Genomic DNA, 72089 nt, shown 5'->3' with positions numbered 1-72089 from the left:
GCAGCGCAGCTCCTTGAGAGCATTAGAGCTGAGCTCTCCCTCACTCTACAAACACCAGCGCTACAGCTATACTTCCCCGCTCATGGGCTGCGCTCTTTTGCATTAGAGCTGCAAGTACTACCCCCCTCTGCCATCCATGGGCTGCTCCCCTCTACTTCTTATACACCAGCGGGCGCTGCCCGTTCAACCAAAGATTATTTTAGTATTCATAATACTCCAAGGCCTGTCAGAGAGCTCCCCCACCTCCACACGGCGCCTTTTTGAAAATGAGGCAAATTGAAGAATATTTTAAGGTAATCCAAGGCCACCTTCTATTTTTAGCAAGCCTTGTATTAAATCCCAAGGTGACCCTTTCATTCAAGGAAGACTTTGCACCACACACACCTTTGTTTCCCATGAAATGCCAAGAACCGGTACTGTAGCTGACCTCCTCTAACGGGTCCCTATCCAGCTTTTTTAAAAAATAATGCTTTGCATGCTCACATTATTTGTCAACAACCTTGTCCATACATGATAGTGCTAAAAACTGTCTTGTGAAACTGATTCTCATCTCTCACTTCTTCCATTTATTACTTATGCAGGTAAACCAATAACTAACTGTACACATTGCATATTTTGTTAGATCCGTTCACATGTGGCCTTATACCCCTTTTGGCCCTTGGAGATGGACATCCTTTATTTGTAAATGCCATGCATGGGTGTGTACATATGCCAAGAAAGTATTACCAAGAAATACCTAACAACGTGACACAAAAAATTAATGTCTTTAACTATCAACTTTTGTACATATTTTAGAGGCTTTATAATAGCAATAGAGGTGCAAGACTTGTGAATTCCACAATGTTGTGGGCTTCACACAGCATGAAGACCCACTCATGGAGCTTGTGGAGCCCATAATGGTCTAGCAACATGATACTTTGCCTTATGAAATTTGCGGGGCCCACAATTGTATGGGGCCCATAGGGTCCACTATGGGACATCGACATGGTGACGTGTTCATAAAACTATAGGAACATCGGCATGGTAAGGTGTTCATAAAGCTTATAGGAACATCAGCATGGTGAGGGGCTCATGAAGCTTGTGGGGCCCACAGTGGGGTATCAATACAGTGGCTGTGTGCCCACTATGGAAGGATGGCATGATGCCTTCCTTCCACAATGGAGTATCAATACGGCAGCTATGCCCACCATGTACCGAATGGTGAAGCACCAATCGGAGTTAATTCTAGAGTGGAGCAAGAAAATCCCTAACTTTTTAGCTAATGGTTTTCTAGAAGGAAAGGAACTGAGAAAAGATTAAGCAAGAAGTTTCTAAAAGAGAGTGTGCCTTACCAACTTATTACCAGAACAATTTATAGAAGAGGTAAGGACAATATTCTTAGACGCTGCCCACATGAGGAAGAATATCTCATGATCGTGGAACAAGCACACTAGGGGGTAGCACGTGGACATTTTGCAACAAAAATCACAGCCACCAAGAAAATACTCCACTTGGGGTATTGGTGACCAATGCTTTTTAAGGATTGTGTGTATTTGTAAAAGGTTGTGTGATGAGAGTGCCAATGTTTTTCCAAGCCATAGAAGAAGGACATGATGGTGGTGCATCTTGTTAGAGTCGACTAGCCTTTTAAAAAATGGGGCTTAGATTTCATTGGCCCTATTAGTCCCACTGCATGTTGGACATAATCACGCTTCATCATTATTGCCACAAATTACGTATCCAAACGAGTTGAAGCAAGAGCTTCACAAAAAGTAGATGCCATGGGGCGACTATGCTAAGTTTATCTATGAGAACATCATTACCCACTTTGGATGTCCCTTTGAACTAGTGAGTGATCAAGGTAAGCATTTTATCAACGATGTTATAAAAAATAACAATAACACATTCATGATCACACATCGTAAGTCAGCGCCATATTACCCATAGGAAAATGGCCAAGCAAAGGGTACCAACAAGGTTCTTATTTCAATATTGACAAAGGCTATTAAGGCTCGACGCATTGATTGGGAGTCTAAGCTCAAAGTAGCTTTATGGGCCTATTCGCACATCATATAAAGTTGCAATTGGTTGCACGCCATTTAATATGGTGTATGGAATTGAGGTAGTGATGCCTTGGGAGTTCACGATCCCTAGCTTAACGATAGCGGTAAGTGAAAAGCATGATAGTAATGAATTGGCTGACCGATTGATTGCTTTAGAACAACTTACAAAGGAAAGACAAATTACAATGCAAAACATGATGATAGAAAAGGACCGAAGAAAGAAGTGGTTTGAGCAAAATATCAAGGACAAGGAGATCAAGGTAAGAGATCTTGTACTTATGTATGCGGTCCATAGTGAAAAGGAAAAGCTCAAATATACTAGAAAGGGACCATTGAGGATTTGTGAAGTTAGTCCACAAGGTACTATACGTGTTGAGACACTTTACAAAGTTGAAACTATCGGTTTCCTTAATGGTAGTAAGTTCAAAAAATACTATGGACCCCTTAGCAAGAATGGAAGAGTATCTTGCATTGAGGTTTGCTTGCAAGAATGGAAGAGTAGCTTGCATTGAGTTGTTGGTGGAATGGGAAGCTAATGTTCTCATATTTGATGCATCTTGTGGGAGGACTTGCATGCACTACAATGTAAAAGTGGACACCTCCACTTCCTTCAGATAATCTTGAATGCTACCTCATTGCCTCTATCGTCGCCCAAACTTGGGGCTTTGCATGGTTGATCAACGTTCGAGATGGGAGTGGAGTTACCCTATTACACCTTGCGGGGCAACCAGGTCCTATCATCCAATGGTAGTCCACTTGCTACTAATAAGTAATGGGGCCCTTGTTTGTGTAGCACCAACAAAATCTGGTAGAAGCAGCCTCGGATTCGGGAGCATGCCTTTGCATTTTGTGGCCCAAGGTGGGTCAACTAAATGTGTAAAAGTGCTTCCATGGGGTGCAACCATGTAAAGCTCTCATGCTCTGGCCTGCCCTTTCTATTACTGGCAACATTAAATAGCTGACACGAGACACGTGCCCGACCAAAAGAGGTAGAGCAACAAGGGGAGGGAAATAAAGAAGAGGACAAGCAAAAGGTGGAGAGTGGAAGGGATGAGGACAAGGATCTGAGCAAGGTATTCGTTGCAAACAGGGCCAAGAAGCCTGCATGGTGGAAGTAGCAGGCCTAAACCCTAAACCCTAAACCAATTTTGCAGGCCTCATCCCACACCACTCACGATGGTTGATTTTATCTTCAGTATTTTTATTTTTTTTTGTTTGCCTACGGGCATGTAGTACTAGCTATGGTCACGTTTCATTTTGTCTCTTTGTATGCCTGGACTTTGTTGAGATATCGAGCTCTAGTGAGGCGGTGGACACTGATGACCCGCCTGGGGGATAGGCCCCGCACTTACACCACTGGCATGGTTGGTGAGATCTTGGGTGATATGCGGCCAGTGGGATGACAGGCTGTGTGACAGCCACTCTAGAGACTGGCATAGTTATAGCGCCAGCTCATTTAGTCGGGTTCACACTATAGAGAACCCGTGTATGTATTTGGTTGAGTACCTTTCATATTGTGTGTACTCTTATTCTTGTATATGGTGTGTTGAGTGTTGAGTAGAGAAGAAGAAGATTTTCAGCCTCTCACCTTGTGTGTTCTCTATTAGGGTTTTGTGAGTGTGTGTGTGTGCTTGCAAGAGCTCAAGCTCTCTTCCCCCCTGCATCTTTTCATGGTATCAGAGCCTGGTTCGTGCTAAGGGCTGAGCTGCAAGCAAGAGAACCACAGGAAGCGGTACGAGGGTAAGAGCTTCAACTACTCTTCTCTATTGTGTTGGTGACTACACCCTTGTCGGGAGCTCTACGGGAGGCACCGGCAAACGATCTCCGATTGAGGAGCTTTCTTCGCGGGAGTGAAGCTATAGGGCAACTATACAGTCCTACGGACTAAAATTTACGGGCCGAAAACGCGTTTCGGGCGCGTCTGGACCTCCGTTTTTCAGAAAGCAGGCGATTTCGAGCACTGCGGGTAAGTCATCGATTCTCTGCAGAACTCTGTTTTAAGAACTGCAGGAAGACAGATTGACTGTGCAGACACTGTGGGTGCTGCAAAGAGGTCTACAGTTGCCATTGGGTGTATGTATGCACATTGAGGTCACTGGTTGTGACATTTGAGTGGACTGCAGTACCGCTGTGCAGAAAATACAGCAGTTGTGCAAAAAAACCAGAGTGCAGTTTCTGGTAAAATTGTGTGTTTGGCAAGATGTCTAATGATGGCATAACACAGATTGTGGCTGAGAAGCTGGACAAGAATAACTTCCATGCTTGGAGGTTCAGGCTGACTAATTTCCTGATGGGAAAAGGCTATTGGGACTACATTGAAGGTGAGCATGAAGAGGCACCGGAGATACTGGATATAAATCCGACTGCCTGCAGATGTGAAAGAGTTTAAAGACTGGAACCAAGGAGCGAGGAAAGTCATGTATTGGCTCTCCATTAGTATACAGGACACCATGATTGGGCATATTCAGGATGCCAAGTCCCCCAAGGAGGCGTGGGACACCTTGGTAAAGCTTTATGAAACAAACACCAAGGCACGTAAGATACAGTTGAAGAATGAACTTCATACTGTGGAGAAAAAGAGCATCATGTCTGTGAATGACTATGCGCTGAAGATAAAGGGTATTGTGGAATCCCTTGCATCTATTGGTGTGTCAGTAGATGATGATGACAAGGTGGAAGTCTGTCTACGTGGTCTCGGGCCACAATACAAGGCGTTCAAGACGTCTATTCAGACTCGGGAAAACATTCCCAACTTTACAGACTTGGTGTCTATGCTGATTATCGAAGAGAAGAGCTTGGGTGAAGACCAACAGTCTTCACAAAGTAAAAATAGTTCAGAGCAACAGGCCTTCTACACGAGTTCAGGAAGAGGACGAGGTAGAGGAGGCCGTGGACGCGGTCAAGGAGGTGGCCGAACAGATAATCAAAATTTTGGACAGCAGCAGCAGCAGCAACAACAGTCCCAGAATCAACAACAACAACACGCAGGTGGAAGAGGCAAATTCAGAGGCAGGGGGAGTCAAAGAGGCCGTGGAAATTGGCAAAGGCAATATAATGATGCACGTGAATGCTACTATTGTGGTAAGCCAGGACATGTGCAGTCAGAATGTTATAAGAAGCAGGCTGACATGCAAAATGGGAAAGTGCAGCAAAACAACTATGCATCCTCAAGCAGAAATAATGAGGACAATGAAAGGTTGTTTGTTATGCAGCATGTTGTAAATGCCATGTCTGAAAATGTTGATGCAGCACAAAAAGATAATGTATGGTATGTGGATTCAGGCGCTTCGAACCACATGACGAGTCATGGGGAGTGGTTCAAGGAGATGAAGAACCCGGAAAGACCAGGTTTTGTGGAAACAGGGGATGACACTGCTCATCCAATTGCCCACGTTGGAGATGTGCCATTATCTATGCAAGATGGCAAAGTGAAGTACCTTGCAGATGTACTTCATGTACCGAACATAACAAAGAATCTGGTTTCAGTTGGCCAGATGATTGAGCAGGGGTTGCAGGTTCGGTTTAACCCTGATGGGTGTTATGTTGAAGATTTCAAAGACAAGTGCAGGTTGGTTGCAAAAGGCAACAAAGTGGGCAGAATGTTTACGTTGGATGTAGACATGCCTGAAATGAGTGCTGCGATGTTTGCAAATGGTTCAGGAGTTGTTGCAGACACAGACATATGGCATAAAAGAATTGGACATGTAAATGTTCAGAGATTGAAGTCTATGCAGACAAAAGGAATCGTGACAGGGCTGCCAAAATTTAAGGTGGAAGGTATGCAGAAAATATGTGAAGCATGCCAATTTGGGAAGCAAACAAAGCATGTGTTTCCACGTAACAGATATGTGAGCAGAAATGCACTAGATGTTGTGCATTCAGATGTATGGGGTCCTACGAAGACCGTGTCTATGGGAGGCTGCAGGTACTATGTCACTTTCATTGATGACCACACAAGAAAAGTGTGGGTATATTTCATGAAGGAGAAGAGTGAGGTGTTCACTCACTTTCAGAATTTCAGAGTTTTGGTTGAAAAGCAAACAGGGAAATATGTAAAGTGCCTAAGGTCAGATGGAGGGGGAGAGTACTTCTCCAATGAGTTCTCTGAATTTTTGAAGAAGAATGGAATTCGGAGACAGTATACATGCAGATACACTCCGCAGCAAAATGGAGTTGCTGAGCGGAAAAATAGGCACATTGTTGAGATTGCGCGGGCATTGATGGAAGAGAAAAATATGCCGCATTGCTATTGGGCTGAGGCTGTTTCTACAGCAGTATACATCATGAACAGGACTCCAACTGCAGCCATACATGATGTAACTCCAGAGGAGAGGTTTACTGGCAGAAAACCAGATTTGTCTCATCTGAAAGTCTTTGGATGCATTGCATATGTGCATGTGCCAGATGAGCTGAGAACTAAGCTGGATCCGAAAGCTGAAAAATGTGTGTTTATTGGATATTCCCTGGAGCAAAAGGGATACAGGTGTTATAACCCTGCTACACGTGAGTTGAGGGTAAGCAGGGATGTTGTCTTTGATGAGATGAGCAGCTGGTATGCTGCTGAAAAAGAAGCTGTTGGGGCTGATGTGAGTGGAAGTGTGGTTACACAGAATGCAGGTCAGCAATCACAGTCTTTGAGTGGACCAGGAGAGTCCTCATCTAGTGGGTCTGTTGATAGACCATGGAGTGGCAGGCTGCGTCATAATACCAGCCCTGCAAATGTGATTAGTACATCACGTAAAGGAAAAGAGAAAGTGGTTGAGCCCCTTGGTATGCCTGACATTTCTGCAGGGCATTCTCATGTTGATGGAGAATCTAGTGGCTCAGATATGAGTCTTGATGAGGAGCTTGGGATCCCAGCTATGAGAACACCTGGTGTAAAGAAGGCTATGGAGGCCATGAATGAAAAGCTGCGAAGATCAGGGAGAGTGAAGAACCCTGTGCAGAGATTTACATATGATGGTTATGTGGCACATCACTATGCATATATGGTAAAAGTTGTGCAGGTTGTAGAGCCCACATGCATTGATGAGGCTGTTGGAAATGTGCATTGGGAGAAAGCTATGGATGAGGAGATGGATGCACTATATGGAAATGAAACTTGGGATTTAGTGCAATTGCCTGAAGGCAAGAAAGCCATTGGATGCAAGTGGGTGTACAAAGTTAAACATAACAGTGATGGAAGCATAAACAGGTACAAGGCTAGATTGGTAGCCAAAGGATATGCGCAGACATATGGGATTGATTATGAGGAAACTTTCAGCCCAGTTGCCAAGATGGTAACGGTGAGAGTTGTGATAGCAGTGGCTGCGTCAAAGAAATGGTCTTTACATCAGATGGATGTAAAGAATGCATTCTTGCATGGGGATTTGCAAGAAGAGGTGTATATGTTGCAGCCACCTGGATATGAGGATGTGGGTCACCCCGAGCATGTTTGCAGGTTGAAGAAAGCCTTATATGGCTTAAAGCAAGCACCAAGAGCATGGTCTGACAAGATTTCTGAATATCTTGTCACTATTGGCTTTCATGTAGCCAATGCAGATTTCTCGCTGTATGTGAGACATGGTGATAGAGGGGTTGTGCTTGTTGTCATCTATGTAGATGACTTGATCATTACGGGGGACCATGATGCAGAGATCTTTGATGTAAAGATCTTGCTTAGACAGAAGTTTGAGATGAAGGATCTGGGAGAGCTCAGATATTTCTTGGGCATTGAGGTGATTAGGTCACCACATGGTATTGGATTACTGCAGAGACAGTATGGCTTGGACATGTTGTCCAAGTATGGTATGACAGGCTGTAAGCCTATTTCTGTGCCATTGGATCAGAATGGCAAGTTGAGTGCAAATTCAGGAGAGATCTTGGAGGATCCTACTATGTACAGGAGCATAGTAGGAAGTTTGATCTACATGACGATCACCAGACCAGATTTGAGCTATGCTGTTGGGTTGGTGAGTCAGTTTATGCAGGTTCCACGGAAACCGCATTTGGATGCAGTGAGACGCATACTGAGGTATGTGAGGTCTACTTTGCATTGTGGACTATTCTATGAGACTGGGACAGAGATATGTGTACATGGGTACACAGATGCTGATTGGGCTGGTAGTATCTCAGACAGAAGATCTACCAGTGGATTCATGTTTTCTTTGGGGAGTGCTGCTGTGACTTGGAGCAGCAAGAAGCAGTCTACGGTTGCTCTATCGAGTACAGAGGCCGAGTACAGAGGAGCTGCTATGGCAGCATGTGAGGTAGCTTGGTTGAGAAAGCTACTTACAGATTTGGGTCTATCAGTGGATAGACAAGTTGTCATTTTCTGTGACAACATTAGCAGTATACAGTTGGCCAGGAACCCAGTTTTTCATGCTCGTATGAAGCACATAGAGGTCCACTACCACTTCGTCAGAGAGAAGGTCTTGGCAGGAGATCTTGACCTTGTTTATGTCAGCACAGAGGATCAGGTAGCTGACATCTTCACCAAAGCATTGGGTACAGAGAAGCTCCGCAGATTCAGGGCTTCGCTTGGTGTACATGAGATGGAGTTGAGCTCGAGGGGGAGTGTTGAGATATCGAGCTCTAGTGAGGCGGTGGACACTGATGACCCGCCTGGGGGATAGGCCCCGCACTTACACCACTGGCATGGTTGGTGAGATCTTGGGTGATATGCGGCCAGTGGGATGACAGGCTGTGTGACAGCCACTCTAGAGACTAGCATAGTTATAGCGCCAGCTCATTTAGTCGGGTTCACACTATAGAGAACCCGTGTATGTATTTGGTTGAGTACCTTTCATATTGTGTGTACTCTTATTCTTGTATATGGTGTGTTGAGTGTTGAGTAGAGAAGAAGAAGATTTTCAGCCTCTCACCTTGTGTGTTCTCTATTAGGGTTTTGTGAGTGTGTGTGTGTGCTTGCAAGAGCTCAAGCTCTCTTTCCCCCTGCATCTTTTCAGACTTCGAGTCGAAAATTTTTCCCGGACGTAGTGGCCAGTGATTATTATTTAGTTGGTTTGTGCTTTTATTGGCGTAAGAGTAACCTTCGTGCTGGATGCTTTGCTTGGGTGATGCGATAGAGATAGCTCGTTGGATGTAAGCAACAGTAGTGGTAATACAAACATGTAATATAGATAGAGATAGCTTGTTGTGGATGAAGTTACCCAGGAGCTCAGTTCCATTATTTTTTCCACAGCTAGCTTGTTGGATGAAGTTGCCCCAGGAGCCCAATTGAATCATTTTTATTATTTGTGTATCTCTCCAAAAGGTTTGCCTGGGGAGATAGTTGTATGAGGTATGCCTAGGAGCCCGTCTGCCGAATGTTTTGCTCGGAGTCTAGCTTGCCAGAGACCCACTTGGTTTTTCTATGGCATTCACCGGGATGGTGAATTGAGTAGTAGTGGGTGACCTGTGCACAAGAAGCCATGTCCTCCACACTCCATCAAGAGAAACTCCTCCCACTATCACCTCCGACCGCCTCCGACTACCATCACCTGCCCGTGCGTCTGACATCTCCGACCCATCGGGTCCTCTGACTATCAGTGGCACTTATCTTACAATGTGCATGGCCAACTTCGAGGGTACTCATGGAGGCAATACCCCTCTCCCTTTTTGAAGGCAAGGCTAGATCCTCTTTGAGCACCATCTCCCTTTTCCTGATGGAAGATCTTCCCTCTACACAACATGATGAGGGGTTGGGACTTTGAGGAAAATGACACCCAAGGAGGAGTTAAGGGGAGCACTCTCTCTGGAGTGTAGCACATTCTCTCTTGGAGCACATTCTCTCTTGTATCATTCTTTTCCAGCATTTTGGAATACAATGTGACTCTCTTGTGGTGTTTTGTCTATCTTTGTGTGTGTTAGGTGAGTGATCAATGTGTGTGTGGTGTGAGTGAGTGGCCTGTGGGGATACTGTGGTGCTAGAAGGTGGTCAGAGTGCATGGTAGATGGTGTGGAGCATAGGTCTTGCATGTCTAGCCAGTGAGGTCGACCCATCCTTGGTGGGTATACTTCCTGAGAGGATATACACTCCCCTTCCCCCAACCATAGTATTCGTGTGTCAGTAGTCCACAAGTTCCCTAGCGAGGACCGACGGAGTCATCTACATTGGCTTTCTCTTAGTAGCTTCCAAGATGAATATTAATGCTAGTATCTTTTCTTTTAAATTGTCCTAGTCTTACAATTCTATATCTAAAGATAAAGTATACCAAAGGAGTATGCCAAGTCCTCCATTTTACATTTATTAAACCATATTTAGCTATATTTGAGCTCTCTAGGTAGTGTGTGAGTTTTAAAAAAATGGTTGTTACATTATAAAAAAGCACAAAAAAAAGACAAAACAAAAAACATGACCAAGAAGATAGCCATCGTCATGTAGAATCCTGGTAGGTCTTTGGAAAACTAGCAATGGTACCATAAGACCGATGCCTTGATTTCTCATAGGGTGGAACCTTGTGTCTTTTCTTCACTAAAAAACCATCATCGTCAGAGGCTCTTACCGGTTCTTGATATCCTTGGTGGGAGTCAGTGGGCCATTGCTTTAGTCTCCATGGGATGGTAGCTTATCACTCTTCATTTCACAAAAGAAGCAAAGAGAGAGAGAGAGAGAGAGAGAGAGAGAGAGAGAGAGAGAGAGAGAGAGAGAGAGAGAAACACTTTTGTTATGTAAGTAATCGTCTAATCACATGTAATTTTACTTCTAGAGCTAACATCTAGCTTTAGATTGTTTGTATGTGCATCATTGTGTTTGAGACTGTGGTCATAACCCCACAGGCATATTTTTTGAACTCAATTCATGAATCATAGACTTGTACCTATTTCTAAGTTAGATCCACATTAATCTTCATCTTTGTAGCATGTTTGGGAAGCTTAACCACTCTTATCCTTGATTTCATAACTGCTTGTTCAGCTATTTCCTTGTTAATTTATACTTGTTGCTCCAAGAACATATAACTTGTTATTATTGTTGCCATGTAAATCATCCCAAGCCTTACATTTCTTTCATCTTGTGTTCTCAAATCTTCTTTAGTGACATCTTCCGTGGGACAGAATCTGCATCAAGAAGGGGGGCACGTTAAGTGCTGTTCGCAAGACTTCTATGACACCGCAGTTGGCCACCACATATTTTGACATTCATTGGCCTAGGCGCTAGAGAATTCATATTTCTCTTGTAATGGATTATTTTACATGTGCGATCACTGCTTGTATATGAAAGGTGTACCATGGGATAATAAGGTTAGAGTTACTAGCTAGAACAAGATTTTTGCACTAGTGTAGGTAGTCTTGGATGCACTAGGACCTCATTTTTAACATTGGCTGGCCAAGTGTGAACACTATGAGACAAGTATAAAGGTCAAATTGTAACTCTAAATCCTCATTCTTGTATGCACTCTTGTATTCTCTCAAGTGAAGATGGTGATCTATTCTTCTCTCAAACCTTGCCTATCTATTACCTTCAATGCTTATGTGAGTGTGTGTGTGAGGGAGGGAATGAGAGAGATCAGTGGCTACACTTGAGGCGTGGTGGTGGCGGCTTGTTGAACTACTTCGGCATGCTTCCATTGACACAGCTACCATGAGAAGTCCTTTGACAGGGATTTAATATTCACGTGATCACAAGATTTTTTGTGATAATAACACATGTGAACAAGTTATTCACATGTTCTCATGTTACCGTTCACAAAATAACAGGTCACTTGCCATTTGGGAACCCCTTAAAAGCTTGGCTACAAATGGGAATAAGCTATTCACATGTTCTTATGTTACCATCTTCACATAATAGCAGGTCAGTGGCCACCTAAGAAGATTTTTTATGCCCGACAAAGATAATTTTTTTAGGCCCTTGTGAAAGCTTTGTGAATATAACATGTGATCACAAGATTTTTTGTGTTATTAACATATGTTATTACATGTTCACATGTTTTCGTTTACGTCAATGAAGTCCCTGGTCCTTGATTCAAGAAAATGAGATAGAGGTAAGTGAGAGTTGCCTCACTAATGCATTACATGTTTCCCATGGTATATTGGGTTCAGGTTGGAGTCTACGCTCCTTGAGATATGAGAGATGAGTCCCATTGAGTGGCCAAAAGGCCCAACACACCTCTTGATCCCCATAAAAATAGCCACATTAGAGTTTACAAAACAATGCTTACTGAGATCAACAAGCTTTCAACCGAGGCAAGATGGGAATGCATAAACAAATTGCTCTCAAATTACAAAACCATTCACTACATCATTCAATATTTAAACATAGTCTTAATGTAAGACCATGTCAATGACATAACCGATGAAAAACAACCTAATGGCATCTGAGATTCTATGCTTGCAAGAAGCAAGATAAGCAGACACAAGAAACTATCTTGGGCCATAGTTGAATCACTTATATTGCTACAACGGTCATGGCTTTTCTATCTACCATAGCAAGACATTAACATTGGTATCATCCAAACAAGTGTTTGATACATGTATTGAAATCCTCAAAGCTTTCTTCTCTACCTCACCACAATACCCTCTACACATCATTTCCATATAAAAATCACCCAAATCAAGAGCACAAACACTCATTACACTCTTAGACAACATAACACAACAACAATAAATCCAAGCGCCCACACTATCATCCTCGGTGACTTCAACATACACACCAACAAAATCCCCAACATACAAGCCTACAAAACATTCTTCAAAGTGAGGGCAACAATAAATCCAAGCACCCACATTATCATCCTCATTGAACTCAACATATACATAACCAAAATCCCCAATATACAAGCCTGCAAAACATTTTTCAAAGCAAGGGCTACAAACAATTACTCAAACATCCCACCATAATATAAAGCTCAGCCTTGGACCACATAATAAGGACAAACCATATATCCACAAACATGATACATGGAACAAACTTTTGTTATTGGTTAGATCACTCATCAACTCACATTCTCATTCTGAAACCAACAACAAGGCATTTCTACAACCTTCTCTTTCAATTCCACACCTCCCACTCCTATACTCTAACCCACCAACCAATAGGCACTCCTCGTGAATTTTTCACCTTGTTAATCCTAAAATTTAAAGCTATACTTCCTTTTAAATACTTTGGGTTGCCTTATTTTTTAAACTTAAATTTAAAGGTAGAGTTCCTTGGAAACTTTGGGGAACTACCCGTTAAAGGCAACAAATCTAAGCACTAGCAATGGTTGTGACAATGATGGTTTAGCATAGTTTCCCAAACATTGCTTGAAGTTGGGTGACTTTATTTAATACCAATTAAATAAAGTTGGGTGACTTTATTTAATACCAATTAAAACCCATTTGGAAAGCATACCATCATGCAAACTTTCTTTTTTCCTTTCAAATGGGAAGCATACCCATTAAAACCCATTTGGAAAGCATACCATCATGCAAACTTTCTTTTTTCCTTTCAAATGGGAAGCATACCCATTAAAACCCATTTGGGAAGCATACCATCATACAAACTTTCTTTTTTAGGAAGAGGAAAAGAAGGTCAAATTTAGTTCTAATATCAAAAATCATGAGCTCATTAGATCTCTTCATGGGACTTTGCACAGAGCACAAATATGTCATTGATGTATTGACTGGAGCAGTTGCACTTGTGGAATGCGTCCTTAAAAAAAGAAAATGTATTGTCATGACTATGGATGATGTTGAGACATGATCATTGGAGGTGACATGCTCCAATCTGGTGGATCAAGATGCATCTCTAACTGAGTGGTGTGAAAAAGTTAGAAAAATTCAAGAAATAATAGATGGTCCTAACCTTAACAAGGAAGACATTTGCAGGCATAGATGTACTAGAAAATGATGATACAATGTCAAATGAGCAACATAGTGGATGAGGGTGATAATGAATTCCAAGATGAATATAAAGCTCAATCATTGCAAAGAGTATATGCTAAAACAAAAGGTAGATCTAGTCATGTATGCTTTTGTATCAAGTTTTTTTATCTATATTGGTACCCAAGTTAAAGTCTTTTGTCTTACCTTGTAGGCAGAAATCAAGAGATGGATCAGGTAGAGTGAGGGTAGAGTCAACTCTTAAAGCTAAGAAGCAAGTGGGTGAAGGAAGTCATGATCGCCACAAGAAGGCAAAGAAGATGATGAAACAACATCAAGACCAAGAGGTATTAAGCCTATTATACATGAAATGTGTATTATGGGCTACCATACCTCCAAGAGGGAACTCTACACACATTCACCTATTGGACAAGCAGTAGAATACAACTGTCGTGGGGTACTTACCAATGCTTCGAGCTTGTGTCTCTTGAGGCCTCCAAACTCGCTTTTATGCTCCAAACTCCAAGCTCCACCTTCACATTGTCACCGTGGAGTCGCTCACACCATCGCATAGGCCAATGACACTCTCTCTCACTCTCTCATACAAGCATAAACACACAATCATGAAAGAGGCACAATGCTAGAATGATCTCACTCCTCACTCTCTCACAAAGTACAAGGGAAGAGCTCTCAATAGCACAAAGGGGATTGTGTCCTTGTCATTATGAGAAAATACCTTATATACAATTGGCCCTTATTCACACTTGGGTGCCCAAAACTTATTAACTAGACCTTGGGTGGCCAATCTCTCATAATGTACAACCTTTATAGTGCCTTTACATGACACTTATTAATGTTCTCAATTGAGGATCATGGTGTTAATCCGAATGGAATCAACATTCCCCCCTTCCTGATGTAGGTTATGTCCTTAGAACCTGTTTACCGAGGTCGGAAGACCTGGTCACCGAACTCATGTCGATAAATGTTGTAAACACTCACTTGTTGTAAGGAGACCATTTGAGAGGATGAGAGGGAGTGAGTTAGCCCTATGAAGCCTTTAAGGACCATGTGTTACTTCCAAAAAAGAATTGAGGTTTGAGGGCCTTCAAGAGTATGCTCGAAGTATACTCCTAAAGTGAGATCTGAGATGCTTCATGTGTATCCTCCTAAAGTGAGATTTGAGGTGCTTCAAGTGTATCGAAGTATTAAATATACTTCTAAAGTGAGATCTGAGGTGTATGTCTAGAGTATTAGACTTAGTAATAATTTTAACAAAATTCTTAATTTTTTGTATTAAAATTTATGCTAGAAATAATGCTAAAAGGTAGCCCTTTTGTGATATTTTATGGCCACTTTTTGTGATATTTTATGGCCACCTTATTACAAGAGGAGCTTGAGAAAATTTGACCTTAAGTTTGTTACTACACTTTGTTTTATTGTATAGTCAAATACCTTAAGGAGACTCAATGAAATCTTTGGTTTATATGTAAGTTGCATTATTCAAACCTCACAATTTGATGATGGTCAAATTATCTATTCATCTTTTTTATTTGTTCGAATAATTCAATCAGTAACATGTCATGGATTTTGAACTATTTATTTTTTTCCTTACATTTTGTATGAAATAAGTTTTCATACGAAAAGCTTTATACCTATATGTACCTTCATCCCTTGATTATATGTGTGTTCTCCTTGGTCTCTCTTAGTTTTGATGATGAGAGCATAATATTATGAAAAATAAAAGATCTTTATATTTAAAAAAAAGAAATAAATTAAAGTTTAGAATTCTTCCTATCATTGACATATACTAAGCTTACTTTGCATTTGTCAAATTTAAAATTTATTTTGTATTAAGTTGGATGCATTGGAGCTTGTGTAGCATTTTCTAATTTACTAAAGATTGTTTGAGTGTTTGATTGGCATACACTTGAGCTTGCTTTGTATTTTCCAATCTAATATTGTTGTAGTGCTAAATTGAACTTGTATGGAGGTTAAGGAGTCTAGATGGTGTGGGTAGGAATTTGGGGTAAACGGTGATGTGTTTGGGAGAACTTGCCTCTATAGCCGATCCAAAGCACACCACCGTGAGGAGGAACTATCACTAACTGCACTACAACCCAGCATAAACACCAAATAAAGGCACCAATACACTCAGATGACGTCCCCTGGTTTCCAACTAGGGAGAGGTGGACACTTAAGCTCACTCCAAGCTCCTCAAACTGTATAGTTGTCTCTTTTCGACATCCTCCCAAGGTTAACTCGGATCTCCAAAAGCTCTGACAATCCACCTAGCCTCATCTGACTACTAACTTACCAGAAATACTCTCACTTGTTGCCACAGACAGATCAAATGTTGACAAAATACCTGCTTCTGAATTATGATACTAACCTCAGTCCAAAATGAGTCCTTAAAGATTTTCTATTATCCTCCAGTGTTAGCTAACCTTAAATCCACAATGCCAGTCCTTCCTAGACCCCTTGTCAACCCTCTTCGGACTTTACTCTGACCTTCACCTTCTAGGAGCTGCTTTAGAAGTCTGACACAATTAATTCTATTTATATAAGTAATTACTAATCTCTCGTCCTCTCTCTAGCTTTGCTAGGTTAGCTATCCTATGAAATTAAATGAGACGATTCATCAATATCTTCTCCAATTCAAGGTTTAAATTACTCATCTAGCTAAAGGCACTCTAAGATTAATAACATTTAAATTGGAGGGTCAAGGGGGTACACTACAAGCATAATTAATATACACACCCTATCAATTAGTTCTAGATTAAGGGTTCAGCTTAAGATAAGTTCTGAAATTCTACCCTAAGGTCAATTTTACTGGCATAAAGGATAAAGTTTTATACCCATTAATTTATCATTAGAATAAGGCTCACATATACAAGGGATGTATTGATTTGATTCCTACAAAGCCTACAAGCCCCACGATATTGGTTTGTCCCTGCATTCTTTCTATGGTGCTAGGGCTTCCCAAGGTGGACTACCCATCGGGTGGTGTTAGCTTAGGAAATAACCCGTCATATTAACCTTATAACCTTAGCTTAGGGGTAGTTTAAGAATAGGATTCCAACAGTCATATGTGTCATTCTAATTCTCAGAGCTGATAACTATATACCTGCTTACAAGCACTCATTGTAACCATGAATGGATGAATGTATAATCAAGAAGGAGAAGAGATTTTAGAAATATATTCAAAACTTATCTTAAGTTGAACCCTTAATCCAAAATTAATTGATAGGACGTGCATATTGTGTAAATAGTGTACCCCCTTGACCTCCAATTTAAATGTTATTAATCTTAGAGTGCCTCTAGCTAGATGAGTAATTTAAACCTTGAATTAGAGGAGAATTAGAGAAGATATTGGTGAATCATCTCATTTAATTGCATAGGAGTTATCTCATAGAAAGCTTAGATGTCCATGGGATAGGTTTATTTCTCAGCATTTTATCTAGGCATCTTCTATCTTTGGCCACCATTTCATAGAACCATGTTACGTAAACTAGGCAACCAAGAAATCTTTATAGCTGAGTATTAATTAATAAATCTTTAACGGTTAAATGGACCAAGGTTCCAAAACCATGGTATGGTGAAAAACCAAGGGTTGATTTGTTAAGGTGGAAAACCATGGGTAGAAATTAAGAGTGGTATGATAGGTAAGTTTATTTTCAAAAGTGGGATGTCGTGCACATCTCTATTAGTTAACTTTAGTGCATGCAAGTCCATACAAATTGTTAAACCTTAGTACCTCAAGTGCATTTGGCCACTCTAGCTAGTGTAAACACCTATTCTAAAGCTAGCACTCTCCACCTATTCTAAAGCTAGCACTCTCCACCTAGGATCATGTGGTGTGCCTTTAATAAACAAGTTGCAAGTGCACATGTAAAATATATAATACATGGTTTTCTAATGAATTTTGGCCATTTCAACACTTGTGGCCCAAAAGAAGTGAAAATAATACGGTGGTTGCATCGACACCATGGAGGTTTGTGGGAAAAGGTTAACATACCCCCCTTCTTGATGTAGATTATGTCCTTGGAATATGTTGGTGAATATTGGCAAGGCAAATGTTGGATGATGCACACCTTGTGTAACATGCCCATCTTCAATAATAATAATATTGGCAAGGCAAATGTTTGTTTATGCACACCTTGTGTAACATGCCCATCTTCAATAATAATATATATCCATTTAATAGAGAATTTATGGTCTTTTTTACAGTGTAAAAATCATAAATTTTAAAATTAAGCTATTTCCACTTGGAATCTTAAAATTCTAAGTCCAAATTTAGAATATGCGTGCAATTTTACCCTAATATAGGATTTTACAGTACTTAAAACGGACACCGAAATAAGCCTCTACATAAATTTCTAGTTAAAGTATAGTAAACTTTAGATCCTAATAAATGCATGTTCAGGTGTCCGATTGATGACAAACTACACCCCTACGACCAGGGAAACACCCCAGATAATTTCATTGAAAAACATTTTCACAGCCGTAGGCACACTGGCTTGCATATCGAGGCCGACATCCCAAGAAAGGGATCCCTGCCCCAAAAGATGTTGTACACATACCTGGGGGCCCATACGACGACGCGTAAGGACTAAAGGCCGATTGCCATAGCGTATTGTCCCCACTGGCACCACGTGGACACCCATGCAACCACTGGCCCGAAAGGTAAATGCGTACCCCACCTTTGGCCCGCGTACAAGCACCATCCCTTTCCCCAGACTCATGTAGCCACAGACGAGTGTACTTTCACCATACACCATCCTTTGTACCGCTTTTCTCTCTCTTTCCATGCACTCGTACCCGTACCAGCCCCTATATAAACCCTCAATACCGATCAACCCTCAATACTGGTCCATGGCCGGTGGGACCCGACACTTTGAGTGGAGGCTATACCTAATGGCATGTGCGCAACACCCCTCTTTAGCCCATCTCCCAACTAGCCCTTTTCAACCCATCTCCAAGTAGGCCCTGCATAATTTCTTCCATCATCCAACCCTTGTCTTGTGGAGGGGGTGTCCTACATTATTCTTCCCCCCCATGTGAATAGACATAAGGGGGAACTCTCCATCTCCCCCCTCTGGTTTAGTTTCCAGCCTTGCCCCTAGCTTAAGGATACTCTGCTCCCCCCCCATTTGCCCCTAGCTTAAGGATACTCTGCTCCCCCCCATTTGCGAAGACTCAAGTAAGCACACTTTGGCTCTAAGAGGTGCTCATAAAAGTGAGTAAACAAACTCTGAATTACAGTGTGGTGACCTAGCTTAAGGATACTCTGCTCCCCCCCATTTGCGAAGACTCAAGTAAGCACACTTTGGCTCTAAGAGGTGCTCATAAAAGTGAGTAAACAAACTCTGAATTACAGTGTGGTGACGTGAGCTACGAGAAGGTGGATAGTATGGCTCCTCCTCAAAGACACTAAAATACTTGGGAAGTGTGCACAACAATGATCCTAGATGGAATGCCTCGAACACGGTCCAAGCTCTTCCCATGGGAATCCCACATGGAGCCAATGGCCAAGTTAGCTTGGAAATCATTTAAAAAGAGGTTTTTTTAATTAATCTTTAATGAGTGATGGAGTCTGAGAGGGTGACATGCCGGCTTGAGTCCTCGTCTCGCTGGCTACCAATGACGAGGTGTATGGTCCCGTAGGGATTGCCTAGTCTATGGAGACTGGAAGGCCAAACTCTAGATAGTCGATGGAATAAAATAAGCCTTAATTTAGCTATGGATATATTTGAACATTGTATCTATTTTTAATTAAATCCCTTATTTTCTAGTATTATTGTATCATTGTTAAGTGGCTGTTTTAACAAATACTGTGTAAGGTCTCTAATTAAGGAACTTGTTTATATATGTCATATAGCGTTGTAGGACTAGTAAGAAAATAAAATTGACCCGTGAGTTGGGTGGAAAGTGGGAGGATGGAATGCCCTGACACCATCCTATGGATGGGTGGACCCAATTAGTCAGGTAGATTTCCAACAAAATTAATTGAAAGCTCTACATTAGGTAAGTAGGTCCCTGGTCAACACAACTCTAGAGGATTAGGCCAGCGGATGTGCCTCGCGTATATGGGGAAAGAAGCATCACCTCCTCTAGAAGTCAATCATGAAATTGAGCTAATTCCTAGTGCTTAACTAGCCTCAAAAATGCCCTATAAGATGTCTCTCCCTGAAGCCATTGAGCTCAAGGAGCAACTTTCCTTACTCCTTGAACAAGGATTTGTACACCCCAGTAGTTGTCCTTGGGGAGCAATCATTCTTTTCCAAAAGAAGAAGGATGGCACTCTTCATCTCTGCATTGATTATCGGGGGCTAAATCAAGTCACTATCAAGAACAAGTATCCTATCCCTCGCATCAACAAGCTTCTTGATAGGATTCATGGGGCCAAGGATTTCTCAAAAATAGACTTGAGGTCTGGCTACTACCATATCAGAGTCAAGGAAGCAGATATACCCAAGACAGCTTTCAATACCTGTTATGGCCACTATGAATTTACTATAATGTCATTCGAGTTAACCAATGCTCTTGCAACTTTCAACCACCTAATGCATGATATATTTTGTCCCTAATTGGATGAATTTGTGCTTGTCTTTTTTGATGACATCTTAGTCTACTCCAAGTCGGTGGAAGAGCATGAGGAGCATGTGCGTAGAGTTTTGCAATTACTACATAGTCATAATAAACTCTATGCTAAGGAAAGTAAATGTACCTTCTTTACTCACTAGATCGAGTATCTTTGATTCATTGTCTCCCAAGATGGTATCTCAATAGATCCCGCCAAGTCAAGGATATACTAGAATAGCCACCCCCAAAATTTAGTCCGCGAAGTTTGTGGATTTTTGGGAATCACAAGACGGTACAGGATTTTCATCAAAGATTACTCCCTAGTAGCTGCACCCTTGACCGATCTTCTTAAAAAGGATTGCAAAATAGTGTGGTTTCCAATCCATCAAGTCAGCTTTGATCAACTCAAAGCCATCATTACCTTAGCACTAGTCCTGAAACTTCATGATTTCACCAGGGTATTCGAGGTGGTTACTGATACCAGTAGTCTAGCTCTTGGTGGTGTCTTATCCCACAAGAAGAAAGTCCGATGGCTTATACTTCTCAAAAGCTGAAGCAATATGAGGCTAACTATGCCACCCATAATTTGGAACTCTTAGCAGTTGTTCATTCCCTCAAGTTATGGAGACATTATCTCCTGAGATGCAAGTTCTAGGTTGTAACTGACCATAAGAGTCTAAAGTGGATCTTTACCCAGCCTAACCTCAATATGAGGCAGAGAGGATGGGTTGAAATCCTACAAGAATATGACTTCAACGTCAAATTACACCCTAGGAAGGATAATGTGGTAGCAAATGGACTTAGCCACAAATCTTTCTTGAGTGCATTTGCTACCACATACTGGTCAAAGGTGAAAGAAGTCTCATTTCATGATCTTGATCACCAAAGGATGGTGAATTTCAATGCCAAATGATCCCATATTGGTCAAAGGTGAAAGAATTCTCATTTCATGATCTTGATTACCAAAGGATGGTGAATTTCAATGCCAAATGATCCCATACTGGTCAAGGTGATGATAGCCGTTTTTTCGACTATCCACATTGCCACAGGGAGCTACCTGGGCCAAGGAAAATCACATAAACTCTTTGTCATAAATACCTTTTCACTGTAAATAGGCGTGTGTGCGTTAGGGGCTTTACGCATATCTTCTATATATTTTTTATATTATTAAAAAAAATTTGCTAGTTACTCATCAAAAATAAATAAAATCATTACGGCCCATTTTGTGTAAATATTTCATTTCATATAAAGGCCTAAATATGGGGGTCTCTATTTTCTCTAGTTATGTAAATACTTCAATAGGTATGTGCATTACAAAACCTAAATATATTTTTATTTATTTATTTATTTATTATTATTATTCTTCATAATACTTTTGGACCATCATTGTACATATGCTTCAACTTCACCATGCATAAGTAAATCCTATGCCCTCACATTTCTACCCACACCGTGTAGAAAGCATACTACCTAAATCACTTTTTCCTTTAGAGTATTTCATCTTTTATTATCTCATCTACCCTAAAATAATGAGGGTCTCCCTCCCTTTTGACTTCCATAGTTTAGTATTATATTTTTTCATATATCAATTATTTTTGTATATTTTATTTTAGTATTTTTATTCACAATTAGATCTTTTTGTTTATTTTTTTCCCTATAATAACCATATTATCATGATATGTTGACTAGTTAAATACTACCTTGTTTTTTTCTTATTATGTAAATCCTTTATAAAATGGAAAAAATCTCCTCCATGCAAGTGTCCACATACACTTGAGTCTCTAAGGTCAGGATATGATGTATTGGGGGGCTCACTCTTGGAGCTATCAAGAAATTCCACCAATGGGGAACCATACAAAGATTTTGAAAATTCAAAAAATACATGATTCTACTGAATTTTTTGTGCCCACCTCCCCTCTGAATTTGGACTGGTCATCAAAAGACAAAAGTTAGCTCGGGAGTTCAGAAATATTCTCAATTTTTTTGGAGAATTTTTGGAGCTAATGGCGGTGAGATATGAATTTTTTATTGGACCCCAGTCTGCCCACTTTTTGGCAAGGTACACCTAGTCTCTTCTCACCTCCCTTACACATTCATCACCTACACACTTACTCATTTCTTTCTCACTCCATCAAACCTGAAAACTTCATGTCCTCTCTCACCCTCTCCACCTTTTCCCTCTCCTTCCATCTCCATTTGCTCTCATATCTACTCTACACCCATACCTCATCTCCATTTCTCTCCCTACTACTCCCATATTACTAAATTATTTTCCCAATCTCAAAAAATACATAAAAATTCAGCATAAATGTATCATAGTAACCTCTGCAAGTATGGGATTTCCATCTACAAAAACCCCCATGTTCTTCACCTCAATCAACTTTTGTGGCGTCAAATGCAAGAAGGAGACCGGCGGTTAACTTAAAGATGTACACATGGGAGAGTCCAAACTTCTTCAAGCTTTCAACCACACAAAGGATCTTTCCAAATATTTACTCCTCTCACTCAACCTCTCAGCCCTTCTCACCCATTTGTACATTGTACTACTAACCTTTTATAGTGATTACTAACTACTAACCACTAACATATGTAAATAAGCACCCACTCTACTACTTTTTGAGTAGGCATTACTACAAGTTATTTGCTCAAACCTCTACATCACACTCTCCTCTCATCTTCAATAATTCTCTCACCTTGAGCCCACATCCATGTGACTCAAGGGATAAGAAGTGGCCCACTCTCATTCCAAAATAAAAAATCCATAATCTATGATTTCTCATAATAAAATTGATTAGGCTTAATCCTAATTGGGGCTTCTCGAACCTATAAATAGAGCCCCTCCATTCCTTGTGAAGCAAAGGGGGATTACACACATTGTACACCACTTCCAACTCTAGTGTGTAAGGAGATATTGAACTTGTGAGTTCTCTCTATACATCAATACCTTTGATTGCATAGAGAAGCTTGAAGCTAGTTATGTCATTGTGAGGGCTTGAGTGATGCCATACTCCCTATCGTAATTGTATCTTGCCTTTGTGCATAAATAAGATTAGTAGTTTGGGTGTGCAATTGTGTACAAAATCTTAGACTCCTACATCTCCAAAGTTGATTTAGCAAAGCGGTCCGATGTTTGATTTAAGGTAAATTCGATCCTTTTATTTTGTGGTGTGATTTTATGCTTGGCGGCTTGAGGGCCTGTTTTTGATTTGTTGCCTTTCATTCCATGGTAAGAGGGCTGTATGGTGAGAGAGCTCCCGTAACCTTAAGACAATGTGTATACTGACAACAAAATCAAGCTTATATTGTCTCTCTAAGTTCTTCTCCAAGTTTGGTGTGCATCTGTTTGTGTTATGCTAGTCTCGTCCATACACAATACCATATGTTATGAGTGTTTGTTGAGGATGTGTGTGCCTTTTGATTGATGTATATGGTTAGCTTGTATTGATTAGCAAGGAAAGATCTTTAGTGTCCTAGTTCACACACATAACTAGGTGGTGTCCCTTTCTTGTTGAGTGTGTGGTTTTGGGGTTCTTATGTTTGTGTTGCGTTGTGCCCCAAGCCCATTGAGCAACACGGGAGCCTTGAGGAGTGCTTAGAGGCCACTCTTCTTGTTGCCCGCCCTGGACTGCCTCAATTTTGGTGCCCCCACTGAGGACGAGCAGTTTGAATGGGTATTTCAGGTACATCAATCTCTTTAACACATAAATTTCCTTGTATGCTTGTTGGGTATCATATTTTAAGAAGGAAAGTTGGTACTTTTGTGTGATCTTTTCATGAATAATCCACCTCATCCTAATCCTCTTGGGATTCAATTCAACCAGTTTCAATGGGTGCGCTCCATTAGAGTGAATGTTTGCATTGATAGAAAAATTTTCTACCAACAACGCATGGTTCTTCTTTTTGGTCCAGAAAGACTAAGAGAGGTTTTAGCATCACCTAATCCTGTCATAGTTCCCATTGTAGATTACACCATTTCCTTTGATGTGCATATTTTCATCTTATTTTAGCTTAGTTTTATGAATCAAGAAGACTTATACCGTAGGCTAATTTCTTATGCTAGGCAAGAAATACACATAGTTATTGGTAGTAAGTTGCAATTTCAACGTGTCATTCGTCGTATGTTTTGGACCTAGGTAAGTAGCAGCCATTAATGCCTCAGTTAATCCATTTATTTTGCCTTTGATTCATTATGACATAAGCTTTGACGTCTACATTTTCATTCTACTTTGAAAAAAAAAAGAGTGAGAGAGAAAGAGTGTTAACCCATGGCGGACATGGCGACGTACTATATTTTACGTCATTAATTTAAATATTCTGAGTCATGGGCTGGGCTTGTCGGCACCATATGTTAAGGATGAAGGGATTGGGTGATCGCCGATGAGAGGCGCACCTTGGATATCAGTAGGATAAGGGTTAGGGTCGGCCGGCCATGTATGGGCGCCCAAGTGTGAACGGCCAAGTCACCTATATGAGTCAAATGTAACCCTAAAATCCTCATTCTCATGTGTTGTGAATACAAGAGTGCTCTTGCCTTATCTCTTTGGTTTCCTTCTCCTGCGTGTGTGTGTGAGAGAGAGAGAGAGAGTGAGAGAGCGATCGAGCACTGTGTAGCGGCACGACGGCGGAGAGGAGGTAGAGCGGCGACGACGGCGGCTCCTCCTTCACGGTTGCGACGCGGGAATCCTTCAAGGCGGCAGTTAAGCGGTGAGTGACACACCTTTTGCATTCTGTTTTGAGCTTCCTTCCCTGGTTGTATGCTTGCAGCCATTCGTGGCTCGCATACGGTGTCCGGCAAGTCCCCAGCTACGACCTGTGCGGCAAAAGCGCACATTTTTGGCGCCGCTGCCGGGGAGTTGCCCTGCACCAAGCTCCAGTTTACAGCTCGGCTGCTGCGTGAAGTTTAATCTACACTGTAGGAAAGCGACTGTGTGTTTGTTGTTAAGGTGTTTCTGTGTTGCATTTCTGTTTCTTTTGTTATATTTTCGCTCCGCGTGTGGGCGTGCGTTCTGTTATCTGGTTTCTGCGTGTGAGAGGGATTTCTGAATCCCCAGATCTGTGCTGTGTGTGCGAACTGCGCCGCGGCCAAGGCTGAACCCTAAGGAAACCCTAGAAAACTTATCTCACAAAAAAAAATGGAAAATAAAAAATAAAAAAATTATAAAAAATAAAAAAGAAAAAATTAAATTTTATTTTCAAAGAAAGAACCAAACGTGTGGAGAGGAAAGATTTTCTAATTGGAGAAAAAAATTTTGAAAAGAAAGAACCCCAATTGACCCACGACCCACGACCCCGACCCCGACCCCGACCTCGGTCTCGGTCTTTTGATATATATATATAGGAGAGTGAGCCTCCATAGCTTTCTCTCAAGTGAGAGCTTATGGGAAGTCGTGCCCTATATGTAGCCCACTCCCTAAGGAGTAAAGTGAGCATGTGGGATAAAGCCCTCACCCTTTCCTCCACAAGCAAATAGGCTTTTGCCCCTTCCCCCCAAAGGAAACGGACTATTTTGAGGACTACAGGAGCTCTAGATAGGCGAACACGGTGCTGTAAAGCACACTAGGACCCTTTAAACGATACGCTCGTTTCGAGCGATCACACGCCCTAGTCCAAGTTCGACAGTAAGTAAGGGGGTCCAAAACAGGTTAAAAACAACATAAAAACAAGTAAAAACGGGGTGCGAAACACCTAAGAAACCACTTGTGTGAGTTTCAAGGGTAGTTACCAACGCACGTAGGGTATCCACGTCACATGCATCTACGCTCTGGTCGGGTGCTGGAGTCTGAGCCACTAGAAAGCGTTTCAGTCTACGCAGGCTCACACCATCCCTCCACGTTAGCATCTTGGCCTTCGGCTGGAACCCAAGGGAGTGCGACCCAAGATCCACGAATAGTGGATAGTGACTCATCTTCTGACTCAGAAGCCATGGAAGGACACCCTACCAAGAACCCTGAGGAGACAAGCCAAAACATGCTAGTGTGGGCCCCACAACCTGGATCTAGCATGTTTAGTCGTCTAATAGAGACTTTTAGTAGAGCTACACGCTCTGAACATGCGACAAGCGAAGTAAATGAAGAAGGAGGGGTAGTGGATTCGCCATTCACATCTTATGTAGACCCTACCCTCCCAAAGAGTGTCCATGTGGATATTCTACCCACTTCGTTTAATGAGGGCCCTACTGAGCTACCACCTTCCGATACTCTTCCTAAAGTAGAGGTCCCTAGAAGCCAATCCATAAGAAGTGACATTGCGTCCACTTCAAGAGAACCGTTTGGCACACCAAGTCTAGATGGGATATTTCTCAATGAAAATTGGGAATATGATCTACACACAGAGACTCTAACGGACCTATACACGGGTTACACATACCATGTAGGTTGGTTAGAAGTCCTACGATCCACATCTAGCGCCACTAATCTAGAGGAGCAAGAGCAAATGATATGTGATGTTATTCATAGAATTATCCAAATTGAGAGGCAAAATAGGGGAGTGGACCTAGTTTCTGTTGAAAATACAAGTGAATAGGGTGTGTGTGGGAACAAGCTCTTGGATAGAGGCTGTAAAAGAGGAGATGTAATTGTGAAAGAACCTGTGAAAAGGTGAGAAGAATCTACTGGGAGAGAATAATGGGTAGCATGAGGGAATTTAGGAGTGTGGAGATATTCTGGGAGATATTCAGGGAAAAGACTAGTTTGGTTGGACAGTTTCATGCATGGGGGATGCCCTATAGCATTTTGCAAGCGTAGTCTTGCCTATGTTCAACATAAGTGTGCGATTGTGAGCACATTTTAGTTGCTACCATATGAATTTGGGAAATATATTACTTTCCTACATAAGCAATTGTATATTGCATGACAGGCTTTTTTGCTTACAAAGTTCATGTGCGTGTAAACCCTATAAGTCGTATGACCCCTTGGGAATGAGTGGAGCATTCCATGGATTTAATAAGGTTTTACATGGCAATAGTGAGTAGTATCTCACTCCAGATGAGCCTGGTTGTTGTTAGTATCGGATCCGACATATGAAGTGTACATAAACTCGGGCTGAGTTAGGATAGAAGACTAAGCCGGAGAGCTTAGTGGTAAATCCTACTGTATCTGGTGAGTTTTGACTTAACCGGAGTGTTAAGAAGTAAACTCAAAGTCTGGAACTGAACCGGAGTGTTCGGAGGCAGACATATCTTTTGTTAAATCGGAGAATTTAGCAAAAGATGAGCTTAGGGTGAACCATGGTACCCAGGAAAAAAGCTCTTCACACTAAAATAGTGCACAATAATTTTAGGGTGATAAAAATCCATCTCGCAGAAATGTTTTACAACTTTCCATAGATGATAGATGAAGACCATGTACTTTACGGAGTTAAAGTACATAGGTGGTGACTTCGGCACCACATTTTTTGTAGGAAGTCACCAGTGGTGTGGTTAGGTCAGCCGAGACTCCACAAGACCTATGCACTAATTTTTAAGTTGACCTCTATGATAAGGACGTCCAAAAATTCATGTTGTAATACCAGAAATTGTACTGCAATGTGCAATGGAGGGGTCAATTTATGTAGTCACTTCTTAGCAGCAAGTGACTTAAGCATCTTGTTATAGATGGTTGTATATGGTACTCCCACTCGGGGGAGGTACGCCATTGGGTACGGAGTTACTCACAGACTAGTATGGAGCTACTAGTGTGATGATAGTGGGTACGTAGTTACTCACTAGTGTGATGATAGTGGGTACGTAGTTACTCACTACTAATACATAGCTGCTAATAAAATTAAGATCCTCGAGTGAAAGATACTCTAGATCAACATTTTAAATTACCGAACCACAATCCATGAGTATCGAGGTACTCATAAATATGTTGACGTTGCTCAAATCGAGGGACCGATTTGTTCGATGGTATGGAATAAGCAAGGAGAGCGGAGTAACTTAAAAGTTACACATCACTAGTCTTAGTGAGTTGTCAAGGTCATCCGTAGTTTGATGATCCCCTCTACCTATCAGATAACATTCAATTTTGCAAGCCCTGGCATTTAATCCGTAGTGATTATGAGTTCGGTGCGAGATATGGTTATGAAGAACTTACAAGAGTACTCATTTATTTGCTTGTCATCATTGGTTATAGCTTGGTAGAGATTGCCACCTGTGATGGGTAGGTAGCTTTGCCGCTATAATGAGGAGGCAGCAAATAATGTTCTCATAGTTATACTTCATACCAACACCAAACAGGGATAGGATGAAATTCCTAAATTCATCATCACCAAGTACTATGATGTTTGCATTTATATTGAATGTATGATGTAATGAGACATTGAGCTTGTGTAATTACCATCAATTATCTAGCAACCTATGGCTTCGCAGCCAGCTCAGTCATTATCTGTGGATTGATAATGTGGTTATTAGTAGTTTGAAATTTTTCTTGATAGATGGTACGACCCACCCAAATGATTCATAAGTGTGTAACCGCTTATGAAGGGTAATAATATGCAACAATGAAGCACTTTGTTACAAGTGTGAAACCACTGATCTGTTGCAAAATAGTACCACCATATGTGCGTAGACACGATACCGCATCTTCGTTGCAAGATGTTTAAAAGTTTCTTGGAAGGAATCAAGAATATAACATATGATATTTAACACGGTCTAGATTTGTTCTTGGACCTATGACACTAGCGCGTAGTCCGCTTGAGAGTAGAGTTTTTGAGGACAAAAACCTTTCTTGAGGGAAAGGAGGGATATCCTCAAATATCACATAAACTCGAATAGTTGTGTGAGTCCAGACAATACTTGAAGGGATATGTCTGGTAATAGCAACAAAGAGTTGTAAGTGAATGGATGTAATTCCAGACACCCGTAGTGGTGCAATGGATGTAATTCCAGACACCCGTAGTGGTGCAAGAATCTTTATCAAACATCTCCACATACTATATGATCTGCCTCCGCAGATATAGTATGGCATAAGAGATAGGAAGTTTGATTGTTATATTTGAAAGGAAATTTTCAAAAGTTACATTTACTCTGAGTTAGAGTGGAGTTTAACCATCCGTAGATTGATGGTAGTTAGAAACTCAACAAAATTCTAGAGCATATGCTTGTGCAAAGATGTTACTCTAAGAGAAAAGTATCTCTCAGCTTTGGAACTAATCCTTGTGATGCATGATTAGATTGGCCGTAGAGCTTTCCAACGAGAAATTTTAACAAGTTGGTAATGCAACATGGTAGCGTAGTCTACAAATATCTAGTAGCATAGTCTAAGAACTTGCGCTACTAGAGTGCTCTCCAGTACATTAGCTTCTGTGCCAATGACATGATGCAAAATAAGGCATGAAATTTACCTTAAGGTTTTGGTTGAAATACCAAATCATGGCTTGTGTGAGCATGATCCTGTCTTTACAGAGGTCTGGCGTGCTGTACGCGTACGCCCTTTGTTACAGCTGCGCCCACCTTCCTCGCCGGCACGTAATGCTAGTCCGGAGAGACTGGCCCCGTAGGGGCGGCGGGTAGCAAGGCGAGAGTTAGTCCGGAGAGGCTAGCCGAGCCTTCGGGGTATAGTTTTGATAGTCCAAGTGCGGGTCGTCCTGGGATTCAGAAAACATGAACGTCTTAAGGTTGGAGGACTACTCCATCCGCTGGAGATTCCTCAAGGGAAATGGGAAAGCATTTCCATGGATTTCATTACCGGTTTACCCAAGACGAGTCGAAGGAATGACTCGGTGTGGGTGGTAGTGGACAGGTGAATTAAACTGGCAAAGTTTATTACCACGAGAAAACTGTTAAAATGCCAGAGTTGGCAAAACTCTTTATTGAACATCTCTACAAGCTATATGGCCTGCCCGCCGCAGATATAGTGTCGGATAGAGATAGAAGTTCAACAGTCATTTTTTGGAGGGAAATCTTCAAAAAGTTGGATACTACTTTGATATGAGTACGGCAGATCATCCGGAGTCTGATGGTCAAACTGAAAAATTTAACCAAATACTCGAGGATATGTTGCGTTCTTATGTTAGTAAGAAGCAATCTAATTGGGAAGAGTACTTGCCCTTATTGGAGTTTGTCTATAACAGCTCCAAACACTCAGCGACTGGATTTACACCATTCATGTTAATGTATGGATTCCAGCCGAGATCTCCGATGGCTGTAGGCCTAGAAAAGGAAAAGATTCAATCTATCAAGGTTTTCCTTGAAGATATGAATGATATGCCCAGAGCTGCACGCGAGAGCATCCGTAGCGCACAGGATCGCGCTAAAACATTTGCCTATAAAGGACGCAGACAAGTGACCTTTGCAGAAGGTGACTTTGTATTTTTAAAGGTTCTTGCGCAGTCAGCAACCATGAAAACGGGAATGTGTGATAAACTTTCTCCTAGATATTGCGGTCCTTTCAAGGTCCTTAAGAAGATTGGGGACGTAACCTACAAACTTGAGTTACCGGAGAGTTCTCAAGTTCATCCTGTCTTCCATGTCAGTAAACTGAAGAAATCAGTTCACGGGTTAGAGAACGCAGTTTCTCCAGAGATTTTAGTGGAATTGATCACTCCACCAAAGATACCACATGAACCGGAAAGGATTCTTGGGTATCGAGACAGATAAACCCGCAAAGAGTGTACCAGGAGGTACTTGTTAAATGGACAGATAGGGATGAGAAGTAGCAACCTGGGAACGCCGTAGTGCAATTTCCAAAAGGTTTCCCCAGTTGGTTTTCGAGGACGAAAACTCTTCTTAAGGGGGGGGTAATGTCACGTAGGCTGTAATGCCTGTGAACCGACGGCAGACCGGATGGCCATATCCGGGGTTCAGTGCGAGAGGACGCCCATGCGGAGTCATGGGCGGCCAGGCTAGTGTGGACGGCAGGCCACACACTATATAGCCTGGGGGATGAGGGGCAATCCTCATTCTTCCTCTATGGCTGGGTGGTGAGCCAGAGGCTGTCCCCTCTTGTGGTAATGCCCGTAGTGGCGTTACGAGAATGTAACACTAATCCGTAGTGGCGTTACGGGAATGTAACACGGGAACTAGAATTTAGTGGGGAATACTACAAGGATATGGGTGAGGTCACGCCATAGTATTATGTCCTATAGAATAACACGCCAGTACCTGTGTTTCAAACCACGGTATAGTGGAATGGCAAGGAAATCAACTCAAATATGAGAGGAGGACCTTTACAATGCTATGGCTGCGGTGGGCCACATCAAGTCACCAAATGCCCAAATAAGAATAGGACTCATATACACCAGCCACAATAAGTGGTGGACCACGCCCAATGACATGCCAGTGCTCACTTGCACTAAGTGTGGAATCGATCATCTGATCAAAGATTGTCCCTACCGAGCAAGTGGTTCTGCTTCAACTGCCAATTAGGCCACCATTCGTACCATTAGTGTACAATCTGGGAAGATCACACCGCTCAATGTCCTAACACGAGCTCAAGCTCAATTAGGTGACAAAGGAAGGAACCAAGCATATGCTACTATTTCTAGATTGGGTTGCAAGAGAAGAGTGAAGAAATTAGGAAAGGGGGGCACACGGGTTACAATCCAAGACGGATCTGAAGAAGATACAATTGACACCGGATCCATACAATCAAAGGAAGAGGGGGGTCAAGGGATTAATCTGGAAGGATTAGACCTGGGGAAACAAGGAGAACAACCAGCAACTCCAAAGGGGGTTGGTGAATACCCTAATGCCGACCACGAAGAAATAAGGAAGTTAGAGGATGCCAAAGCTTTAGTTGAAAAGTACCAACAAATTCATGAAACTAAGCCAAGGGCCAGCCGAGTAAGGGATACCATCTATCCACAAGATGAACCACCCCGCAATAGGACTTTGAACCTACCCACCCCGATTCCAGAGGGAACTGAAGAAGACTCCGAAACAAACACAATGACTAGAATGTTTGAGGAAAATGAGTTGGGGGTTTCCATTCATTCCTTCCCCATGGAAGAATACGAGACACCTTGATGGGAAGAACACTCTATATCCAAGGAACCCAGGGATATAGGAAGCCTAGCTATGGTATTATCCACAACTGTCCAAATGCCCTTGGGTCAATTGTTACACAATTCACCCACCTTATGGACAGATATAAAGAATGGGTCGAAGGAGGTCTAAGGCCAGTTGTTGATAATATTGATGATGCTCTGCCACCCTTGGCAGAAAGACCCTTGAGGCATACAAAGGAAACGCGAGTAGTTAAGATACCAGTTAACCAACTAGGACGCTACTATGAGAAATACGACACAAATGCTACCATCCTGATTCATCATAAGATACAAGGCATTAGCAATCTTGGATGGTGGGGCAGGTGTTAGCATCATTACCAAACATTGCTGGGAAAATTGAGGGAAGCCGGATCTAAAAAGAGTAGATCTAATCGCGTTAAGATGGCTGATGGAACATCTTTGAGACCCATTGGGCTCTTGGAAAATGTGAAGTTCAGACTCTTTATGTTCCACTATCATCATACATTTGTGGTCATGGACTTCCTATGCCAACGTGATACATATGACATGATATTGGGGACGACCCTTCATGAGGGAATCCAAGTTGGTGCATGATTGGGCCTTGGATCATGTATATGTATGCAGGGACTCACAAATATTGAAGATTGATCTAAGAGCATGGAAGGCACACCCTATGGAAGGGCAATTGTTCAGTAATAATGACCCGGTCTCACAAGAGCGAAACACATCCCTACAGATATGCCAGCCCACAGAGGGGGAGACCAAGGATGAGGAGGATACGGAGATGTATGCATCACTACCTCCCCTAGACTTGAGTGAGAATTGGATGCATGTGTTGGCCACAATTGATGTGATGCAACCTAAGGGAACCTGGTATTTGGAATCCGAAAACATCCCTATGACTTCTATCTGTATGGTTGATTGGCAAACCATGGATGGGGAGTCAATGGAGGAGACATCAAGTACAAAAGGTACCGTGGTGCAATTTCATACCAGTAATCAACGCATCAGGCGATGGCGGAGACAAAAACGGTACCTAGCCCAATGAAACGCATTACTGTGCGAAGCAGACCTACGGATGCCCAATGGTTGAGATACCTTGAGGTTACAAGGGTACATGATGAATTCTCCAAGGATTGGGGCAAAGAGTTGAGTAAAATATCATTGGAAGGGAGGGATCTAGAGAAAATCACCCTTAAGGAAACCGATACACCCAAACTTACAAAATCAAGACGCTGAAAACGCAACAAAGCCTTGGTAGAGAAAGAACATGAGGCCAAGAAAATCATGGAAAAAACCAAAAAGGACCAATGAGGATAAAACGGATGTACTCTCAGTGCTACGCCTGACCATTTTAAGAACTATACCATTGATGATCGGAGAGTGATCCGATTAATAGCCAACTAGGGTAAAAAAAGAAGAGCTATCAGCATCATACAATGGCCCGGCAGAAGTCAAGGAGGTTGATATTGCGAGATTAGGGGAAGAAGAAAGGCCCGTATATATTGCCAAAGATTTGACCTCTGTAGAGGAAAAAGAACTCATTGCTCTCCTCAAGGAATACAAGGATTGTTTCGCCTGGAACTATAAGGAAATGAAAGGGGTACCGCCCGAGGTGGTACAACATATACGATTCTAATTATGGAAGGATCACGGCCTACCAAGGAAGAAACCATACCAGATGAATCCAAAGCATGCAGCAATTGTAAAGGAGGAAATTGATAAGTTCATTTTGCTCTGCTGACTTTATCTATGAAATTGAACATACGGATTGGTTGTCACCTATTGTGATAGTACCTAAAAACAATGGGAAACTGAGAGTATGTGTCGATCTTAGGAAAGTGAATGCAGCCACTCGGAAGGACCATTACCTATTATAGTATCCTGAACATGTCTTGGAAAGAGAGTGGCTAGAAGGGAAGCGTACAGCTTCTTGGATGGGTTTTCAGGATACAATCACGTGTCCATAGCACCAGAAGACCAACATAAGACTGCCTTCAATACCATGTGGGGAACATTCGCTTACAAGGTTATGCCATTTGGTCTCACAAATGTCCCGGCAACCTTTCAAAGGTTAATGTGCATAGCTTTTAAGGACTACTTGTGCAAAAGTGGTTGGAAGTGTTTATTAATGATCTATGTGCACATTCTCGATGGGAAGATCATTTGAACCGTTTAAGGAAGGTGTTTGAATGTTGCTAATTATATCGGATATCACTAAATCCTTTGAAGTGCCAGTTCTAGGTCAAGCATGGTGTGATACTGGGACACATAGTCTCAAAAAATCTGATGATAGAAACGTCAAGTTGATCTTAGAACTACCACCGCCTACCTACTACAAAGGTGTGCAAATGTTTATGGGTCATGTGGGTTATTATCGATGCCTCATCGTATTTTATGCAAGAGGTTTATGATCGTCTTCTGAAGCAAGCCTTGGCAAGTGCACCCATTTTGCGACCCCCCAATTGGGATCTTATATTCCACGTACACATCGATGCATCAAATTTTGCAATTGGTTGCATGCTAGCCCAACCCGGTGAGTTCAAATTAGACTATCCAATTTGCTTTGCATCAATTGAATGATGCAGAGGTGAACTACACCACTACCAAAAGAGAAGGATTGGCCATGGTCTACGCAGTCAAGAAATATCGACATTATCTCTTGGCTAACAAGTTCATCTATATCTAGTGAATAAACCTTGCACCATAGGAAGAATCACACGTTAGCTACTATTGTTGTTGGAATTTGACTTTACTGTCACATGGTAAGGAAGGGAAAATAGCATGTGTTGGCCGACCACCTATCCAGAGTTCCAAATGGAGAACCAGCAAACTGGCATTGACGATGACCTTCTTGATACTTGTCTATTCAAATTGGATATGGTACCTAAGTGGAGTGATGAGATCTCAGAGTATTTGGCTTATGGCTTTCCGCAGGATGTACCCTTAAACAAAGATAAGATGTGGAGGCTTATCAAGCTTGCGGCACCATATCAATTGATTGCCGGAGAATTGTATAAACTGGGCAAAGACAATGTGCTCAGGTGGTGCGTAAGATAGGATGAATTTGTGACCATACTAGAAGAGTCTCATTCTGGGATAGCAGGCAGGCATTTTGCTAGAGAGATTACAGCTCGAAAGGTGCTCCAAGCTGACTCTAGTAGCCTACGTTATTCGGGGATGCCATAGAGTTTGTCAAAAGATGCAAAGAATGCCAACGTTTTGCTGTCCCACAAAAAAGTGACAAGATGCCACTAACCCCCATCATTGTCAAGCAACCATTTGAGAAATGGGGAATAGATTTTGTGGGGCCGATTAGTTCAGTGGCTCATCCATCACACAAGCCCGCTACATAATCGTAGCCACAGATTATTTCACGAAGTGGGCGGAAGCCAGAACTTCAAAGAAAGCTAATGCGCGAATAACTATGAAATTTGTATATGAGCAAATCATATCACGATTTGGTTGCCCATTAGAATTGGTGAGTGATCGCGGCTCGCATACCATTAATGAGGTGATTAATCAATCGCTTGCAGGATTCTTGGTAATCCATCGTAAATTGTCACCATACTACCCACAAGCAAATGGTCAAGTAGAAAGTACCAATAAGATTTTGTGTACCATCCTGACGAAAACTATGGAAGCAAATCGAATAGATTCGGAGCATAAGCTTACAGCAGCCCTTTGGGCCTACTGCACATCATATAAGGTGGCAATAGGATATACTCCTTTCCGTCTAGCTTATGGTGTTGAAGCGGTTATGCCCATGGAATACCTAGTCCCCCAAGCTTAAGAATTGCTATACGAGAATGTCTAACCGAAAATGCATTAGTTGAAAGGCTAATTGACTTGGAAAAACAGGATGAGACCCGATTGATAGCATCACACAGACTCATGGTTGAAAAGTTGCATAGAAAACATTGGTTTGATAGAAACCTCAAGCAGCAAAAAGAGTTAAAAATGGGGGACCTTGTCCTCATGTATGGTGTGGAAAGCACCAGGAAAAAGAAACTGAAATACCAATGTCTGGGATCATTCTGCGTATCAGAAATCACACCTCAAGGGTCTGTCCGAATAGAGACAATTGACGGCAAAATGGAGGGCTATGTCAATGATGGGAGTAAACTAAAAAAACACTTTGGACCATTAACCCAGGAGATGCTCTTCCAAGAACACCTCTTAAAACAACAAAAACAATTAGTAAAAGAAAAGATCCAGCAAGTGCAAGACAAGGCTAAAGCTAGGCAAGCAAAAGCTAAAATGGAGAAGGACCTGATTCATGTCAACATGGCGTCCATAACCCTTGTGGACAAAGAGGATCTAAACATTGAACCAGCAAGACTCAAGTTGGGACTCACAACAAACAAGGGCATTGCAACAAGTGTTCGAGCCACAACCTAATCTCATATGATACTTGCATAGCCTTAGGGAGACCAAACATTGAACACACGGATGCAAAAGTTTGTAGTGTGCACTTAACAACCACAAAGGCCGTTGGGTATTTAAATGTTAACATTTTCATCAGTAATAATCCCTTGGTTGGAAAGGTGTTTTTGTAATGCCTGTATAGGTACAATGGAAGAGGAGATGATCTTAGGACGATCCTGGATCTGTGCCAACAAGTGCAATATCCAATGGGAAGATAGAATAGCATCGCTAACCATCAGTGAAAGGGTCATGTCCATACCATTATGGACCTTGACAAATCAAGGCAAACAAATCGCTGTAGAGACAGTACCTCAAAAAATAGAATCTACACCCAGCGTGTTGAAATTACCTACACAAAACCCAACATACAAGAGTACATATAACTGGGTACCCAAGATTCACCCCAAGGGTCAATGTGCGAGGAAAGAACCAATGAATGATGAATGTTCTCATGAGAGAACCCAGTTCAAAAGTCAACCATTGCCACCATCGATAAAGTGGCAGAAGGTCAAGCACTTTTGCAGAAGCCTCATGACTGTTGTCAACAATGGATCCGAAAGGACCTACTGCAAGCACAAGGCTATTATCAAGGCAATACAACAATATGGCTACCCAAAAGAAAATCTATGACAAACACCACAACAGGTTTGAATCAATATACAAAAGAGGGTGAGCGCTTTCAACATCAACTCCCCAAAAGGGCAAACCCCACACTTGCACTTGTTGGAGAAGGAAGCAAATTCAACAACCTGAGTTGAAAATGACTCGAGCAACAATAACACCTACAGTGAATACACAATTGAAAAAGATATGTGAAGGAAAAAGCAAGGGTGTCCCAAGTATAAGCAATACACAACCAGACACTGCAACAAAAATATTTAATTGGGTGGAAGGAACACTAAAAACCTCCCAATTAGAATTAAAAAGATTTCATCAAAAAATGGCTAAAAGTGCTAAGGAAAACCTTTGGTTTCCATGGTAAAATTAAAAGAAAAAAAAGAAAAGCAATGCATGATCATGTGCATGTGGGAGTGTTTGAGCATAAAAGTTTGAAATTCGATTTTATAAACTTTATGTAAAATTACAGAAAAATGTTTCACGCCGTGAAGTACCCCAAACTGTTTCATGATGTGAACCATTTTAGTGTTTCATGCCGTGAAATGCCTCAAACTGTTTCACGACGTGAACCATTTTTTAGTGTTTCACACCGTAAAACGGTAAGAACTACGACACCAATCACAAAATGACACGTGGATTGTTCATTTAACATAGCCGCCCTGTCCGCGATGACTACGCTATAAAATTGATTTTCTTCCTTGATTTCGTCACTTTACACTCGGTGATTTTACGTTTTCCTTCTTCAATTGCTTGCGCACATTCGCCTTCTTGCTCTCCCAACATCGCCTACCCGACTTATCAAGGTAGGAGCTTTTTTTGTTGTTTTTTCCCCTTTTTCTTTCTTTTGTATGTATATATTTTGTGAGCCAAAAAGGACATGTGTTTAGAATAAATCTTTTGCTTTATAAATGCATGTTCATGGATTGATCAAAGATTGACATGCATTATCAATAAAATGAAAAAAACTGTAAAATGATCATCTTTCTAAGTAAAATCTCCATCCATACATAGTTGTAGAAAACGAAAAAGACAAGCCTGCATTTTCACGGAAAGTTTGTCACGTCTACTATTTCACGCAAGATCTTCACATCCCCACATTTAACGCTTCACGTGAGACATTCACGTCCCCAAACTTCACGTGGGACATTCACGTCCCCATTTCACGCTTCACGTGAGACGTTCGCATCCCCAAACTTCACGTGGGACATTCACGTATGTTGTTTCACGTGAGACATTCACGTCCCTAAACTTCACGTGGGACATTCACATCTGTTGTTTCACACAAGATCTTCATGTCCCTAAAACTTCACGTGGGACATTCACGTCTACTGTTTCACGGCCACACTCACGCTTTGACTTTCACGGCCCTAAACTTCACGTGATGTCTTTCACGCCTACATTTTCACAAAAAGACTCACGCCTTCAAGTTCATGATTGCTACTTCACGGAAGACCCTCACAAACCTTTTCCTCACATACTACCACTAATTTAAAAAAAAAGAAAAAAAAAAGAAAAAAGAAAAAAGGTAGCTTCCACCAGTCATTCGACTGACCATGTCTAGTTACACAGATGTCTATTTCACAATCTGAGTCACGAGAGCAACCACCTCCAACACAAGCTAGCACTGCCTAGGGTCCCAAGTTGCAGTAAGCTAAGGACCAACTTCTTGGGCCCTTATGCCCAGTCCTCCAGGGTACTCTCATCAGAAAAGAGGTCACTACACCACATGGGAAAATCACTCCTGCAGTGCCACAGTAAGGAGTGCCTCCACCTATTAGAAGATGGGGAAGTAAAAGAAAAGCTGGAAAAAGTCGACCTCGACAAAAATGGCTGCAGTGCTACACCCAGAGTGATCGACACCGATCTCTGCGCAGAGTGTCTCTGTACTTATGTCAAGCAGACAAAAAGAGGCAAAATTACAAAGGTAGATGGCACCACGGAAGAACTGCTAGTTATAGAAGACCTCATCAGAGAAGCTCTACAGCTCCCCACGGCGGTAGTGAAGGCCCACAGACACAATGCCCATCAAGGAGATGTTAAAGAGAGATTCTTATAACTCCAATGGGGTGGAGTACGAGAACATCAAGGATGAAGCCAATGAAAAAGCCTACAGAACAATGTTGTTAAATGATGCAGATCAAACCAGTTGTTGACAGATATAACAGGGTCAGCCTTAACAAGATAGCAAAAGCTCATGAAGAGAAGGAGGATGATTGGGTCTTTTTCATGCATAAAGAAATGGAAAATTACATCAAGGCACATCAGTCCAAGGTCAGCAACCCATACCTGTTAACACAAATACTTAACCATGTGGCATAGAGGCCAATAAAAAATGAACCAGAGGAAAGCTTGTCACTAGCCCTAATCCCCAATCAACCTATAGAATCTACTGGAAGGGTGGAAGAAGGACAAGTAGTGTTAATGGAAACACAATAGCTCATAAAGTCAATCAAGAATGATCGAAAAAAGAAGATTGACAAAAGGATGAGAGGGCTACTAGTGGATGTCACCAATAGAATCTCAACAATTGGAAGCAGTTGTGGAATCAAAGATCAAGACATACCAAGATGCTCTCCAAGAAAAACTACAAAGCCCTACTGTGCAGGAACAACACCAACAGCTCTCCCCTCCAACGAGCCCTACACAACTAATATTCAAAGACCTCTCCCCGCTCAAGGATTCACAAATCAAGGGTATACCAACAGAAGGAGCTGAAGAACAAATACAAAAGGCCATACCTTAGAAGGACCAAAACACGAGGAAGCATCAGTTGCACCACTAGAATTGGAGAAGCCAGGAGAATCTAGTAAGAGGCCGCACTCACCAGATACATCCAGTCCAAGCAAAAACGAAGCAGGTTGGATGACGATGAGCCACTGCCGCATCTTGGCTCTTTCAAAATTGGAGAGCAATAACTTAGTTTTGAGTCAAACCATTGTACAAAAAATCAATGAGAATGCTGACTTGAATGCAAGGCTGGAGCAAGCAAAGGAGCAACTACAAAAGGAGATAACTCACACATAGAACCTAACAACTGGGCATGCCAAGGAAATGCAAGAGTACCAGGAGGGCGCAAAGCATAATGAGGATATGCTTCGACAACAAATAGAGCTCCTCATGGCCAACCTCAAAGAAGAACAAGAAAAAGTATAAGGACTACATGAACGAGAGCAAGCTAACAAAGCGCATGCGAAAAAAATCAAGGCTCTTAATGAGATAATCATCACCAACAAAACAGAGGAGCAAAGAATCCAAGAGACAATATCACAACTACAAACACAATTATAGGATACACAAAGACTGGCAGCACAACAATAACTCAAATTACTAAGGCCCATCAAAGAGAAGCTACTACCAGAAGAGCACAAGAAGTGGCAACAAGAAGATTCGAAGAACTGGATGCTGAGCGGATGATCAGAGAGACAGCCATTTCCAACCAGCTCAGCAATGTTGATATTCGCACGCAAGAACTAGCCCGCCAACTGGCCACACAAGAAAGGAGTCCAAGGCTAGAGCCCACATATGATTTGGGTACCCTCCTTGAGCGCGCCTCGAAATTGGGATAGTTGCTAGTAACTCCTCAGGCCCCTTCTCAAACTATTACCTTGTTTTTATTTACAATAACACTCTCCTTACTCAATATGACATCAACTTAGCTGAAGATATTAGCTTAGGATAATTGACCCTTATTAAACAAAATACTGAACGAGATGCTGACCCAATAGTCATTATGGGCATTTTAAGGGGGGATCTTCTATTAACTAACCTGCAAGATATCTTCTTTTATCCCTTGCATCCTATAGTTCTCAAACTCCATAGCTGGTGTCGTGTATTACAAAATTCAGACATCTTGGATAACAGTGTCGACAAACTCGATCTGTTTGTTCTAGATGGCATACCAGCGACACCTGCCAACTACAAGGTCGTGGCTAACACTTATCAATGGGTAATTAGTCACGGGTGGCTAGAAGTATATAATACTCACCAATATTTAAATCTTTGTGAGTCTACCTTATATCACTTGGTGGGCATACTCAAGCTGTATACTAATATACACAAGCATTTAGAGGCTATGCTCACCAGCGTCAGCTATAATTTTGATGCCACTCACATAAATTACCCATATATTGATAACAAAGAAATCTCTGAAATTCAAAACTTTTTCAAAGCGCATAAACCTAGCCACCCACCCCCTAGTTCGGGTCAAGGCGAAGATGAGGGTCCATCTTCCTTTTTCAAAAACATTTACCTTGTATGTTCTAATATCGCAAGTAGGCTTCTTAACCCTTATCCTAGCGCGCCACCTACTAACTCTTCCCAAGGTGAATGTATATACACTTCCTTCTCTCCACAAAAATTAGATTTCCCCACTAACACTCTTGCCCCTGGATGAGGAGATATTGGCACCTATCCCAACTCCAATACGGCAACCTCAGGAGGTACGTAATCTGTCGCTAGTTGATAATGTTGCGCCTTACACTGACAATAATGTTTTGGATTCCTTGACAGCTATAGAATATGAAGAGTTTATACAACAAGGCAATCCACTGTTAAAGCCAAAGCTTATGTTCAAGGTGCTAATGCAGATTACTCCGTTCGATCCTACTAGCAAGATTCTTCCAGAGGCATATTCTGCAGTCACACCCACACGGCAACACTATGTACCATACCCTCTCCGTGTGCCACCCGTCTAGAATTAGAGGAATTACTTCCATTAGTAGGAGAGGGAACATTGTGGGAAAATGTCGCCAAACACACAAAGCTTGCGAACCCCCATCTCTCAGATGTGTTGGAAATTTGCCTGGTCACTTTCATGATCAGTTATAGTTACAGAAGATGGAGGAGGTGACACCAGAGGAGGATACACCACCATCCACACAAATGAAGAAGCACCACAGCTACCGAATTTTGAAGTGCAACCTACATGGAGAAAGGAATTCTTAACACTGCCTAAATACAACAACATTTACATGAGTGTGCCACCAACACTACGAGTGGATCCACTCTACATGCCTATCAAGAGGAGATGGACATTGCTAGAGTTTAAAGATGCTAAATTGGATCAGGGCTTGGCGAAAAATCCCAGATCCTACAAATCGTAGCCAGTGTAAGGTTCATGAAATTATTGGTGGTTCTCATAGACCAACCTAAAGAACTTTATGATGGATTTGAGGCTCAGTACCTATAGTTCGATATGAACGAAGGGCCATCAGACAAGGGTATCATGCTGTATTACCACCGTCTATGATGTCTTCCAGCATATATGCACCTAACATTTGAAGACATGATCGACACAGGATTCTGGAAGTCCCATTTGGCGTTCCGCCGCACACTCCGAAAACTCCAGTCCCATCGCAATTTCTACCGACATGAGTTCGGTGACCAGGTCTTCCGACCTCAGTAAACAGGTTCTAAGGACATAACCTACATCAGGAAGGGGGGGATGCTAATTCCATTCGGATTAACACCATGATCCTCAATTGAGGACATTAATAAGTGTCATGTAAAGGCACTATAAAGGTTGTACAGCATGAGAGATTGGCCACCCAAGGTCTAGTTAATAAGTTTTGGGCACCCAAGTGTGAATAAGAGCCAATTGTATATAAGGTATTTTCTCATAATGAAAAGGACACAATCCCCTTTGTGCTATTGAGAGCTCTTCCCTTGTACTTTGTGAGAGAGTGAGGAGGGAGTGAGATCATTCTAGCATTGTGCCTCTTTCATGATTGTGTGTTTATGCTTGTATGAGTGAGAGAGAGTGTCATTGGCCTATGCGATGGTATGAGCGACTCCACGGTGACAATGTGAAGGTGGAGCTTGGAGTTTGGAGCATAAACGCGAGTTTGGAGGCCTCAAGAGACACAAGCTCGAAGCATTGGTAAGTACCCCACAACAGTTGTATTCTACTGCTTGTCCAATAGGTGAATGTGTGTAGAGTTCCCTCTTGGAGGTATGGTAGCCCATAATACACATTTCATGTATAATAGGCTTAATACCTCTTGGTCTTGATGTTGTTTCATCATCTTCTTTGCCTTCTTGTGGCGATCATGACTTCCTTCACCCACTTGCTTCTTAGCTTAAAAGAGTTGACTCTACCTGATCCATCTCTTGATTTTCGCCTACAAGGTAAGACAAAAGACTTTAACTTGGGTACCAATATAGATTAAAAAAACTTGATACAAAAGCATACATGACTAGATCTACCTTTTGTTTTAGCATATACTCTTTGCAATGATTGAGCTTTATATTCATCTTGGAATTCATTATCACCCTCATCCACTATGTTGCTCATTTGACATTGTATCATCATTTTCTAGTACATCTATGCCTGCAAATGTCTTCCTTGTTAAGGTTAGGACCGTCTATTCTTTCTTGAATTTTTCTAACTTTTTCACACCACTCAGTTAGAGATGCATCTTGATCCACCAGATTGGAGCATGTCACCTCCAATGATCATGTCTCAACATCATCCATAGTCATGACAATACATTTTCTTCTTTTAAGGACGCATTCCACAAGTGCAACTGCTCCAGTCAATACATCAATGACATATTTGTGCTCTGTGCAAAGTCCCATGAAGAGATCTAATGAGCTCATAATTTTTGATATTAGAACTAAATTTGACCTTCTTTTCCTCTTCCTGGCTCAAAGATAAACTCCATGAAATGTACACCTTTTGGAATTGGTGGTGGTGAACCTTATCAATGGTCTCAAACATGTCCACCTTGCTTATGAAAAGAACCACAACTACAACTCCCAAGGTGCCACTTGTCCAACTTTTGGAGCTACCCATGTCATAGCTTCCTATCTCGTAATCCCACAACTTATAGAAGTGTTCCAATCTTTGCAAAGTCTATAAACACAACAAGAACATATTGGATTTCTGTATTGAGGTCATTCAAACCTTCAATGCGAACTTTGAAAGAGTCATAGTCCACAAAGTTGGTCCCTTGCGAATGTGGGCATCCAATACTGCTAGACCAAAGTTGGTCCCTTGTTGCGAATGTGGGCATCCAATACTGCTAGACCAAAAGCAATAGGATGGTTTTTTTGGTTCACCTCTTTGATCTTTTGATGTCCATGCCAATTATTGTAATGCTCCATGGGAGTGCTTGCTCTTCAAAAACCTGACTAGTTGCTTTTCTAAACAAGTAAAGCAAGTAAGATATTACTATCTTTGGTAGGGATGGAGTGACTTTTTTACCATTGAGCCTATCTTTTACCCAATCCATAGATTAAGGCCCTAATTTATCATACTCCTTCTCCCCTATCTGGTATGTGTTACAAATTTCATCCCAATATTTATGCGTTGTTGTAGGTCGTGGGAGAATGCTATGATTTCCTCCCGGAGGACATGATCTATTTTCATTTTCTTTATAACTTCCTCCATGTCTTTGAAGTCACCCATGTTTTTTTCCTTTTTTTAGTAGAACTTTTCCTTTCATTATATCACCCTGAAGTGACATGGTCTCATCTAGCAAAAGGCCTACAGTACATCTAAATAAGGTTGGTCTTAGTGTCGCAGCAGGTGCCTGGAGCTTGATTAATTCGCCACCCTTGAGAGTACTCTCTCTCTCTCTTTACTTTATCAATAGAGACAACAACTTTAAGTTCTCCCTTTGTGTCTAGGAGATTCCCATGTGTATATTCATCCACAATAAATTACCAAATTTTGAAAATATCATCTTCACAAAAAAGAAGGTGACCATCTATCTTGTAGAAGCCATTTTGAAGTGTGTGCTCGGTGAGTCGGTTGTCTCCATAAAGTTCTACAATTGAGAACTCTCTCTCTTTACTTTATCTCAATAGAGACAACAGCTCTAATTTCTCCCTTTGTGTTTGGGAGATTCACATGTGCATATTCATCCAAAATAAATTGCCAATTTTTGAAAATATCATCCTCACAAAAAAGAAGGTGACAATCTATCTTGTAAAAGCCATTTTGAAGCATGTGCTTGGTTGTCTCCATAAAGTTATGCATTAATAATATGAAAATGTGGTTAGTAAGATAATTATGAGAATAAAATTATTGAGAACTTTGAATATTTTTGGAAGATTATGATAAATATTTACAATCCAATCATGGTGATCTACACTATGTTTGGGCCTTTGTGGTCGACCACATGCCAACCATTGGCCCCTTTGCTTGAGTGAGTTGATCTGAGAATGGTTCCTTTTGCATGGACTTGAGTGAGTTTATTTGAGAATGGCTCCTTTTTCATGGACTTGACAATAGAAATGTTGGTATCCTTGGAGATCAAAGTTATTATTTTTGGGGGGCAATTAACTATGATGTTTACCTTTTGGTACTGAAACTTTTGCTTCATAACCTTCAGCTTTTGATTGTCTAAATTTTGCAATCCCTTTGCTACACTAATTGAATGTTGACCAGAGATGATTCAGTAACAAGCATTAGACATCTTTGAGGCTCAAATATTCTAGTGGCTTGTTTGTATTTGGATCATACGATGCTCATGCTTTGGGTGAGTGTCATATCACATCTTATTAATTTCACCCACCAATCCTTACTGAGCTTCCTATAAAAATATTGAAGGGGTGCACATTTACACTTCAATACATCAATATTGAACACTTTTTCCATGCTAAACTTGTAATATTGGTTTTGGCTTTCCAAAGTGAGCACTACTTGTTTAGATTGTCGAGCAAGTGATGAAGGGACCAAATCCTCTCCATCTAAATCTATGACCTCATTCTCTATTTCCATTGGCTCTTCCATATTAGCAGGCACTAAAGCAAGCACGTTGTTATCATTTGTAGGGGTAGAGGCTGGCACATTACCACTCGCTTTGTTAGTGTGTTTCTTTGATTTACTGAGTTGTTTGTTTTGAAAGACCTTTTGGATTTTGCTGGTTATGAGCTTCTTGGCTTCTTCTTGAAGTATTCTCTTATTTTGAGACAGAGTTGGAACTTTCTCTTTGGGTGTCTTTTTAGAATCCTTTGAAGTGGCCTCTTGAAGTGATCTCTTCCTTCCTTGTTTTGGAACCTTCTCTATGTAGTATCTTAAACATTCTTTTAAAATTGTGTGTCTTTTGTGGTAGGTTGATGTGATGTAGTGGATACAATATGATCCTTAAGAGTCTTTCCAATGCCCCTCTTGGTAGCCACTACATGAAGCCTTTCACAAGTTGGGTGTATTTCTCAAGATCAAGCTTATTATAGTAATTGATTTTGAGGCCAATCTTCCCAATACTATTCTCCAATCCATCTTTGCTACCTTTCATATAAGAAAGATGTAAGCCATTGAATGGAAGCAAGATCTCATTAGCTACCTTCTCTGTCGTATTTGGAACCACAGTGAAGGTGATACAAGGGACACCTTCATCACTAGCATCTTCCACTACATTTGTAATAATCCCCATGTCTCCATATTATTCATGATTTTTTGTCAAGTATAGGTGAATGTCATCTTTATACATTGCCTCATGTCATACCTCTTTACTATCTTTAAGTTTGGAGGATTGTATTTGGGCTTGTTTACAAGTGGACCACTCTCTAAGTAGAAGGTCTTCTTTGGTGGCTCCATGCCTACACAACAATTTTAAAAATCAAATAATAACAGGATGTAGAGACTGTGAATAGTAAAATTTTAATTAAAAAGAAAAAAAACCTTATGAAAATAGAATTTTTTTAAAACTTAAACTTTATGTGTAGTTATCATCAAGTGCAAGAATCGTGGTAGACCGAAGTCTAAAAAAACAATCATGACTATGTATGGAAGTGTAGGCTATGTGTTACAAAGAAAAGAACAAATTTGGCGACCTACTATATGTGTGTGTGTAGATCAGATTACCATGGAGGCTCAAACTTGAGTTTGAGCATATGTAGGGCTATTTGAGTTGGTGATTATGATTAAGATGGAGGAGAAGTGACATGGTGCTCAAACTCAATTTTGAGCTTGCATGAATGTGTATGGAAGTGTAGGCTATGTGATTTGAAAAAAAGTTGAGATTTAGAGCTTTATTGGTCGATATGTGTGTGGATGAAATGGCTATGGAGGCTCAAAGCTGGGTCTGAGCCTCTATAAGGCTATCCGAGATGTTTGTTCTCATGGTTGAGATGGAGGGGGCTCAAACTCAAGTTTGAGCCTACACGACTTTGTATGAAAGTGTAGGCTATGTGTCTTGAAGGAAAACAAAACATTGGAGACTTCATTGGTCTATATGTGTGTGGATGAAATGAATATGAATTTTAGCCTCTTTAGGACTATTTGAGTTATTGTTGTTCATGGTTGAGATAGAGGGAAAGTGGCATGGGGCTCAAACTTGAGTTTGAGCCTTCATGAATATGTATGGAAGTGTAGGCTATGTGTCTTGAAGGAAAACAAAAAATCGGAGGCTTCATTGGTCTATATATGTGTGGATGAAATGACTATGAGTTTTTTCCTCTTTAGGGCTATTTGAGTTGTTGGTGCTCATGGTTTGAGATAGATGGGAAGTGGTATGGGGCTTAAACTCAAGTTTGAGCTTGCATGATTGTGTATGTTAGTGTAGGCTATGTGTCTTGAAGGAAAACAAAAATTGGAGACTTCATTGGTCTATATGTGTGTGAATGAAATGATTATGAGTTTTAGCCTCTTTGGGACTATTTGAGTTGTTGGTACTCATGGTTGAGATAGAAGGTAAGTGGCATCAGGATCAAACTCAAGTTTGAGGCTACATGACTGTGTGTGGAAGTGTATGCTATGTGTCCCAAAGAAAAGAACAAATTTGGAGTCTAAAGAGGCTATGGAGGCTCAAAATTGAGTTTGAGCCTCTATTATCATAGATGTTGGTTCTCATGGTCGAGATAAAGGGGAAGAGGCATGAGGCTCAAACTCAAGTTTGAGCCTACACGATCGTGTATGGAAGTGCAAGCTATGTGTCTTAAAAATGATAACAAACTTGGAGACTTTATTGGTCTATACATATAAGATTGAGATGACTAACAAACTTGGAGACTTTATTGGTCCATACATATAAGCATGAGACGACTATGGAAGCTCAAACATGAGTTTGAGCCTTCGTAGGGCTATTTAACTATGGAAGCTCAAACTTGAGTTTGAGCCTCCATAGGGCTATTTGAGTTGTTGGTGTTCATGGTCAAGATAGAGGGAAAGTGTCATGAGAATCAAACAGACTACATGGCCATGTATGTAAGTGTAGGTTATGTGCCTTCAAGGTGAAAACAAAGTTGGAGATTTGATTAATCTATATGTATGAGCATGAAATGAGTATGAAGATTCAAGCTTGAGTTTGAGCCTCTATAGGGTTATTTAAGTTACAAGCACTAATGGTTAAGACAAAGATGGAAGTGTGGCTTAAAGATGAAAACAAAATGGAGACTTGATTGGTCTATACGTTTGAGCACGAGATGACTATGGAGGCTCAAAGTTGAGTTTGAGCCTCATACCGTTTTCCCTCTATCACAACCATTTGCACCTGTAATTCAAATAGCCCTATAGAGGCTCAAAGTCAAGTGGAAGTTACATCCTCCACCTATAAGGACACTCACTCCTCTCACTCTCTACTCTCTCTCACACAAGAAGCAAAGAGGAACATGCAGCAAGAATTCCACATCTCTACTTTCAACTCTCATGCACATATCACAAACAAGAGGAAGTAGATAACATAAGACTCAGCTGGCACAAAGGGATATTATTTTGACAAATGCAATGCCGAGCTATCTCGTCGCCTAAGCCAAAATAAGGCATGAAATTAAACCAATTACTAATATTGACACACGGTTAACTTAAATATAATAATGATATGTTTGACACTGTAGACTGTATTCACACCCTATGCACAAACCATCATCAATGCAGCACCTTAGCCAGAACCATCACAGTGTTCATCACCTATCTCACCAATATTAACCATGTCAGCTACAAATAATGAATTGGAATCCACACAATTAATCCCAACTTGACAATGTAAAATAGGCACAAACACATACACCAATAATACACTAGCATGGCCCCATATACATATACCAATAATACATTGGCCCACCCATGATACCACCTCGTCAGCATGGTACAATGGTCACCCAAGAATCCCCAAAATACATATATAATGTAAAATATCTAACAAAAAAGAATGGAATGCAACTTGTCATAGTGGGGACTTACCTTGCTTTTGTGAGCTCGACCTCAAGCTCAACTAGTTGTTATTTAGCACAGTGTTACCTATAATACCAATAACACTACATATACCAATAATACACTGGCCCACCCACCACAATACCAACTCTTCAACATGGTACAATGGTAACCCAAGCGTCCCCAAAATACCCAAAGAGGGTAAAATATCTAACAAAAGGGAATGGAATGCAACTTGTCATAGTGAGGCTCAACTAGTTATTGAAGCTCAAAATTTAACAGAGTGTTACCTATAATACCAATAACACTAGCATGGCCCCATATACATAAACCAATAACACTAGCATGCCCCCATCTACATATCCCAATAATACATTAGCCCACCCACGATACCAACTCGTCAACATGGTATCATGGTCACCCAGGTATCCCCAAAATACCCAATGGTCACCCAAAGTGTCGCCAAAATACCCACAGAGGGTAAAATATCTAACAAAAAGGAATGGAATGCAACTTGTCATATAGTGGGGACTTACCCCACTCACTCTCATGAGCTCGGCCTGGAATATCAACTAGTTGTTGAAGCTCCACTCTCTTCAATCCCTCTTCCAAGTTGTCACCATGGAATCTACATCCTCCACCTATAAGGACACTCACTAACATAATACTCAACTGGCACAAAGGGATATTGTTTGACAAATACAATGTCGAGCTATCATCGCCTCTAAGGCAAAATAAGGCATGAAATTAAACCAATTACTAAGATTGACACACAATCAACTTAAATATAATAATGATATGTTTGACACCATAAACTGTATTCACACCCTATGCACAAACCATCATGAATGGAGCATCTCAGTGGTGGGAGCCATCACACCGCTCCATCACCTATCTCACCAACATTAACCATGTTAGTTAAAAATAATGAAGCGGTATCCACATAATGAATTAACCATGTCAGTTAAAAATAATGAATTGGTATCCACATAATTAATCTTGACTTGATGACGTAAAATAGGCACAAACACATACACCAGTAATACATTATCTCAGTATTTAACATAGTGTCACCTACATACCAATAACACTAGCATGGCCCCATATACATATACGAAGAATACACTAGGTCATGGACCCACCCATAATACCAACTCGTTAGCATGGTACAAGGATCACCTGAGTGTCCCTGAAATACCCATATAGTGGTAAATATCTAATAAAAAGGAGCATGGTGGCTCTCTAAAAGTGGTGCCACAAATGTTCTGCCTATTTCCAGCCCTACTTTAAACTTTACTCATTCACAAGCAAGCAAGAATGGAATGCAACTTGTCATGGGGGCTTATCCTGCTCTCAAGCTTGACCTCTTGAAGTCCTTAAGCTCAACTAGCTATTGAAGCTCCACTCTCTTAAATCCCTTTTCCAAGCTATCACCATGGAAGTTACATCCTCCACCTACAAGGACACTCACTCCTCACACTCTCCACTCTCTCTCCACACAAGAAGCAAAGAGGAACATGCACCAAGAATCCCACAGCTCTACTCTCAACTCTTGTACACATATATCACAAACAAGAGCAAGTATATAACATAAGACTTAACTAGCATAAAGGGAGATTGTTTGTGTTAAGTCTCTAAAGTTACCTCCTTCACTATAGCCCAACGATATCTACTGGGCTCAAATCTACCTTCCACAAACTATTGGTATCTACTTTAAGTACTCTCTCATGTTAATTTGCAAATGGTGTCTTGCCACTAACTTTTAAAGAAAAATACTATTACTGAAAAAAATAAGCTAACCTTTAGCCCATCATTTTACAACAAAGCACATGCAATATTGAATGTGACATGAAGAAAATATAGAAAATGTAAGTAGTTAAACAAAATCATCCAATCATAGCTTTTGAAATTTGATAAAACTACCTTTGAGTGACCTAGTCCCCGAACTCCTCACAATTTGGCTACTTAAGGTAGAACCAAAAAAAGTCCCTAAACTTCTAAAGTCCCCTAGGGCCTAGAGTGTTTTCTAATGGTTGAAATTGGGTGAAAGACTTGAAGAATTTTTAGAGTTGATTTTTGCATGCTTTTTTCTTTAAACGAAAAAAAACTTTCACAAACATGCGCCTTGTGTGTGTGATTAGTAATAAGTACATATATGACATGCGAAAGTAAGGAGGGGCATGTGAGACTCATAAAGAGGGGAAGGACACCATAGCCTAAAGGGCTACTTGGCTTTCTTGTGTTCACAAAGGAGCATCACTGCATGCCAGTGCATGGTCTCTTAAGTAATGTGTGTATACTACGTAAAGGGGGGGTAGCAATTTGACTTTGAAGCTTTGCTTTAACCACTATGGTGGGTTTGTATTTACTGCACCTTACCATGCTTCATCCAGCTTGCTCTCATACTGTGATTGACTGCATCTATAATTGAAGTGTTGCACGCCACAAGGGGGGATGAATGTGTTGGTTGGTCACCCCTTCTTCTTCATCCAATGCACTTTCAGTTGATCTATTAGCATGGCATGATCATAAAGATTGGGTTAGGTAGTTTCCTATATATTGTATACCCTTTCTCTTGTGTTTCAATTTGCTTGTTGATTCCTCTTAATGTTAATTGCTCCAATTATCTAAACTCATGAAACAGGACAATTGAATCCCCCTCATTTATTATTGCACCCTTTCTTGTGTTTTTAATGTTCATGTTGCATCTCCATCTCATGGCCCATCTTAAATTGATGAAAAAGGGACACTGTAATCCTCCTCTTTATTGCTCTATTGTGATGAATTGAATTATTGGGTCCCCTTGTGCTTCTGCTTTTGGGTCAATGTTTTTTGCTTTAATTTGATGAAATTGGGTAGCCCTTTTTAATGCATTGCTGGTTAATTTGATCATTTGCGCCCCCTTGTGGGAGAGGGGTAATAGCATAATGTCACAAGCAGTGGATATCATTGCAATATGGGGATGAAGTTTGAAGTGGACACTTACCTTTTTACAATCATTATATTAATACAAATCTTGAGCCCAAGCTCTTGGCTATGGTGGTACTCCCATTGAGTGCGTATGTGTGGTACTCTGGACACTTGAGTGCATCTCTTATCCTAACCCTAATCTCTTTCTTGCAGTTTGATAAACGATGCAAGGAGGTAGGTTTAAGTCTCTAAAGGTGCCTCCTCACTATAGCCCAACAACGTTATCTCCCATGCAAGGAGATAGGTTTAAGTCTCTAAAGGTGCATCCTCACTATAGCCCAACAACGTTATCTCCCATGCCCCTTAAGAAGGAGGTATGGGGTTCAAATCTACCTTCCACGAACTATTGGTATCTACTTTCTTGCAGTTTGATAAACCATGCAAGGTTTAAGTCTCTAAAGGTGCCTCCTCACTATAGCCCAACAATGTTATCTCCCATGTCCCTTAAGAAGGAGGTATGGGGTTCAAATCTACCTTCCACGAACTATTGGTATCTACTTTCAGTACTCTCTCACGTTAATTAAACAATTATCAGTACTCTCTCACGTTAATTTGCAAATGGCATTTTGCCACCAACTTTTAAAGAAAAATACTATTACTATAAAAACAAGCTAACATTTGGTCCATCATTTTACAACAAAGCACATGCAATATTGAATGTGACATGAAGAAAATATAAGTAGTTAAACAAAATAATCCAATCATAGCTTTTGACATTTGACAAAACCACCTTTGAGTGACTGAGTCCCCCAACTCCTCACAATTTGGCTAAACTTCTAAAGTCTCCTAGAGTGTTTTCTTGTGTTGGGAAGGTGGAATAATCCATTGGTTCACACAAGCTGCCCCTGCCGTGTAACTCAGAGGCATCGAACCCGGGCCCCATCATGAGACGCAACCGTTCTACCAGCTCAAGGGCTCCCTAGAGTGTTTTCTAATGGTTGAAATTGAGTGAAAGAACTTGAGAGTTAATTTTTGCAGTGTTTTTTAATTTTAGGAGCTGTCACAAACATGTGCCTTGTGTGTGGGTGAGTAGTAAGTACAGGTATGACATGTGAAAGTAAGGAGGGGCAGGTGAGACTCATAAAGAGGGGAAGGACACCATAGCCTAAAGGGCTACTGGGTTTTCTTGTGTTCATAAAGGAGCAACACTGCAGGCCAGTGGATGATCTCTCAGGTAATGTGTGTATACTACGCAAAGGGGGGGTATAAATTTGACTTTGAAGCTTTGCTTTAGGCTATGGTGGTAGGTTTGTATTTACTGCGCCTTGCCAGGCTCCATCCAGCTTGCTCTTATACTGTGATTGACTGGCATCTACACTTGCACGCCAGAAGGGGGGATGAATGTGTGGGTGGTTGGTGAACCCTTCTTCTTCATTCAATGCACTTCCGGTTGATCTATTGGCATGGCATGATCATCAAGATTGGGTTGGGTAGGTTGATCAGGGCCTTAATATACTGTGTAGTGTATTTGCTTGTTGAATGTTAATTGCTCCAATTCTCTGAACTGATGAAATGGGACAGCTGAATCCCCCCATGATCCATGATCCATCCCCATCTCATGGTCCACCTTGAATGCTCCAACTATCTCAGGGACAACGGTATCCCCTCCTTCATTGCCATTGAATCATTGGGCCCCCTTGTCCTCCTGCTTTTGGGCCAATGTTTTTTTGCTTTAATTTGATGAAATTGGAAATTGGGTAGCAAGCGGGGATGAAGTTTGAAGTAGATGCTCAAAAAGTCAGAAAAGCAAGTTGTAACAGTGAAGATTTGCCAACATCAAAGTGAGTAATGTTTGGCATAGGGAGAAAAAGACTGACAAGGTCTGTGGGGAGGAGGCTACTTAAGACAGGGAATGCTGTCTTCGTTAGCATTACAAGCTTCACATGTGCTCACTGGCGGTGGTGGAGGTGGTGGGGAGAGTAGTCCTGTTGTGTGACAAGAAGTAACTACTTGAAATAGTCTACTGGAGTGAGTGCACCTAATAAGATGTGTGAGATAGTGGGGCTTTCTGAGGAGATCTGAGCATTGGGTTCTTGAGTGTTTTCCAAGGTCCTAGAAGCTCCCACTTCCATCACAAGAACATGGGTGCAGAAGCCCCCCTCCCAGGGTTCTTCAACGTGAAGCTCCATAAGCCCACATTGGTCACCCCTACAGAGGCCTCAGAGAACCATGTTTACTTCCTCACCAACTTGGACCAGAACATTGCAGTGATTGTGCAGACTGTGTACTTCTTTGAGGCTAGCCACGACATGAAGGGTCAGGATCCAGCTAAAGTGATCAAAGAGGCCCTTGGTAAGGTGCTGGTGCATTACTACCCACTGGCCGGGCGGCTCGGGATTAGTCCGGAAGGGAAGCTGAATGTGCATTGCAATGGACAAGGTGTCCTCTTTGTGGAGGCAGAGGCAGATGCCTTTGTCTCTGACTTGGGTGACCTTACCAAGCCTGATCCTGCAAGGCTTGGCCAGTTGGTGTATCAGGTCCCTGGTGCTAAAAATATACTGGAAATCCCTCCTGTTGTTGTTCAGGTGAGTTTTCACTCCTTACCTATCTTGTTATGCTTGAGGGCTGCCAGTTTCGCTGTTGTAATGTGCATATAATCTCTACTGTCTTGTCTGTGTGGTTGCAGGTAACCAAATTTGATTGTGGTGGGTTTGTGCTGGGATTGGGAATGAATCATGCCATGTTTGATGGCATTGGGGCCATGGAGTTTGTGAACTCCTGGGCAGAAACGGCCCGTGGATTACCGCTCTCGACACCTCCTGTTGTGGACAGAACTTTCCTCAAAGCACGTTTGCCGCCACAGATCAAATACCCCCACAGTGAGTTCTTGGAGATTGAAGATCTCTCCATGTCAAAAGACCTCTCCTTAACTGATGATAACCTGGTCCACAAGTCTTTCTGTTTCAACCCTGAGAGTTTAGAGAGGCTCAAGAAGAAGGCAATGGAGGATGGGGTTCTGTCCAAATGCACTACCTTTGAAGCTTTATCAGGGCTTGTTTGGAAGGTAAGAAGCAAATCAATGGGAATGAAGCCTGAGCAGAAGACAAAGTTACTCTTTGCCGTGGACGGGCGGTCGAGATTCGAGCCACCATTGCCAAAAGGCTACATGGGCAATGGCATTGTGCTCACATTTGCACTTGCAAATGCAGGTGAGCTGGCAGAGAACCCATTTTCAAATGCAGTGAAGCATGTGCAGGAGGCCATAGCTCTGGTGAATGATGACTACATGAGGTCGGCCATAGATTTTTTCGAAGCAACCCGGCTGCGCCCATCTCTTGCAGCAACTCTGGTCATCACCACATGGTCTAGGTTGTCCTTTCACACCTCAGACTTTGGGTGGGGTGAGCCGACACACTCAGGGCCCGTGACTCTACCTGAGAAGGAGGTGGTCCTCTTCCTCTCTCATGGCAAGGGCAGGAAGAGCATCAATGTGCTTTTGGGTCTTCCTTCCCAAGCTATGGAGAAGTTTGAGGAGATCTTGCAGCCTGAACTCATCTAAGCTAATCACCTATTGAGTATTGTTATTATGTATGATCGTTCAGTGAACCATCCCCTTCTTTGCTCATGTATCCAGTCATTGTTTTTTAATTTTTGAATGCACAAAGCCTGCTTCATACACCTCATGTCAATGGTGACAATAATGTGCAAAATCCAATGATAGGCTATGTACCACCGCCATGTAGGGTGGTGCAGTGGAACTTCAATAACAAAATCTCCCAGCCACCTTTTGAATATGGAGCCCATGGTAACAAAAGCATGCAAAATCGAACGATGGACAGGGTTTAGTAGAGAGTTTGTACCTGTCTTTCTTTACTTGGGCAGCATAAGAACAGTTTTCCAAATAATGCAAGCACTTTCAGATATGGGGCATCTCTTGATTGTTTGGTAAAGCATGCAAGGAGGTTGGTTTAAGTCTCTAAAGGTGGCTCCTGGCCCCTGGGCTGTGGTAGCACACATGACTCTTAAGAAGAGGTGCTTGGTTTTGAGTCTATCTACCTTCCTCGAATTATTAGCATCTACTTTCAGTACCCTCTGTCATGTCTAGCAAGGATCATTAATCTGCAATCTGACATTTGAAAGTACCACCTTTGATTGATCCAATCCCCCCACTCCTCACAATGTCCTCCAAAAGGTAGGATCCAAAAAGTCTCTAAAGTCCCCATCATATTTTTCATGGTTGAAGTTGGGAAAGGACCTTGTAAAAAGGAAAGCCTTCACTTGTATGCGCCTCGCGCCAGCAGTAAAGTAAGTACATGCAACAGTTGTGTCCCACTAAGTCTTATTGAGCTTATCTATTAGTGTTCGAAAAAAACCAGAGTTTAGAGTAGTTTGCACTTGTAGTATACTCGATAAATACCTTCAAATTTAGAACTTGAAGGTACAAATACTTCCAGATATTGAGAAGCTAAAGAACAAAAACCTTTAGATTTCAAGATTTTCCTTTATAAATAATTTCAAAATGTTGAGATAAAGATTTTTCATGTTTTTTTGGAAAATACTTTTTTTTTTTGAACACCCTTATAGAACTACTTAAAGAAGGGCCCATTAGAATCTCTCTCCTGATATTAGTTGGCTTGCTTGGCACCTTTTTGGAACTTCATTTATAGCACATATCCAACTCTGAATCTATCTTAAGCAACCTTCACAAGCCTCATAAGACTTTGTGGGAAGCGGCTGTAACAACATGACATGTGAGTAGTAAGGAGGGGCAGGTGAGGGCCATAAAGAGGGAAAGGACACAATTGGCATTTGAGCCTAGGGATACTCTGCTTTTTTGTGTTGAAGGTGCATCACTGCATGGTCTCTCAAGTGATGTATGTATACTATGTAAAGGGGGGTAGCAATTTGACTTGGAGCTTTGCTTTAGGCTAGGCATCACTATGGTGGGTGTGCCATTACTATGGGGGGTTTGTCTCTACCCCTATATCCAGCTTGCACTTGCATGCCAAGGGGGGATGCAAATGTTGGTTGGCCACCCCTTCTTCATTCAATGCATTCTTGGTTTATATATTGGCATGGCATGATCATAGAGTTTGGGTTAGGTAGTTTGCAGTAGGGCCTTAGTATACCCCCCCCTATCATCCCTATTTTCAGCATCTCTTTTTCTCAGATTCAATAGCACTCGGGATGGCTAGCAACTCATCCAATGATTTGTCGTCCCTTTTCTCGTGTCTTCAATTTGGTTGGCTACTCAATGTCCATCGCTGCAAATATCTAAATTGATGAAATGGAACGATTGAATCCACTCCTTAGCTTTAATGTGATGAAGTGGATCACTAGGTCCCCTTGTGCTTCTGGTTTTTGGGTCAATATCATTGCTCTAATGTGATGAGATTGGAATTTTTAAAAATAATGCAAGTGGTGGTAGAGTCGATCTTATTACTTTCTTTTGATGAAATTGGGAATTGGGCAGCCTTCATTAGCATTACAAACTTCACATCTGCCCAGTAGTGTGAGATAGTGGGGCTTGCTGAGGAGAGCTGAGCATTGGATTCTCTTCTTGACTGCTTTTGAGGTCTTGAAACCTGTGAGAAGCTCCCAATTCCATCTCAAGCACACATGGGTGCAGGAGCCCCCCTCCCAGGGTTCTTCAACGTGAAGCTCCATGAGCCCACATTGGTCACCCCTGCAGAGGCCACAGAGAACCATGTTTACTTCCTCACCAACTTGGACCAGAACATTGCAGTTACTGTGCAGACACTCTACTTTTTCGAGGCTAGCCGCGACATGGAGGAGGATCCAGCTAAAGTGATCAAAGAGGCCCTTGGGAAGGTGCTGGTGCATTATTACCCGCTGGCCGGGCAGCTCGGGATCAGCCCGGAAGGGAAGCTGATTGTGCATTGCAATGGGGAAGGGGTCCTCTTTGTGGAGGCAGAGGCAGATGCTAGAGTCTGTGACTTGGGTGACCTTGCCAAGCCTCACCCTGCCAGGCTTGGCCTACTGGTGTATCAGATCCCTGGGGCTAAAAACATACTGGAAATCCCTCCTGTTGTTGTCCAGGCGAGCTAACCTATCTTGTTATGCTTCATGGCTGCCAGTTTCCCTCTTGTGATGTGCATTTATATAATCTCTGCTGTCTTGTCTGTGTGGTTGCAGGTGACCAAATTTGATTGTGGTGGGTTTGTGCTCGGATTGGGAATGAATCATGCCATGTTTGATGGCATTGGAGCCATGGAGTTTGTGAACTCTTGGGCCGAAACAGCCCGCGGGTTACCGCTCTCTACCCCTCCTGTTGTGGACAGAACTTTCCTCAAAGCACGTTCACCACCACAGATCAAATACCCCCACAGTGAGTTCCTGGAGCTTCAAGACCTCTCCATGTCAAAGGATCTCTCCTTGACTGATGACAATCTGGTCCATAAATCTTTCTGTTTCAACCCTGATAGTTTAGACAGGCTCAAGAAGAAGGCAATGGAGGATGGGGTTCTGTCCAAATGCACAACCTTTGAAACTCTGTCAGGGCTGGTTTGGAGGGCTAGAAGCATAGCCCTGGGAATGAAGCCTGAGCAGAAGACAAAGTTACTCTTCGCCGTGGACGGGCGGTCGAGATTCAAGCCACCATTGCCAAAAGGCTACATGGGCAATGGCATTGTGCTCACATTTGCACTTGCAAATGCAGGTGAGCTGGCAGAGAACCCATTTTCAAATGCAGTGAAGCATGTGCAGGAGGCCATAGCTCTGGTGAATGATGACTACATGAGGTCTGCCATGGATTTTTTTGAAGTGACCCGGCTGCGGCCATCTCTTGCAGCAACTCTGGTCATCACCACATGGTCTAGGTTATCCTTCCACACCTCGGACTTCGGGTGGGGCGAGCCAACACAGTCAGGGCCTGTGACTCTACCTGAGAAGGAGGTAGTCCTCTTCCTCTCTCATGGCAAGGGCAGGAAGACCATCAATGTGCTTTTGGGTCTTCCTTCCCAAGCTATGGAGAAGTTTGAAGAGATCTTGCAGCCTGAGCTCATCTAAGCTAATCACCTATTTAGTAATGTTATTATGTAAAGATCCTTCATATGCCTCATCAATGTTGAATGTATATCCCTAACATGGCACAGGTCTTGAAGTCCCCATGTGAGATGGGATCAATGGCTGTGAAATCACACTTGATATAATTAATTAAATTGTTGAATTGGGAGACTATGTCCACTCTTTCATTGCTTTAATGTGATGAATTGGTGGATCATTGGGTTCCCTTGTGCTTTTGCATTTGGGTCAAAATATTATTGCTCAAATATGATGAAATAGAAAATTGGTTAGCTATTTTTTAAATGCAATTTTTATGCAATCATTGAAGTCCTTGTTGGGGGTAGAGGTATAGCTAGGTCAATGTAACCCAAAAAAGAAAAGTTAAAGGCAAAAAAGAGGCATCTTAGTCTTGGTTGGATTTTCTTTTAGCCATTTCCATGCCAATCAATGTTATAACTAAAATGTTTAGACTCTTAACCATTACTTTTAAGGTAGGTCTAAATTTCAACTGGTTGTTTTCAATTAGCCTTTAAAAAGACACTAAAGAACATATATTTTTGGCATTGCTTGCATACATTTTTTTTCTATCACCACAGTTGGATAGACTTTCCTTTTGATGCTGTGGGTCCTCACAACAAGGTTTATTCAATTTGTCTAAGCAACTTGGACTATCAAATAAGTGATTCATACTCATTAGATTAAATTTGTCTACAAATGGTGTAAGCTCATTCTCATTGAAACTTCATCAATAAAGCAAAAAGCAAGTGTTAGAAGTCTGAAGATGTAGCTGACTTCTCAATATAAGACATTAAATAAGGGTGAGAAACTTTGAGTAATCATGAAGGGTTCATTGCTTAACAAGACAACTAAAGATGACAATAAGATGAAAACACTCTCATCAATACATAGGAACTTCAAAGGCAGTAGATCACTACATATATTGCCAAGAAAGAAGGCAAGACCCTATACACATGGTTCTAAACTGCTTAAATGAAGGCTATGATAATTTGGTTCAAAGCAGTGATATACAAAAAGATAAACCATCTATGGATGACCTTCAAATGGTTCTACTTAGGAAGAACATAAAGCACAAGATATTGTAGGAGTCCAAACTGCTTAAATGAAAAGAACCTTTATCTACTTCTATTCTAGGCATAGCCTTAACCTAACAAGCTCACTTCAAGCTAATCCTACTTAATAGTTAATTAAGATTAAACTTCAATCCACTCCCTAGGGACTCCATTGCTCTCATATGTTAAACATAAACATAATTGTAGGGTATGTCCTCCAAGCATGTAAACACACAAAAGAAAGTACTCAAGTCAACAAACCCCCACAAGGAGCGTAATTTTTAGATGTTTTCCAAAAATTTCATCATATGAGTGGCCTTTGCTCTCTAAAAACTTGAAACCTACTGTTAATCAAGACATGAAGGATTAGTGATTTTCACCTCTTGGATAATTTTTGGAAACATTCTTGAGCTAAAAACATGGGTTTTAATCCCCATTTTACTTGCTCATGGGTTTAGCAATGATGAAGAGAAGAGGTTGAAGCAATCAAACCATATTCCAAGCAAGGGATTAGCAAAAACTGAATTTTCAAGCCTCTTGATGAGATTTTTAAAGAAATGATTAAGCAATTTAATAACTAAAAGGTATCTTAAGCTAAGGTCTCCATTTACCAAATTTAACAAAAGTTTTTGGATTTTCACTTGTCTAAGGTCCCATTGGCTCATTATTTTTGTGCCTCATTTTTTAATTTAATTTGGTAATATGCATGACCCCAAATTTTTACCAAACTTTGGTCACATATAAGGCCTAGGGATAAAAATGCCAATTTCCATTTAGAAACTTTCAAATTTCAAATTTCTTTCTCTAGATATATTTTCTCTCTCTAGACTCTTATTGGGCAAATGAAGGGATAAAAATCTCACTCATATGGAGCTCAAACTGAGATCTGTTTTCACATATGGGGCCTAGGAACAAAAATGCCAAATTCCATTTAAAAACTTTCAAATTTTAATTTTCTTTCTCTAGATTTATTTTCTCTCTCTAGACTCATATTGGGCAAATGAAGGTATCTTCTCAAGCTGATGCTTCCAATATTAGTAGACTATTTAGTCAATATATTTCATTGGTTTATTTGATTACAAAAAGTTTTGAATTTCTTAATGAATTTTTCTAACGAGGTCAAGATTCTAAACTAACCTTCATGTGAATAAACCAGATAGAAGGGAAACTATTATAGACTTAACTTGAAGGAATCAACACTTTTTTCCTAACTGAATTAGGCACAGTCGTTGATCTATTCATTTAAGAAGTCTTTAGGTTATTATTTAACTAATCGAGTTCTAAGCGTATTCCTATTGATCAATTTTATTATTAAAACTCTACTGATTCTAGCCTAACCCCATCCGGCCCATGGGTTAGCCACCGCCCAACCACTGGAATTGGTAGAATCAGACAAGTACTCACCCACCCATAATTGAATGCCTTTCTTAACTTTTGTTTTAGAATACAGATACGCACACACTCCTCTTTAAACTTTAATTTATAAAACAATCCATTGATAAACAATTATTGGTTACAGATGTCATAACTCAAAATTTCCATTCAATCCTTGTTTCTTACAAAACAGTATCACTCTGGACTCTCCGTTGAGACCAGCAGGTCAGCAACGAGATCCAGTAATATATTACAATAATTTTCTCGTCATCATACACATATATATCTTCCACGACATACGCATGGGTGTCCTAAGCACCGCGAGCCCGTGCATCACTTGGTCAGAACCCTCCAGGATCCTCCTTAGGTGTCCTGGCACTTCACTCAGGGACCGCTTCATCGGCCCTCGCCTATCGTACCGGAAGCACACCATTTTACACCATACCCAGGCCGGTCAAGACCTGGGAAGGTTTTTGTCGCGTGAGTCGTCCTTCGAACACTCCTCGCCAGCTGTTGCAACTTCCCTTAGAAAACACATATACCAAATGCTCCCTCCAGCATTCTGGCGCAAGACAGTTCTTTAAGAAAACAGGGTTTCTATGCAAGTTTTCAGTTTTGATTTTCTTTTGAATACAATGAGTATATCTTAATTCCGTATCCCAAGACTTCTAGATCACAGGTCTGGATTCCCAAGTAGAATTCCTCGAATTTTGAATTCTTGATCCTCAAATCAAATTTAAAGGTCTCAAATTAGTTTCAGATTCGATGGGTGATTTGAGAGTAGATTACTGAATTGGTCACATCATCTTTTCTTGAAACTGACGAAGGAGTTACGTCTTGGTCATAGTCTGATTCAGGGTGGTTTGAGTCTGGAAAGGTTCTTCCTGAACTATCTTTCTTGATGAAGGATAATATTTCAATTACTACTTTACTGAATTTCATTCATTGAGTATTTTGCTTAATTGAATTCAAAACTAGTCATGACGTCCTATGAGGAATAAATTAATCATTTATCTAAAATTCCGACTTCGATAGTTTTTCTGAATTTTCTCATTACCATCCTAGAGAATATGAAATGGTATAATTTTCCTTCACTGAGTATTTACTTATTCATTTTCCAATATTCATGGGATTTAAACATAGGATTAAAGAGAACTCTTATTTTGATATAAAAATTCTGTATGTATCTATTTATGCATGAAATCCAACTTCTATGGAAATAACACTTTTATATAAAAGAGAACTCTTATTTTGATATAAAAATTCCGTATGCATCTATTTATGCATGAAATCCAACTTCTATGGAAATAACATTTTATATAAAAGAAAATCCTTTTATGCATAAAAATCAATTTTGATGAAAGTAACACTTTTATAATAAAAAAATTCTTTTATGCATCATTTTATGCATAAAAATCAATATTGATGAAAGTAACACTTTTATAATAAAAAAAATTCTTTTATGCATCTATTTATGCATAAAAATCAATATTGATGACAGTAACACTTTTATAATAAAAAAAATTCTTTTATGCATCATTTTATGCATAAAAATTAATATTGATGAAAGTACACTTTTATAATAAAAAAATTCTTTTATGCATCTATTTATGCATAAAAATCAATATTGATGAAAGTAACACTTTTATAATAAAAAAAATTCTTTTATGCATCATTTTATGCATAAAAATCAATATTGATGAAAGTAACACTTTTATAATAAAAAAATTCTTTTATACATCTATTTATGCATAAAAATCAATATTGATGAAAGTAACACTTTTATAATAAAAAAATTCTTTTATGCATCATTTTATACATAAAAATCAATATTGATGAAAGTAACACTTTTATAATTAAAAAAATTCTTTTATGCATCATTTTATGCATAAAAATAAATATTGATGAAAGTAACACTTTTATAATAAAAAAATTCTTTTATGCATAAAAATCAATATTGATGAAAGTATCACTTTTATAATAAAAAAATTATCCAATATACATCTTTCTATGTATAGAATTTAAATCTAATGAAAATCACTCTTTTATAAAAAAATAATAATCAATATGCATCTTTCTATGCATAGAATTTAAATCTAATGAAAATCACTCTTTTATAATAATAATAAGCATGTATTTCCATGCCAATTTGAAAAGCATGTGACAGGGCTGCCAAAGTTTAAAGTTAAAGATATGCAGAAAATATGTGAAGCATGCCAATTTGGAAAGCAAACAAAGCATGTATTTTCACGTGACAGAAATGTGAGCAGAAATGCACTAGATGTTGTGCATTCAAATGATGGGGTCCTACGAAGACCATGTCTATGGGACGCTACAAGTATTATGTGACATTTATTGATGACCACACAAGGAAAGTGTGGGTATACTTCATGAAGGAGAAGAGTGAGGTGTTCACTCATTTTTAGAATTTCAAAGTTATGGTTGAAAAGCAAATAGGAAAATATGTAAAGTGCCTAAGGTCAGATGGAGGGGGAGAGTACTTCTCCAATGAGTTCTCTGATTTTTTGAAGAAGAATGGTAATCGGAGACAGTTTACATGCAGATACACTCCGCAGCAAAATGGAGTTGCTGAGCGAAAAAACAGGCACATTGCTGAGATTGCGCGAGCATTGATGGGAGAGAAGAATATGCCGCATAGCTATTGGGCTGAGGCGGTGTCTACAGCAGTTTACGTCATGAACATGACTCCAACTGCAGCCATACATGATGTAACTCCAGAGGAGAGTTTCACTGGCAGAAAACCTGATTTGTCTCATCTGAAAGTCTTTGGATGCATTGCATATGTGCATGTGCCAGATGAGCTGAGAACTAAGCTGGATCCAAAAGCTGAAAAATGTGTGTTTATTGGGTATTCCCTTGAGTAAAAGTGATACAGGTGTTATAACCCTGCTACACGTGAGTTGAGGGTAGGCAGGGATGTTTTTGATGAGATAAGCAGCTGGTATGCTGCTGAAAAAGAAGTTGTTGGGGCTGATGTGAGTGGAAATGTGGTTGCACAGAATGCAAGTCAGTAATCAGAGTCTTTGAGTGGACCAAGAGAGTCCTCATCTAGTGGTTTAGTTGATAGACCAGGAGAGTGGCAGGCTGCGTCATAATACCTTCAACTAGCTTTGTCAGCTCGAATTGGGGTAGTGCTAGTCCTTAGCACTTATTTTGTGCTTTCCCGTTATGGCCTTCAACCTCAAAATGTTGCTTCCCATGAGAGAAATTTATCTCCCACATCTTTAATTTCCAATGCCTCTAAGATGTTGATATCTAGGACACGATAACTATAAGAGTTAAAATGCTTCACAAAGTATTTGACATTCATTTTAAAGTTAGGGTCATTACCATATAGATAAAGGAGGAAGTCATAAAGAACCCATATAGATAAAGGAGGAGGTCATAAAGAACCCACCAACCCTTGCTAGACTCACATAGCTAGTAATTATGTTTGCTAACATGAAAATTCATATAGTCAATCAAATTAGATAAAATGTACCTTTTCTTATCATTAGTCTTAAAAACATCAATCCTCTGGGCAAATATTTGAAACAATTCTTCAGATCTATGACCAAAATGCTTCTACTAATGAAATCATCATAAGCCCAATGTGCATCCATATTGGGGGCAGACAAAGGTTAGCACTCAAGGTTATGGAGCTAAGAAGAGCTAAGACTAAGTGAGTGAGTGAAATGAGAGAATAAAAGTGACATCTAACTTAAATGCTTTAAAACATTCTATTTTGGTGTCCCATTTTGGTAAGTTTTATACTATGATAGCAATAATTTGAAACAACATTAAAATGACATGAGGCACAAATTTACTCTATAGACATTGGCAAATAGTCAAAGAAGATATATTAAGTTAAGCCTCAAATGCCAAAGCAGTAGGAAAAAGACACATTGTGAGAGGCATTTTTGTGATGAGTGCTATAGGGGTCAAAACCCTCGCAAGAGTACCTTGTGTTGGTGAGCTCATGAAGGAATGGGTTTAATTGATCTTGAGAAAAGGGGTCTTGAGGGAGTTTTTGTTTGAAAGAAACCTGAGAGACATGTCTTGGTTGGTGGAACTGTCAGGCTAGAGATCTTGCAGTTTTTATTGAAGAGAAGGGCGGAGGTCTGAGAAGACGAGACAGAGAAAACATGTTGGATTCTGGAAGATTGAACCAGAGCAGAGGTGGGGCTAAGGAGAGAGTAGGTCAAAGGATCACTATAAGCAACTCTGTTTAGAGTTTTAGAGGAAGTTTGGAGGAATTTGAAGACAAGGGTCTCTGATTGGGGTCAAAATCTGTTAGTTGGATCAAAATACGGTCAAATTATTGCTAATTTGGGTCAACCAGTGTCAGCTAGAGGTCAGTTTAGTTTAGTTGGTGTGATGGGGTGGAAGTTCAAGATTATAGAAGGTTAGATCTGACTTGAGAAGATATTTGGAGGAATAATCTAAGTCAAATTGAGGGTTTTCAGGTTTCAGACAGAATCAACGGTGTGTTAGAGAGTAACAACAAAATTGATTAGTTTCTTTTGGAGTTGTGATTTTGGATTCCCCCATTTTCTGATCCTTGTATATTTTCTTCTTGTGTGGATGTTGGTGGTGTTATAGAGGCCATCACCCCAGGACCATCACATGATTTGGTGCCCCCACTGAGGATCAAAGAGTTCTTATCGTCGAAAGCTTTGGCCTCTACATGTTGGAATCCACTTGGAGGTCAACTTAGGGCGGCCTATTGCTGGTTTGGATAAATTTTGACATTTTAATGCAAAACCACACATTTTCTCTACCAAAATAGTGCTTCCAACTACAAATTAATAGCTTGTGTCTTATTTCTTTGGCCTACACGCCTATAAAACTAACTAATTATTTCATGTAATGAGTTTTTTCTTGTTTTTCCACCATCATGCTGTGTAGTCCAAAACTATGCAAACCATGCTTGATGATGTGATTTCTCCATGCCTTGGGTATTCCAAACAACTAGGCCCCATTTCCTTCACAAAATATGGTCCATGCGTAAATAGAATCTACTTCAAAAATATAAAGAATTCACATAAGTAATACTTCTTAGATTTATATCAAATTTGATATTTTATCATGGAAACCTACTGATAATATGTTATGTCCTTTGCTTCCCATGCCTCCATAATTGTTGTTATGAGGCTATTGATGGCCTTTTTGTAATCTTTCGCATAGTTGATTTCTTCTCTAGGCAGTCTTAGGAGTTTAATAAGTTTATCCAGCTCCAACCAAACTTTGAGTCTTGTCCATTGTTGGATTACCTGCTTGATTGCTTGATTGCTTCTGGCTCACACACAGCTTGTCCATTGTTGGATTACCTGCTTGATTGCTTCTTTAGCTTTTGCTCCTCCCATAGATTTTTTTGATCGCACACATCACCTGTATTGCCCAACTTTTTAGCATCCCTCTTAATCTTAACATGTCCTCCATCATTGAAACCCATGTGGAAAGAAAAATTTCACATTGTTGAATGCAAACATCTAAAAGCTCTGGTGATATGTGATAAGTGCTGACTTCATTTCGACCCCTATGAGAGGGCACTGCCCCTAGGAAAGGATCAGGGCACATCCCCTACATATTGGTAGGTCCAATTCTACCTCCGAGTGGGTATGAGCTAAGCTCTAGTGGTATGTGATAGGTGATGACTTCATTTTAACCCCCATCAAAAGCACCACGCAATGCACATACCCTATGTTAAATTTCAACATGGCTAGGGTGACTCATAGCAAGTGATCAAGGCCATAATAGAACCTTAAGAAAATGCTAATACAAGATTAAGAAATACATCAATCAATGATACAATGATTAAGAAACAAACTCAATAATCTCATCACATTAGCTTGATCCAAGTACATGCTTATATAGCTCTCATAGAGCTCTCATCCACATGCTCCATGCATCCTTGTGCCATCCATGTGTTCATAAATGCCCACATGCCTTGAGGCCCCTTGCACTTTCCATGTGCCTACTTTTTGACTATTGACTCCCTTTTACATTCATCCATTCACATGCCCAAATAACCTTAGCCTTCATCCATCCCTATTTTATAACATCCTAACGCTTCATCTACCTTGCTCTCACATACATGTGCCCCATACATGACATGACGAGCACCATATTTCAACACCCCTCCTTGGTGCCCAAATGGGTCTCATACCAAGAAGGTAATGTGACATACATAGACATCACATTTTCCCCCCTTAATGGAGACACACACACACATCACTTAGCCTACATTATCTGTGGCTAGAGGTGATTATATCATCTCATGAATGTACATTGGCATGACTGCCCATTTCCAACTTGTCTCACTCACACTGAGCTAAGAGGTTGGCATGACATACATCATCACATCCACATACATATGGGCACATCTTCACCAAGGGTTCAAGGTTGACGTACATTGACATAAGCATTGTTTTGTCATCTATCATACTATCATCATGGCATCAACATCCTTTTGTGATACCTCCATCATAACATTATCTTACATAGGCATAGACATGACATTGCCTGGCATAAACATAGCTTGCATAACATAGGCATACATAGCATTGGAGTAGCACATACATCTTTATGGCATCATTGTCTTCATTGGAGCAGCATCCTTCATTGGAATAGAAAGAGAGCATCAAAGCATTGACTTACATGATTTCTTACATTAGCTTTGAGCAGTAGAAATTCATCTTTGTTACCATCATAACCTTCACATTAAAATACGAAATTCCTTTGCATAGCATAACATTGTCATTAGTTGGTGCCATAGCATGGCAAGAATAGCATGGCATTACCTCATAGGCATGGAGTAGAGGCGTATCATTAGAGAATTCATGGTATTGAGCGCCCATGGCACCGTACAAAGCCAGAAAACACATTTTCCTTTTCAAATATTTTATTGAAGCTCTTTAAACTAGCTAAATAATACCTGAAATTCTGTGGTTGCTTGTAGGGCTAAGTGTGAGTACCTTGGAGAGTTGTTTGTTAGGCCTTCTTGGGGGTTTGTAGGGAACCCCTTGAGCTTCCTTTGGGTGCCAATAGTCCTCTCAGAAGATCTGTCCACGTGGCGCACTGGTACAGCAAGACAATAGCTCAATTTTTGTGTTGTTATGATGGTAAGCCTCCCACGCATGACTGAGCTTATCCCAGGGTGATTCCTTTGGTCGGCCCTTTGCTTAGGATTAGAGGAATCCTACCCTAAGAGGAATTAGGGTTCTTTCCAGCCCAAGTCGAGTTCTTGGACTTCCCCCTTTCTACAGAGATGATTTAGGACAAATCATCAATGATGCGCAGACCAGAGCTTCAATACTTAATTCCACACGCCTAGAGGGGCGCCCTGGGATGCTTGAGGGTCTCACAAAGGAGCAAAAAGAACAAGCTATTATATTGGCTGGTGTGGTAGTGAAGAGGAGAGAGGCTCTTGGATAAGATTGTAGGAAATGCTCTAAACTTAGTGGAAATAGGCTAGATGTAGAGGTGGGATGAAATGCAGGCAACTGAGGACCATTGAGGCTCTAATACCATGTTAAATTTCAGCATGGCTAGGGTGGATTATAGGAAGTGATCAAGGCCATAATAGAAGATTAAGGAAATGCTAATACAAGATTAAAAAATAAATTAATCAATGATACAATGATTAAGACACAAACTCAATAATCTCATCACATTAGCTTGATCCAAGTACATGCTTGATATAGCTCTCATAGAGCTCTCATCCACATGCTCCATGCATGCATCCTTGTGCCATCCATGTGTTCATAAATGCCCTCATGCCTTGAGTCCCATTGCACTTTCCATCTACCTACTTTTTGACCATTGACTCCCTTTTACATTCATCCATTTACATGCCCAAATAACCTTAGCCTTCATCCATTCCTATTTCCTTACATCCTAAGGCTTGATCTACCTTGCTCTCACATACATGTGCCCCATACATGACATGATACGGGCACCATATTTCAACACCCTACACATTAGTAGGTCCAGGTCTACCTCCGACTGAGTATGAGCTAAGTGAGTATGAATATTGCACGAGGGACATAGCAGGCCTCATAACCTTCTTATCCTCGAAATTATGAGTCCCGATAAGTTCTCTTTTACAAGAAAATTCCGAACTTTGGAGATACTTATCCAACTGGATAAATGGGAATTCAAGAACCCACACAGCTGAACCTGAACCTGAAGATGAGGAGGATGAATAGTGCCACAATGTGCACTCCTTCCATACCCGTCAAAAAGTCCCTATAAACAAGCTAGGACACTTCTTTTAAAAGAGATGAGATGAACACCATATTACCTATCATTTATAAAGGATCAAAGGACTTCACAATCTTGGATGGTGGTACTAGTGCTAGCATAATTACCAAGGATTGTTGGAAGTCCTGGAGAATCCCATCACTCGTAGTCACGCGCCTTTGGTGAAGCTTGCTAATGGGAGCACAGCTAAACCTTTAGGCATCCTTCAGGATGATGCAAAAGACCTTTGGGCAAAGCTTCCACCACACATTTGTGGGGATGGATTTTTTTGGGAAGAGGGTCATACACCATGATCCTCGAAAGGTCCTACATGAGAGATGCAAGGATGGTCCGCGATCGGGGAAACCAATCACAATTACATACATAAAGGTAACCAATCACAATTACATACATAAAGGTAACCAATCCTTAAAAATAAACTTGAAAATAGGGAAGAGTCATCCCATGAGAGAAGGCATTCTCATCAACGAGCCGGACATAACCGCTCAAACTACTTCTTCTTTTTTTTTTTCCGGGAGAGAGATCCTACTAATAGTTAACATTACAACTCGCTCAACGTCCCAGACACGCTGGTGTCGTGAGCTACAAGATCATCTACGCGGCCCTCTGAAGAGGGCGACGAGCACACTCGACCACAGAGAGCGGAGGGGCTACACTGGAGTCCTCCTGGGAAAGGCGGCCAGAACACGATCGACGCCGAAAGGGAAGCTTATGGAGAGCGCGGATGAGAGGTGCCGCCGAGGGGTCCAAGCAGGGTTTGAACCCAAGACCTTTCGGTCCTAGGCAAACACTTTACCACTTGGACTATCACCTCTTTGGCCGCTCAAACTACTTCTTCACTCGACATTTTGCATGCAACATAAAAGGTCACACCATGTCGATTAACATCTATATAGCTTCTAACAAGATATTGGATGGTGAAGATGAGGACCAAGAATATGAGCCCCTCTTGGAGCCTATCGACTCTGAGGATTGGATTCATGTTCTTGCAAAACCGAGGTTTGCATGGTGCCAAAATCACATCCATGTTTGTGCTCGACACATTCAAGACAAAACCAATAGTAGAACCTGCTTACCTTAACTTAGAGTTTTCCCAAAAGACCACCTAGCTGCATGGCCTACCCTGGTTGACACCGCTGGGGATACAAAGGGCTAGTTGAAAATATCTAAAAAAATAATTATTTCTTAATTATCTACTAATCCTAATTAGTTAGATAATGGGCTCATAAACTTGATGGATTCTAGGCTAGGCTCTGATACCATGTTAAAATTACAACAATGTGATGAGCTATGGTGGATCAAATGCTAGAATCAATATCATTAACAAAGAGATTAGACGATAATTAAGACGTGATTAGTGAGCAATTAACTGATAGCTTAATGTAGGTATGGATAATGAAGAACTAGCAAATTCTCATTAGGCTAATGCCTCAATTTATAGAGTTTACATCCAAGTATCTAATCCCACTGATTTCTCCTTGATTAGTGAGTAATTAACTGATAGCGTAATGAGAGCTTAATGTAGACATGGATAATGAAAAACCAGCAAATTCTCATTAGACCAATGCCTCAATTCATAGAGTTTACATCCAAGCATCTAATCCCACTGATTTCTCCTTGATTCACTCCACCTCTTTTGCTTGATTCTCTACACCTCTTTTGCTTGATTCTCTACACCTCTTCCCAGAATATCTCCACATATCCTAAATCTTCTCATGCTACCCTTTATTATCTCCCAGTAGATTCTTCTCACCTTTTCACAGGTTCTCTCATATTTATAGATTCTCTTTTACAGCCTCTAGCCAAGGGCTTGTTCTCGCACACAACCTATTCACTTGTATATTTCAATAAAAAATTACTAATTAGATTGACACAGATGGAAAAAAGAGGGGCAAAACAAGGAGTAACAATCCTAAGTTCCCATGAAAGGTCTCAACATACACGGGATCC

At 40.9% G+C, this 72089-nt stretch overlaps 2 protein-coding genes across 2 annotated transcripts; both read left to right on the top strand.

Moving 5' to 3' along the window:
- The first annotated feature begins 53264 nt into the window (after nucleotides 1-53264).
- On the top strand, nucleotides 53265-56080 carry LOC147608555 (omega-hydroxypalmitate O-feruloyl transferase-like). The gene is made up of 2 exons (XM_086789507.1): nucleotides 53265-54989; nucleotides 55091-56080. The coding sequence occupies exons 1-2, from the start codon at nucleotides 54546-54548 to the stop codon at nucleotides 55961-55963; spliced, it is 1317 nt and encodes a 438-aa protein (XP_086645633.1). The 5' UTR covers nucleotides 53265-54545; the 3' UTR covers nucleotides 55964-56080.
- LOC147608554 (omega-hydroxypalmitate O-feruloyl transferase-like) lies at nucleotides 56024-59681 on the top strand. Its single transcript, XM_086789508.1, has 2 exons — nucleotides 56024-58464; nucleotides 58561-59681. The coding sequence occupies exons 1-2, from the start codon at nucleotides 58024-58026 to the stop codon at nucleotides 59431-59433; spliced, it is 1314 nt and encodes a 437-aa protein (XP_086645634.1). The 5' UTR covers nucleotides 56024-58023; the 3' UTR covers nucleotides 59434-59681.
- Nucleotides 59682-72089: the final 12408 nt, after the last annotated feature.

The sequence above is a fragment of the Cibotium barometz genome, chromosome 53 (assembly GCF_041138505.1).
Source record: "Cibotium barometz isolate CiBa-2024 chromosome 53, ASM4113850v1, whole genome shotgun sequence".
Lineage (NCBI taxonomy): Eukaryota > Viridiplantae > Streptophyta > Polypodiopsida > Cyatheales > Cibotiaceae > Cibotium > Cibotium barometz.
Note: the sequence above shows the minus strand (reverse complement) of the source record. Positions and strands in the feature narration are given on the sequence as shown.

Excerpts from the sequence above, each read along its gene's own strand:
- LOC147608555 (XM_086789507.1), top strand. The coding sequence starts at position 54,546 with ATGGGTGCAGAAGCCCCCCTCCCAGGGTTCTTCAACGTGAAGCTCCAT. Across the intron at positions 54,990-55,090 it reads TCCCTCCTGTTGTTGTTCAG|GTAACCAAATTTGATTGTGG; the intron begins GTGAGTTTTCAC and ends GTGTGGTTGCAG.
- LOC147608554 (XM_086789508.1), top strand. The coding sequence starts at position 58,024 with ATGGGTGCAGGAGCCCCCCTCCCAGGGTTCTTCAACGTGAAGCTCCAT. Across the intron at positions 58,465-58,560 it reads TCCCTCCTGTTGTTGTCCAG|GTGACCAAATTTGATTGTGG; the intron begins GCGAGCTAACCT and ends GTGTGGTTGCAG.